The following is a 72,089-nucleotide window of genomic DNA, read 5'->3' on the forward strand; positions in this document are numbered from 1 at the left end:
ACCTACTCGAGGACGAGCAGGAATTAAGCTTGGGTATACTTGATACGCACTACTGCAGGATGCTGCTAACGCGACACTATGATCAGAGACCCTTCAAGAAACTGTGTGCGATGCAATAATCGCAAACGGGGCTGTATGAAAACCGTCAAAAAAGGTGCAAAGCGTTTGCGATGGAGGATGCATCAAACACGGTTCAGATTTTAGTTGCGTGTGCGATCCAGGGCATACGGTTCAATCGAATGAACTATTTGCGATGAGGCGGAACAAAAGAAATGGGCAGCCTGATGAAGGCGTGTGCGATATAGAGCATACGGTTCACTCGGATGAACTGTTTGTGATTAGGCAACACAAAAGAAACGGGCAGTCAGATGAAGGTGTGTGCGATATACAGCATACGGTTCACTCGGATGAACTGTTTGTGATTAGGCAACGCAAAAGAAACTGCCAGCCAGATCAAGGTGTGTGTGATTGAGGGCATATGCTTCAGAAGGATTAACTATTTGCAATTAGGCAACATAACAGAAACGGGTAAGCCAGATCAAAGTGTCTGCGATTGATGGCACACACTTCACATGGATGAACTGTTTGCGATTAGCCACAACAAACTGAAACAATTAGATAGATCAACGTGTGTGCGCTAGACGGGCACATTTTAATTAAAAGAAGCATGCGCGATGGTTGTTGGAACAAGACGTGTGCTAACATTGCCTATTGCGGTGCACCCTATGGTGCAAACACCATGTACACGGCCGAGAAGGTGTACGTGCCCACGTTACGCCTTCCGGGAATAGTGCTACACTTATAACCGTCAGTAAATTTTGAGCATGCGTCCCGTCACATTCCAAATTGCAAACCTGTTCACACTGATCAAAACCTAAACGGTTTCCCACTAAGGAGCGTATTACTACACGGTTATAAATACTACTACTCCAAGATGACTGCACATTCCTCCTCGACTCCTCATCCACAAAAAGTCAAAAACAAACAAGTCATTCATCATCATTCCCTTGCGTCCGCCATGGCCAGCGTGAGTTCTGGGTCAAGAGATTGCCACCAGGGAGAGGCGAGCCTGGAAGCGGGAGCACGAGAGATGTCCCGCCTCGCGTGCCTCGCGGCGATAGCAGCCAACATGTCCCGCCGCACGGCCGTAGCAGCAGAGAGGTCCCACCGCACCGCCGAAGCAGCACGGAGGACCCGCTGCGCCGTCGATGCAGCAGACTGGTCCGGCCGCGTCGTGGAAGCAGAAGAGATGTCCCGCTGCGCCGCGAATGCAGCAGAGATGTCCTCCGTTGTCGCGGCGGCCTGGGAAAATGCCTTGCGGGCAGGCGCGGACTCTTACAGGCGCATGCGTGCCCTTGTCCTTAGGCAGATGGATCAGATCTCCAGGTGGGCGAGGTTGCAGGATGACCTGCAAGCCTCGTTTGAACAGTCTACCGACGTCATCCGGCAACTAAATGAGAGCAATGCGAAGCTCCGGGCCGAGCGCGACCTGCTGAGGGCGAAGATCGTCGGAAGTGCGGAGCAGCAGGAGCAGACCACTGCCTTGTTGAAGAGGACTGGCATCATCGTCGAGAAACTTATGGACGAGAATGCCATGCTGCGCATTGAGCGCAGAAGGCTGGTGGAGGAATCCGTGGATGCTCTCAACCAGCATCTTGAGGACAAGAAAGAGCTCGTCGCCACTCGCCGCGGAGACTAGTTCCCGCGGCCTGCAGCAACGCATCAAGAAAGTAGAGATCAGCGAGCCAGATCGTTGTCTTCCTTCTTCTTTTGCCCTTGTGTATTTCGGGCGTTGCCGCATGTGGCTTTTTTTAATTATGTTTCTAAATATGTAAGACAATTATTATCCACTGTCATCGTCCTTATATTCATCATGCTTGCTATAAGTCGCAGTCGATGCTATATAGGTCCGTCGAATCTTACATCAAGATCCGTGCAAAACTTTCTTTTCAGATTTTCATTTCTCTCTCTTAAATCTCAGTCCAGTGAGACATATAGCCACGCCGTAGAACAGGTGCTCGGGCGCCATTAATGGAGACGTTGGAAGGGAGGTGCGTGGCGGGTAGCGGTCAAAGGGCTCTCCTCCCGATGAGCACACGCAGGGATCTGATTGCATGCCTCCCGTACTCAAATAGTGTGACGCCCCCGATTTGACCGTACACTAATCATGCACGCAAATGTGTACGATCAAGATCAGGGACTCACGGAAAGATATCACAACACAACTCTAAAACATAAATAAGTCATACAAGCATTATAATACAAGCCAGGGGCCTCGAGGGCTCGAATACAAGTGCTCGATCATAGACGAGTTAGCGGAAGCAACAATATCTGAGTACAGACATAAGTTAAACAAGTTTGCCTTAAGAAGGCTAGCACAAACAGGGATACAGATCGAACGAGGCGCAGGCCTCCTGCCTGGGATCCTCCTAACTACTCCTGGTCGTCGTCAGCGGCCTGCACGTAGTAGTAGGCACCTCCAGTGTCGTAGGTGTCGTCGTCGACGGTGGCGTCTGGCTCCTGGACTCCAATATCTGGTTGCGACAATCAGATAGATAGGAAGGGGGGAAAGAGGGAGAGAAGCAACCGTGAGTACTCATCCAAAGTACTCGCAAGCAAGGAGCTACACTACATATGCATGGGTATATGTGTAAAGGGGCATATCAGTGGACTGAACTGCAGAATGCCAGAATTAAAAGGGGGATAGCTAGTCCTGTCGAAGACTACGCTTCTGGACATCTCCATCTTGCAGCATGTAGAAGAGAGTAGATTGAAGTCCTCCAAGTAGCATCGCATAGCATAATCCTACCCGGCGATCCCCTCCTCGTCGCCCTGTTAGAGAGCGATCACCGGGTTGTATCTGGCACTTGGAAGGGTGTATTTTATTCAGTATCCAGTTCTAGTTGTCATAAGGTCAAGGCACAACTCCGGGTCGTCCTTTTACCGAGGGACACGGCTATTCGAATAGATAAACTTCCCTGCAGGGGTGCACCACATAACCCAACACGCTCGATCCCATTTGGCCGGACACACTTTTCTGGGTCATGCCCGGCCTCGTAAGATCAACACGTCGCAGCCCCACCTAGGCTCAACAGAGAGGTCAGCACGCCGGTCTAAACCTATGCGCGCAGGGGTCTGGGCCCATCGCCCTATGCACACCTGCACGTTGCGTACGCGGCCGGAAGCAGACCTAGCCCCCTTAATACAAGCGCGAGCTTACGGTCCAATGCGGCGCGCGCCACTCAGTCGCTGACGTCAAAAGAGCTTCGGCTGATACCACGACGTCGGGATACCCATAACTACTCCCACGTAGATGGTTAGTGCGTATAGACCAAATGGCCAGACTCAGATCAAATACCCAGAACTCGTTAAGCGTGTTGTTTATCTGCGAACGCCGACCAGGGCCAGGCCCACCTCTCACCTAGGCGGTCTCAACCTGCCCTGTCGCTCCGCCATAAAGTAACAGTCGGGGGCTGTCAGGAACCCAGGCCCACCTCTACCGGGGTGGAGCCACCTGTCCTTTCAGCCCCCTCATCAGAATCACTTGCGGGTACTCAACGAGCCGACCCGACTTTAGTCACCACATGTGTCATGTATATAATGTATATAGTATATACCCGTGATCACCTCCCGAAGTGATCACGGCCCAGTAGTATAGCATGGCAGACGGACAAGAGTGTAGGGCCACTGATGAAACACTAGCATCCTATACTAAGCAGTAGGATAGCAGGTAAGGGTAACAATTGTAGAAACAATGACAGGCTATGCATCAGGATAGGATTATCGGAAAGCAGTAACATGCTACACTACTCTAATGCAAGCAGTATAGAGAAGAGTAGGCGATATCTGGTGATCAAGGGGGGGGCTTGCCTGGTTGCTCTGGCAAGTAGGAGGGGTCGTCGACTCCGTAGTCGAACTGGGCAGCAGCAGTGTCGGTCTCGTAGTCTACCGGAGAGAAGAGGGGGAAGAAACAGTAAATACAATGCAAACATAAGCATGACGATGCGTGACATGACAATGAGCGGTGCTAGGGGTGTCCTAACGCGACAGCAGGTGGTATCGGTGAAGGGGGGGAACATCCGGGAGGTATTCCCGATGTTACGCGTTTTCGGACAGACGGACCGGAGGGGGAAAGTTGCTAGTTCGATAGGTTAGGGAGGTGTGGTGGACGAACGGACTGCGTATCCGGATTCGTCTCGTCGTTCTGAGCAACTTTCATATAGAAAACATTTTCATCCGAGTTACGGTTTAAAAGATATGAATTTTCAAAGTTTATTTGAATTTCTGGAATTATTTATATTAAGAAAAATGAATTATGACGTCAGCATGAGGCAATGCTGACGTCAGCAAGTCAACAGGTCGGCTGACCAGTCAAACCAGACAGGTGGGTCCAGTGGGACCCACATGTCAGTCTCTGTTATTCTAATATCTATTTAAACTAATCTAACAGTATAATTAGAGGGGTGGGCCCCACATGTCAGTGAGTGATTAGTTAAAATAATTATTTTTATTTATAAAACATTTTCTTTTTCTTTTATTTTTGCGGCGGGGCCCGCATGTCAGTGACTGGGCCTGCCCAGTCAGCAGTTGACTGGGTCAACCCAGTCAACTGGGGCCCGTGGGGGCCACTGGCAGGGGCACTGGGGTGGCCCCAGGCCTGCCACGTCGGCGGCCGGCGCCGGAGCAACGCCGGCGACCAAAACGCACGGCGGCGCGCGCGGGAGGGGCGCGGGTTTCACCCACAGTGGGTTTGCGGGGGCGGGGCTGGGCGCGTTCGACGCGGCTCGACGTCGCGCGTCCAACGGCGGTGGTCGGAGGGGCTGAAACGGCCGGGGACGACCGCTACGAGCTCGCCGGCGGCGAGGTGCTACGGGTGCCCGACGGAAGCTGCGTTAGAGCGCGCGAACGGCCGAACTAACTACCTAGGCGGGCGCGGCACGGTGCGGTCGGGCTAGCGGGCCTACGGCCGTGACCATTTGGTCACCGGAGACACGCCGGCGGCGAGCTCCGCGGCGTGGCGTTCGGGCGCGCGTGGGGGAGCAGCTACGGAGCGCGAGCGAGCTAACGGAGAGGGGGAGGAGAAGGAGAGGCTCACTGCGAGGCTGTAGGGAGTGGCAGTGAGCTCGGGGAGGGCGCGGGGTAGCCGGAATCGGCGACGAACGACGGCGGCCGAAGGTTGAAGACGAGCTCGGGGAGGCCGGTGCAGAGGCGCTCGACTCGTTCCCGAGGGCGTAGTCGACGTAGTCGACGGCGGGAAGTCGTTCGGGCACGTCGTCGGGGCGATCGGGGCACGGTGGCCGCGAGTTCGACGGTGAACGGCGGCGAGCACGCGCGGGCAGAGGGGATCGAAGGGGAGAGAGAGGTGGATCTGGCGGGGGGAGAGGCGCAGAGGCCGAGGGAGTGAGCGGGGTGAGTGGGAGAGAGGCCCGAGGGGGCGGGGGCCGCTGGCGCCCTTATCCTCTCCGGCGTCGGTGCCGGCGAGGTGGTCGGGCGGGAGCGCGCGCCCCTGTTCCGACCCGGTCGGGGGAACAGGGAAGGGGACGCGGGGGGGGGGGGAGAGTGGGCTGGGGCGACTGGGCCGGGGGGGTTCAGGGGTGGCGGCCCAGTTTGGGCCGGGGTGCAGTGGGGGAACGGGCCTTCTCCTTTTTTTCTTTTTCTGTTCTGTTTTGTTTTCTGTTTTCCTTTTATTTGTTTATTTCCTTTTCTGTTATATTTCATTTAAAGTATTTAGGCATTTTATAAAAAGGAGTTTTCTCCACCATAATTGCCAGTGTATTATTTAGCACCCACAGAACATTTTTGTTTGAGTTTTTGAAAACTTTTATTTTTCACTTTAATTATATTTGAAGTTTGAACTAGGAGTTAGAAAAGGAAGGTGATTCAAATGTGATCAAGCCCTGTTTAGCAACATGATTAGCTTAATCACAGGGAGTTACTGTAGCATGATTCCCAGGGTGTTACAAATCTCCTCCACTACAAGAAATCTCGTCCCGAGATTTAGGAGGTAGAAGGAAACAGTGCGGGGTATTCTTCGCGCAGACGATCCTCTCGTTCCCAAGTGGCCTCATCTTCAGAATGGTGCGACCACTGGACTTTGAGAAACTTGATCGCCTTCTGACGTGTGCGGCGTTCAGCTTGGTCGAGAATGCGGACCGGATGCTCCTTATAGGAGAGGTCTTGCTGCAATTCGAGCACTTCATGATCCACAGCTCGGATTGGATCCTTGAAGCAACGGCGGAGCTGTGACACATGGAACACATCGTGAACCTGAGAAAGGTTCGGCGGTAGTTCCAGTTGGTATGCCACTTTTCCACGCCTTTCGAGGATAGTGAATGGGCCAATATAGCGAGGAGCTAGTTTGCCCTTGATCCCGAAGCGGTGAGCACCCTTCATAGGTGTGACTCGAAGATAAGCCTTTTCGCCAGGTTGATAGACCATGTCTTTATGATGACGGTCATACTGACTCTTCTGACGTGACTGAGCAGTCTTGAGATTCTCGCGAATAATGCGGACTTGTTCTTCGGCATCTTGGATAATATCCGGACCGAAGAGTGGACGTTCCCCAGTTTCTGACCAGTTCAGAGGGGTTCGGCACTTTCGTCCATATAACACTTCGAAGGGGGCCATCTTCAGACTAGCTTGATAGCTATTATTATAAGAGAACTCAGCATACGGGAGAGATTCCTCCCATTTCTTGCCGAAGGAAATAACGCAAGCTCGAAGCATGTCTTCGAGAACTTGGTTGACGCGTTCAACTTGTCCTTGCGATTGAGGATGAAACGCAGTACTGAATGACAGATGAGTTCCCATAGCTTCTTGGAAACTTGCCCAGAATCTTGAAGTGAATAAGCTACCACGGTCTGAACTGATAACCAATGGAATACCGTGGAGTGAAACAATCCTGGACATATAGAGCGTTGCCAACTGGCTAGCAGTGATCGTTTCTTTGACTGCCAGGAAATGTGCAACTTTGGAAAGCCGGTCAATGACGACAAGAATAGCATCATTACCTTTCTGTGATTTGGGAAATCCAGTGACGAAGTCCATCTCAACATGGTCCCATTTCCATTCAGGAATAGAGATAGGTTGCAGAGTTCCAGCAGGCCTTTGATGTTCTGCTTTGATACGACGGCAAACGTCACACTCAGCAACATAACGAGCAATGTCTTGCTTCATATTAGACCACCAGAATCTCTGTCGGATGTCTTGATACATCTTTGTACTACCAGGATGGATACACAGAGGCGTATCATGAGCTTCTTTCATAACTTCCTGTGTCATATCCAGGTTTTTCTCTGCACATGGCACCACTAGGCGGCCCTTGAAGTATAGGGTGCCATCTTCAGCAATGGTGAAGAATGAGGGCTTTCCTTCTGCGAGGTAGCGCTTAATCTTGTGGGCTTCAGAGTCATACTTGCTGTAGCCTTTTGATGCTGTCCTCGAGATCTGGTTTAGCAACTAGGGTATTGAGAGAACCCTGGGTAACAACGTGGAGGTTCACCTTGCCAAACTCCTTAGGAGGGGGAATGAGTGCACCCGGAGGAACAATATGGAGGTTCAGCTTCCTGAATTCCTCAACAAGCGAGGGCTGAACTTTGTGAACCTGAAGGTGGTTGCAGTAAGACTTGCGGCTCAAGGCATCAGCCATTACATTAGCCTTGCCTGGCGTATAGGAAATACCCAAGTCAAAGTCTGCAACAAGCTCCATCCATCTCTGCTGGCGGAGGTTCAGATCTGGCTGAGTAAACAGATACTTCAGACTTTGGTGGTCAGTGAAGATCTCGCAACGATTACCGAGAAGGTAATGTCGCCACTGCTTCAGCGCATGAATGACTGCAGCAAGTTCGAGGTCGTGAACTGGGTAGTTCTCTTCGTGAGGGCGCAATTGTCGAGAGGCATAAGCAATCACTTTGCGGTCTTGCATTAGGACACAGCCTAATCCTTGACGGGAAGCGTCGCAGTAGATGACGAAGTCCTTCTTAGTATCAGGTGGAGCTAGAACTGGAGCAGAGGTCAACTTGTCTTTGAGTGCCTGGAAACTTTCCTGACATTTGTCTGTCCATTGGAACTTGACACCCTTATGCAACAGGTTAGTCAGAGGCCTGGCGATCTTGGAGAAGTTCTCGACAAATCGACGGCAATAGCTGGCGAGACCGAGAAAACTTCTGACTTGCTTAACGTTCTTGGGAGGAGTCCAATCAAGAATAGCCTGAACTCGCTCGGGGTTGACGGCAATACCATCCTTAGAGATGACATGCCCAAGATAGGTTACCTCCGGTAGCCAGAATTCACATTTGGAGAACTTGGCATATAGTTGATGTTCTCGTAGCTTTTCCAGCACAAGTCGAAGATGTTCAGCATGTTCTTCTTCGTTCTTGGAGAATATCAGGATATCATCCAGATAAACCACGACGAACTTGTCGAGGTAATCCATGAATATGTAGTTCATCAGACGAGAGAAGGTGGCTGGAGCATTGGTTAAACCGAAAGACATGACGGTGTACTCGTATGAACCATAGCGAGTCACGAAGGCGGTCTTTGGGATATCCTCTTCGCGAACACGGATCTGGTGGTAGCCCAACCTCAAGTCGAGCTTAGAGAACACTGACGAACCCGCCAGTTGATCATACAGATCATTGATCCGAGGAAGAGGGTATTTATTCTGAATGGTAGCTTGGTTTATAGGACGGTAGTCTTGAACCAATCGGTTAGTCCCATCCTTCTTCTTGACAAAGAGAGAAGGTGCTCCCCAAGGAGAGCAACTTGGGCGAATGAATCCTTTGCGAAGAGACTTGTCGATTTCCTCCTTAAGCTCAAGGAGTTCATGCGGCGGCATTTTGTAGGGTCGCTTGGCTATGGGAGTGGTGCCTGGTTTCAAGTCGATGATGAATTCGACAGCTCTAGCAGGGGGAATCCCCGGAAGTTCTTCAGGGAAGACGTCGAGGAATTCACGCACGACGGGAATGTTTTCAATGCCCTCGAGTGGTGCAGCGTTCAAGGCATTCAATGCGTAAAGCCTTGCCTCGGCATTTTGCACCAGATGAGCTTGGTAAGCAACTATTTCATCAGAAGGGTGTAGCAGATGGACGGTCTTAGTGGCGCAAACTATAGAAACAGTATGCGCTTTCAACCAATCCATACCCAAAATGAGGTCGATGTTAGACGACTTCAGGATAATGGGAGAGGCATAGAATTCCAGCCCTTCGATTTCCACGGGGACATCGATGCCAACCAAGGAGGTTTGACACTGTCCCACGGGGGTTTTGACCAATACAGAGGTGTTCATCTCCTCACATTTAACGTCGTGCTTGTATGCAAAATCTTCTGACATGAATGAATGCGATGCACCTGTATCAAATAAAACGGATGCTGGTACTGAATTTACGAGGAGTGTACCCATCACAGTAGCAGGCTGGTCTTGAGCTTCGTTGAGATCAACGTGGTTGGCATGAGCACGACCATAAGGCTTAGCATTGTTGCTGCGGGGCTGGTTGTTACCACGGCCCGTTGCTGGAAGGGCAAGTTGATTCTGATTCTGATGGCAGTCCCTGGCACGGTGACCGGGTTGTCCACACTTGTAGCACAGACCATTATTGGGAGTGGGAACCGGAGCTTGGGATGGTGGAGCTGGAAGTCTTGTCTGCCTAGATGGTGGTGGAGGCAGACGAGGTGCAGCATAGGTCTGCCTTGGGGCAGATGCATTTGGACGGTACGTGCTGTTCGGGATCCATATCTTACGCTTCTGTGCGGGCGAACCCGAAGATGAGCCCGTGTCACGGTTGCGCCTGTGAGAGCTCTGGTATTCCTGCAGACCAGTTTCGACATTGATGGCCTTGTTCACCAAGGTGGCGAAATCAGCAAAGTCATGCACTAGAAGTGCGAGCTTGATGTCAGCTTGAAGGCCATCACGGAACTTCTCCTGTCTGCGTGCATCAGTTGCAATGTCTTCTTCAGCATAGCGGGACAAGTCCAGAAACTCCCGCTGATAAGCTTCGACAGATTTGTTGCCTTGGGTGAGGTTGCGGAACTCACGCTTCTTCCGGTCCATGACTCCTTGAGGAATGAAGCGGGCACGGAAAGCAGCTTGGAAGTCTGGCCAGGTGATGATTGTTCCAGCTGGCAGAGTACGCCTGTGGCTGTCCCACCATTGAGCTGCGGGTCCCTTCAAGAAGAAGGAAGCAAAATTGACATAGCTGGCAGGGGCTACATCAGCAGACTCCATCTCATAGGTGATGTCACGAAGCCAGTCATCAGCATCCAGAGGCTGAGTTGAGCTGCGGTAGATGGTTGGGTTGAGGCGTATGAAATCTTGAAGAGTCACTTGAGCTGGCTGCTGGTTCATATTGGGGCGAGGAAACTGAGCCATCATATTTCCATGAATTGGCGGTTCAGTTCAAACTGTTGGATCATACCAGCCATGTACTCAGGTGGTGGTGGGGCATCGCCACCACGACCACGACCACCTGGTCTAACCATCCTGCTAATATATAACAGGGGTAGTTCAGCATTTAGAAAATTTGCAATGACAAGAATCATTCATGATGAAACATGCATAATGAAAGGAGCGCGATAGCTACTACTCAGTAGTCGGCATAGCTTACAAAAGGGGTCATGCATAGAGTTCAGTACACAGAGTTCAGTACATAGACTAAAACATCATAGGCGGCACACAGGCTCGCGGCGAATGCCTTTAACACTACAAACAAGCCTACATCAGTCCCAAGAGGTACTGTGGAGGTAATCGTAGCCCGACAGCTGGTAGTGAGGCAACGGATAGCCCTCCACGTCAGCAGACTGGGGGCCGCGGATACTCAGGTGTAGAGCCCGACGCTCAGGTGGCAGAAGAGGACCAAGTGCGGGAGAGTAGCCTCCCACCTCTGGCCAACCGACACCGTGGGGCATCACGGTCCTGGCTGGGTAGATCGCAGTACGCGGTACCTGTCCAGACCGGACAAAGGGGTGCAGCAGCGTCAGAGCACGGAAAAGGTGCTGCCGGGTGGTGTACATCTCGTGGCGAAGAGCTCGGTTAGCTCGATCCAGCCCATCAGCATGCAGAACCAGGTGCTGATGGTAGAAGGGCTCTCGGGTGACAGTGGAGTAGGCAGCAGTATAGTATCCCTCCGCACCAACATCAGAGGCGATAGCAATGTGCCTGAAAGGGGAGGTGTCCAACTCCTGATACTCTCCACGAAGACGTGTCAGAGCAGCATAGGCAGCATCGTGGACAGCCATATCGATGGTCACACCAACACCATGTGCGGTGTGCAGCACAGTAGTGGAGTCGTACTCCCGAGAGTAGAGGTGGACGATGGCACGGTACTGCTCCTGGTTAAAGTCCTGGTACTCCTCGTAGACGGTGTACTCAGGGTGCCAGCGATAACCCAGATAGGTCATCATCTCAGCTAGCACCGCAGGTGATCCCGAGGCACCAATGGCCGTCGTGTGGCGAACGACCTGCCTCGTGGGTTCCATCTGAAAGCAAAGACGTTTCAAAGGAGTCAAATGACAGTGTGTGAATTGTTCAAAATACTATTCTAAGAAACAACTATGGCTTATCCAACTTTGGGGTGAACGCGGTCACGGGATCCTAGTGTTAAAGTTAGTAAATTCGTTTAACCCGAGTAGAAGAGAGTTCAGAGTCCCAGAGTAAAGGTCGAGGAGTAAAAGATCCTAGTACCACCCAATGGCGACGTGGGCCCGTAAGACACACAGCCATGTTAGTAAAAGTTTTGTAATGTCTAGACTCGACTTCGGCCAAGGAGTGTGGAAAGGGGGATTCCTACAGGCAGTCGGCTCTGATACCAACTTGTGACGCCCCCGATTTGACCGTACACTAATCATGCACGCAAATGTGTACGATCAAGATCAGGGACTCACGGGAAGATATCACAACACAACTCTAAAACATAAATAAGTCATACAAGCATTATAATACAAGCCAGGGGCCTCGAGGGCTCGAATACAAGTGCTCGATCATAGACGAGTCAGCGGAAGCAACAATATCTGAGTACAGACATAAGGTAAACAAGTTTTGCCTTAAGAAGGCTAGCACAAACAGGGATACAGATCGAACGAGGCGTAGGCCTCCTGCCTGGGACCTCCTAACTACTCCTGGTCGTCGTCAGCGGCCTGCACGTAGTAGTAGGCACCTCCAGTGTCGTAGGTGTCGTCGTCGACGGTGGCGTCTGGCTCCTGGACTCCAATATCTGGTTGCGACAATCAGATAGATAGGAAGGGGGGAAAGAGGGAGAGAAGCAACCGTGAGTACTCATCCAAAGTACTCGCAAGCAAGGAGCTATACTACATATGCATGGGTATATGTGTAAAGGGGCATATCAGTGGACTGAACTGCAGAATGCCAGAATTAAAAGGGGGATAGCTAGTCCTGTCGAAGACTACGCTTCTGGACATCTCCATCTTGCAGCATGTAGAAGAGAGTAGATTGAAGTCCTCCAAGTAGCATCGCATAGCATAATCCTACCCGGCGATCCCCTCCTCGTCGCCCTGTTAGAGAGCGACCACCGGGTTGTATCTGGCACTTGGAAGGGTGTATTTTATTCAGTATCCAGTTCTAGTTGTCATAAGGTCAAGGCACAACTCCGGGTCGTCCTTTTACCGAGGGACACGGCTATTCGAATAGATAAACTTCCCTGCAGGGGTGCACCACATAACCCAACACGCTCGATCCCATTTGGCCGGACACACTTTTCTGGGTCATGCCCGGCCTCGTAAGATCAACACGTCGCAGCCCCACCTAGGCTCAACAGAGAGGTCAGCACGCCGGTCTAAACCTATGCGCGCAGGGGTCTGGGCCCATCGCCCTATGCACACCTGCACGTTGCGTACGCGGCCGGAAGCAGACCTAGCCCCCTTAATACAAGCGCGAGCTTACGGTCCAATGCGGCGCGCGCCACTCAGTCGCTGACGTCAAAAGAGCTTCGGCTGATACCACGACGTCGGGATACCCATAACTACTCCCACGTAGATGGTTAGTGCGTATAGACCAAATGGCCAGACTCAGATCAAATACCCAGAACTCGTTAAGCGTGTTGTTTATCTGCGAACGCCGACCAGGGCCAGGCCCACCTCTCACCTAGGCGGTCTCAACCTGCCCTGTCGCTCCGCCATAAAGTAACAGTCGGGGGCTGTCAGGAACCCAGGCCCACCTCTACCGGGGTGGAGCCACCTGTCCTTTCAGCCCCCTCATCAGAATCACTTGCGGGTACTCAACGAGCCGACCCGACTTTAGTCACCACATGTGTCATGTATATAATGTATATAGTATATACCCGTGATCACCTCCCGAAGTGATCACGGCCCAGTAGTATAGCATGGCAGACGGACAAGAGTGTAGGGCCACTGATGAAACACTAGCATCCTATACTAAGCAGTAGGATAGCAGGTAAGGGTAACAATTGTAGAAACAATGACAGGCTATGCATCAGGATAGGATTATCGGAAAGCAGTAACATGCTACACTACTCTAATGCAAGCAGTATAGAGAAGAGTAGGCGATATCTGGTGATCAAGGGGGGGGCTTGCCTGGTTGCTCTGGCAAGTAGGAGGGGTCGTCGACTCCGTAGTCGAACTGGGCAGCAGCAGTGTCGGTCTCGTAGTCTACCGGAGAGAAGAGGGGGAAGAAACAGTAAATACAATGCAAACATAAGCATGACGATGCGTGACATGACAATGAGCGGTGCTAGGGGTGTCCTAACGCGACAGCAGGTGGTATCGGTGAAGGGGGGGAACATCCGGGAGGTATTCCCGATGTTACGCGTTTTCGGACAGACGGACCGGAGGGGGAAAGTTGCTAGTTCGATAGGTTAGGGAGGTGTGGTGGACGAACGGACTGCGTATCCGGATTCGTCTCGTCGTTCTGAGCAACTTTCATATAGAAAACATTTTCATCCGAGTTACGGTTTAAAAGATATGAATTTTCAAAGTTTATTTGAATTTCTGGAATTATTTATATTAAGAAAAATGAATTATGACGTCAGCATGAGGCAATGCTGACGTCAGCAAGTCAACAGGTCGGCTGACCAGTCAAACCAGACAGGTGGGTCCAGTGGGACCCACATGTCAGTCTCTGTTATTCTAATATCTATTTAAACTAATCTAACAGTATAATTAGAGGGGTGGGCCCCACATGTCAGTGAGTGATTAGTTAAAATAATTATTTTTATTTATAAAACATTTTCTTTTTCTTTTATTTTTGCGGCGGGGCCCGCATGTCAGTGACTGGGCCTGCCCAGTCAGCAGTTGACTGGGTCAACCCAGTCAACTGGGGCCCGTGGGGGCCACTGGCAGGGACCCAGGGGTGGCCCCAGGCCTGCCACGTCGGCGGCCGGCGCCGGAGCAACGCCGGCGACCAAAACACGCGGCGGCGCGCGCGGGAGGGGCGCGGGTTTCACCCACAGTGGGTTTGCGGGGGCGGGGCTGGGCGCGTTCGACGCGGCTCGACGTCGCGCGTCCAACGGCGGTGGTCGGAGGGGCTGAAACGGCCGGGGACGACCGCTACGAGCTCGCCGGCGGCGAGGTGCTACGGGTGCCCGACGGAAGCTGCGTTAGAGCGCGCGAACGGCCGAACTAACTACCTAGGCGGGTGCGGCACGGTGCGGTCGGGCTAGCGGGCCTACGCCCGTGACCATTTGGTCACCGGAGACACGCCGGCGGCGAGCTCCGCGGCGTGGCGTTCGGGCGCGCGTGGGGGAGCAGCTACGGAGCGCGAGCGAGCTAACGGAGAGGGGGAGGAGAAGGAGAGGCTCACTGCGAGGCTGTAGGGAGTGGCAGTGAGCTCGGGGAGGGCGCGGGGTAGCCGGAATCGGCGACGAACGACGGCGGCCGAAGGTTGAAGACGAGCTCGGGGAGGCCGGTGCAGAGGCGCTCGACTCGTTCCCGAGGGCGTAGTCGACGTAGTCGACGGCGGGAAGTCGTTCGGGCACGTCGTCGGGGCGATCGGGGCACGGTGGCCGCGAGTTCGACGGTGAACGGCGGCGAGCACGCGCGGGCAGAGGGGATCGAAGGGGAGAGAGAGGTGGATCTGGCGGGGGGAGAGGCGCAGAGGCCGAGGGAGTGAGCGGGGTGAGTGGGAGAGAGGCCCGAGGGGGCGGGGGCCGCTGGCGCCCTTATCCTCTCCGGCGTCGGTGCCGGCGAGGTGGTCGGGCGGGAGCGCGCGCCCCTGTTCCGACCCGGTCGGGGGAACAGGGAAGGGGACGCGGGGGGGGGGGAGAGTGGGCTGGGGCGACTGGGCCGGGGGGGTTCGGGGGTGGCAGCCCAGTTTGGGCCGGGGTGCAGTGGGGGAACGGGCCTTCTCCTTTTTTTTCTTTTTCTGTTCTGTTTTGTTTTCTGTTTTCCTTTTATTTGTTTATTTCCTTTTATGTTATATTTCATTTAAAGTATTTAGGCATTTTATAAAAAGGAGTTTTCTCCACCATAATTGCCAGTGTATTATTTAGCACCCACAGAACATTTTTGTTTGAGATTTTGAAAACTTTTATTTTTCACTTTAACTATATTTGAAGTTTGAACTAGGAGTTAGAAAAGGAAGGTGATTCAAATGTGATCAAGCCCTGTTTAGCAACATGATTAGCTTAATCACAGGGAGTTACTGTAGCATGATTCCCAGGGTGTTACAAATAGCTACCCCGCACGACACCTCCCAGCCAATAAAAAAAGAGGACACGTGACCGCACGTAATTGGTAAGTCGGACACCCACGGTTTCAATAATACTTGTGTTTCTGATGTGTAACGTGACAACACTTGTTCCAAAATGACTTTGTTGATTGTTCATGTGTGGGCCTTCGCAAATCGGACAGAAAAATTACCATAGCATGTTGGTGCCATGTCATGAGACCATGCCAAGTTTCATGATTTCTAGGTGTGTTTTGGAATTACAGGAATTAAAAAACCAAGTTTCTCAATCTTTCCGGCCGAGCCACGATGCCCAGATGTTTGAATTTCACTCCCATCTCTTGCATGGGACCTAGAAATTCTCCCAATGACACACATGTGATTTTTCAAATAACTTTGGTGCACTGGAGCATGTGCTTGTAGTTCAAATTTGAATTATGCACATTAAATGCCCAGAAACTCAATTAATGTATAAAAAAGGGGAAACGAGCCCGGAATAATTTCAAAATTTAGCACGGTACTTCTATTTGGTCTAATCTGGCTGTGTAAAAAAATTAAGGCGGGAGAAGGTAGTGTACGTATGTCGTTTCACACAGGAGGTGACACGTTCCCTCTCGGAACCACGAGCCTTCTTGAGGGAAGCTCAGGTTTGCAAGAAGCTTACACCAAAGCTTGTCCCAATTCGGCCAAAAAAATTACCACAGCATGTTCGTGCCATGTCATGACACCATGCCAAGTTTCATGATTTTCAGGCGTGTTTTGGAATTATAGGAATTAAAAAACCAAGTTTCTCAATCTTTTCGGCTGAGCCACGACGCCCAGATGTTTGAATTTCACTCCAATCTCTTGCATTGGACCTAGAAATTCACCCAAGGACAGACATGTGATTTTTCAAACAACTTTGGTGCACTGAAGCCTGTGCTTGTAGTTCAAATTTGAATTATGCACATTAAATGCCCAGAAACTCAATTAATGTATAAAAAGGCGAAACAAGCCCGGAATAATTCCAAAATTTAGCACGGTACTTCTATTTGGTCTAATCTAGCTGTGTAAAAAATTAAGGCGGGAGAAGGCAGTGTACGTATGTCGTTTCGCACACGGAGGTGACACGTTCCCTCTCGGAACCACGAGCCTTCTTGAGGAAAGCTCCGGTTTGCAAGAAGCTTACACCAAAGCTTGTCCCAATTCGGCCAAAAAATTTACCGCAGCATGTTCGTGCCATGTCATGACACCATGCCAAGTTTCATGATTTTCAGGCGTGTTTTGGAATTACAGGAATTAAAAAACCAAGTTTCTCAATCTTTCCGACCGAGCCACGACGCCCAGATGTTTGAATTTCACTCCAATCTCTTGCATGGGACCTAGAAATTCACCCAAGGACACACATGTGATTTTTTAAATAACTTTGGTGCACTGGAGCCTGTGCTTGTAGTTCAAATTTGAATTATGCACATTAAATGCCCAGAAACTCAATCAATATATAAAAAGGCTAAACGAGCCCGGAATAATTCCAAAATTTAGCACGGTACTTCTATTTGGTCTAATCTGGCTGTTTAAAAAAATTAAGGCGGGAGAAGGCAGTGTACGTATGTCGTTTCGCACACGGAGGTGACACGTTCCATCTCGGAACCACGAGCCTTCTTGAGGGAAGCTCAGGTTTGCAAGAAGCTTACACCAAAGCTTGTCCCAATTCGGCCAAAAAAATTACCGCAACATGTTCGTGCCATGTCATGACACCATGCCAAGTTTCATGATTTTCAGGCGTTTTTTGGAATTACAGGAATTAAAAAACCAAGTTTCTCAATCTTTCTGGCCGAACCACGACGCCCAGATGTTTGAATTTCACTCCAATCTCTTGCATGGGACCTAGAAATTCGTCCAAGGACACACATGTGATTTTTCAAACAACTTTGGTGCACTGGAGCCTGTGCTTGTAGTTCAAATTTGAATTATGCACATTAAATGCCCCAAAACTCAAATAATGTATAAAAAAGGCCAAACGAACCCGGAATAATTCCAAAATTTTGCACGGTACTTCTATTTGGTCTAATCTGGCTGTGTAAACGAATTAAGGCGGGAGAAGGCAGTGTACGTATGTCGTTTCGCACACGGAGGTGACACGTTCCCTCTCGGAACCACGAGCCTTTTTGAGGGAAGCTCCGGTTTGCAAGAAGCCTACGGACTAAACCCTCCGGTTTATATAGACACCGGAGGGGGCTAGGGTTACACAGAGTCGGTTACAAGGGAGGAGATCTACATATGCGAATTGCCAAGTTTGCCTTCCACGCAAAGGAGAGTCCCGTCCGGACACGGGACGAAGTCTTCAATCTTGTATCTTCATAGTCCAACAGTCCGGCCAAAGCACATAGTCGGCTGTCCGAGGACCCCCTAATCCAGGACTCCCTCAGCAGCCAAGGGCGGCGCAACACCATCTGCCTCCTCTTGTGCGAGGAGTCGGAGGCACAATACCACACAGAGCTCGCCGAGGAGGCTGGGCACCTCGCGGCACAGGTGCATCTCCCTGTCGAGCACATCGATGCCATCACCCGTGGTTGTGCTCGTCGCCGACCCAGTCGTTGTCATTGAGAAACCGCACCATCCTTGAGTCCCTTTAGTCTCACCGCGTGGTGGCGGTGAACCATTGCGAGCTGCTCATCCACCTCGCAGAGCAAGAGCAACTGTTCGCGAAGGAGGACTATGACGAGGAGGAGATGACACCAATTGACCCCACCGCCAATGACCACGAGGCCGGCGTTTGTTCCGGCGAGGGGGTGACCGGGGTCTCCTCCGACAAGGAGTAAGATTAGGAGTAGTTTATTAGTTTGATGTAGGGGTAAAAATGTATAACTATCTCAACTACCGAATATTGTATACTCTGAACTATCTCAACGTTGCATCACTTTTTAGTATAGCCTGGATGGTCGATGCTCTCCAGGAGCTAGGCAGTGTTGAAATACATTTGAGGGTTTCCATTTGAGGTGCAGGCTTGAAGATGCCCTAAACCATTACTACTCCCTAGGGGTACACGCGGCAACAAACTTCGTCCTGCGAAATTTATCAACTAGTTTAAAATTTGCTCATCACTTGCTCAAAATTAAAACTACATTTATATCATGGTATTGTCTGCTATCCCGCCCGCTTGCATCCATGCTACTTCCACATGGGCCATTGCACTAAAAAACTGAAGAACATTAAGAACTCTATTGTTAAATCACATCCAACCACTCCTACATAGCTCCCCTGAAGGAGACGAACAAGAACACATCTAGGTGAACCATCAGCCTACTCCCATAGTATTTGGGCGTAGACACGGTCAACCGTCTTGTGAAGTAGGTTGTCCCAATTAACCAGCATGTTGAAGTGTGTGCGCCTTCTTTTAATAAGAAAAAACACAATGCACAACAAATCAATCACATGAAGAAGGGAGCAGAAAATACATAGTTAAACTAACCGCACAATGAACACTTCTTTTCAAAAAGATGTGCGTTACAGAGATTTCTCAAAAGTTCCACACCGAAAAAAAAATCAATGTTGCTCAGCTTTTACGGAACACCTCTAGATTTTGTTTACATTTTTTGCATCCAGGAGTGTCTTAACTTGTATCATTCCTTTTTTTTGGTAGTTTTGTTATATTTTCACAATCAAAGCGCTCTGACATTCCTCTCATAGAAAGAAAACGCTTTGACATGAGGGAATCAATACAGAAGAACACCATGAAAAGTAGGCAGTAGGCACCCTGGCAGATCAGTAGCAGAGGCTAAATATGGCATAAAAGTTCCCCGCAAAAAAAAGGCATAAAAGTGCAGGTCAAGTGCAAAGCATGTTAGCAGTACTCACTAGTGGCGCAACACAAAGTTTCCCATGCATAACGTGCAACCCTGCTCTCGATGTCGAGGATGATCAGAGAGCTCCTCCTACTTCCATTGGTCAAATTGTTGCCCGATCCACTTGGATCAAATGCCAGTGGAGCTACCCGCACCCATACCTCTGGTCGTGGTCATACTGCACACATTGGCGGCTCCTTTTGTTTATCGCAATTAGGAACCGAGTTTAGTTTTGGAGACGAGAAAAGTCGTCCAAGCACAGCATCTTTTACTACTGCTCTGTTCAACCGACGCCTGCTAGTGCTGCTACTCGGTGCGGCTCGATGGTCGACGACAGTTTCCTCCCATGCTACGCGCGTTGAAACTCGGCCCCAACCGGCAATTTGGACCCAACGACTCCCCCCACAAACACGCACCGCTACATCAGCAAATTATACACACTCCCAACCCGTCGATGCTTAGCCGGGGAGGAAAACGGAAACGGGAAACCAAAGCTCCATCCGATCCCATCAGATCAGATCCCGGAAGCAAGCAAGCAAAATTGAAAACCAGAGCGGGTCACGGTGGGCCCGCCGGCCGAGCCCCACCGCAGCTCCCGCGCCCGCGCCACGTGACCTCGCCTGGCCGCCACCGCCCGCCACGTTCCTCCGCCGCCGCCTCCCGAGAGCGGCCGGTGTCCGCCTGGTGGCACATCCGCTGCGCCAGAGACGACAGCAGAGGCTTCGGCTGCCGCGTCTGTCTCGTCGGGCTTTATTTTAGCCCCCGCCCCTCCCCACCTTTTGCCTCCTCGCCCCCACCCCACCGCACCGGCTCCTGCCCCCTCCCCTGCAGAGCACGCGCGCGCGCGCACGCCGAGGTTTCCATTTCGCTCGCCGGCCGATGGATATAACGGAGGTGACGGTGGTGCACCACGTCGCGCTGGTGCTGGCCGCGCTCTGGGCCGCCGGGAACGCCGGCTGGGCGCACCCGGCGCTCTTCCTCCTCGCCCTCGTCTACATCTTCGCGGTGAGTTACTCTTTCCCTGCCGCACCGCACCTACCTACCCCTCCTCGGCCCCTCCCTGATCGCTTCCCCGCTCTTCCGTTGCATTGATTGGTTGGAGGTCGGCGCCATGGTTGCTATTGTCTAAATCGACCCGCTTTAATCTGAAACCTTTGATTTCCGAATGTTGAATTAACTCCTAGGGGCTCCAGTCATCTGGTTCCTGGGGGGCTCCGAATGGAGTTCGGTTGCGAATCTGGCCTGCGCGAGTTTGGTTCCGCGGTAGTAATTTTTACACAAATTGCCTGGTGCTCGGCTGCTAATAATTTCCCCTGCTCCATCGCTGTGCTGTTGTAACTTCACATTTGACTGAGTGTTCGTCTTGATGCCAAGTTGCTATCATGACATGGAACCGTCAGTTTGGTGCGTGGAATCCGGAAGCCTGATCCGTTGAAATTTCTCATTTGCTTATAATCATTCAGAAAACAAAAAAAAAAACTATCTGACCTAAAAAATAAAACTATCAAGGGGTGACTGCCATAGTAGGAACATCAAGGCCCATGTTCGGATATTTTTCTGAGACCGTGCTCAAGTCGTTTTCCTTCCTTTTTCGAAGCTGTCAGCTCTTTTACTTACTGTTGGAAAACTAAACATTGTGCATTGAATGGGGTTTGTTTGGCAGACTGGGTTACAAGCCAAGGAAAAGTTGCCTTCCTCTTGGATTTTTTGTTAGCTTAAGCAAGAAGCCTTGCTTAGGAAGAGTGAGGTCATAGAGATGGTGGAGCCGTTGAGGGACTTAGATAATACATAATGCTTTTTTGGGATGTGGACATTCCTCACAATATAGTATATGAGCTCTCCACAAGGGACACTTTATTGCCTATGCACAGCTTTTTTAGCACATTTTGGATGTGATTACAGCACCAACTCTTGGAGAAGAAATCCTCCCAAAAATAAATAATGGAATGCCAGATATGACTGACTGTAAGGGCATTGATCATTGGACCATATTAGAATTCTGCCACTGGTGGATGGCAACATGGCCCACGATGCAAGGGATGTGTTGGGATGATAACACATGTCTAACTGAAGATAGAGATAGTGCAGTGGTTAGCACATGCACAAACGCAAGCCTTAATCAAAGCAATTTATTTTTGTTTTTATTTGGTTTAAATCTAGTATCTCTAACTTCTAAAGTTATGCTATACAAGCAGAATTTTATTACTCTTCAAGTAACTTGAACAATATCTTGCATCAAATAATTGGCAAAAAAGATAGAACCATGAGCAGCAGAGCACATAGCAGTTAATTAGCTGGTGGCGCAGACACGTCTCTTATATACTTGAATGTTCAGAGCCATTACACTGGCTCGCAGTGACTAATGAGCACATCTTAGTGGACACTCCGTACATATGGAGTAGTTTAGATGATTACTGGTCAATCTTCCATCTATTTTTTACTGGGATAAAGACTTTTTTTATTGTGTGTAACTGTATTTCCTCATTCAGGATATGACTACTTCATGTTGATTTGGTAATTTGTTTCTTGAATGGTTGTGTGACTTAGCCTTTTCATCAAAAGTTCCATAGAAGCAGAACATTCATGCTGTCTACATGTCAACTCAAATAGCATCATTGTCCAGTCCCATGAAACTTCATATTCAGTAAATGACTGCATTGGTTACTAGAATTAGACATCATCTATATTTGTGCTGTGCAAATGTTCTGCAGGTATACTATTGCGCTGTTTCCACCTTAATTATATTTTGTTTGATGCATTGGAGCATTTTTATAAGTAGGTTTTGCTTGAGATGCGTGTATGTTTGAAACAGTTGAACCATTGTCTTCACTAACATGAGTCTGAGTTTCTCTTAGGTAAGATGCATATTACAGCTGCGCTTACCATCTAATAGTAATACTAATTTCATAGGTTAGATTTCCAAGGTTAAGATATACTGTTTTGGAGTGTGTTGCTTTTTTCGGGGCACACTATGCGACGCTCAGGTTAATCAAGTTTGACTTTCCTAGGCTACGGTTTTGTTCCTGCCAAAGTTTTGCCTCTCCACACTTCCTTCACATATTGTGTATTCTATCCCGACATTCCCGAACTTGTATGGAAGATTTTGGAACCACAAAACTTGTGGCTGTCCACACTGAAGAAGTGACAATATGTCGCATTGAACCAAGTGCCCCCTTGTCCTATTGAGTTGCTGTCCTACAAAATTGAATGATCACAAAATGTATAACGATTTGTTCTATTACTTTCCACAATCATTTCATTTTATGTTCTTGTCATTTTCACCCCCAAAAAACTATACTTAGTCAGAAAAATGGGTCTCTTCTTCATAAACAAAATTGGAAAATAATGCCATACTACACATCTGTAGTATGAACAGAAAGAATTTCATATGAATTTGATCACATGGTATACTGTAACGCTATAATTATCTCATTTTTTCATTTGTTGATCTTCCTTTTATTTCCTTCATAGCATCCATGGCTTCTGATATGTTCCAAATCAGGTAAATGCACGGTACACAATGAGACTGAAGAAGCGATTACAGTTTGAGGAAAAGAAAAGTGCCAACCAAAGAAGGGTAGGCTACTGTACCTTCATGCAGTGATATCTTCCCCGTATGCACTTCTTAGGTGTAATTTTTTTATCAAGTCTTTCGGTTCTCATGTTGATCGCAGAGCCTCCTTTCACTAGCTTCAGCTCATTTTATTTCTGGAACAGCTCCTCTCTGATGCAGAGACAGTGAGGTGGCTAAATTATGCTGTTGAGAAGATGTGGCCAGTGTGCATGGAAAGGGTTGCATCCCAGCAGTTCCTTTTGCCCATATTCCCCTGGTTCATAAGCAAGTTCAAACCATGGACCGCAGTAAGCTTGGATTTTGCACACACACTCTCAGTTTGCTTATTTTTTCATGTGCCTCTTAGGAGAACAAGCTACTGGCTGTCTTAGGAGTATTCTTGGTTGTCCATGACATACTTATTATATGTGCAGAGGAAAGCAGAGATCCAAAGCCTTTACTTGGGTCGGAATCCGCCGATGTTTACAGATATCAGGGTCGTCAGTCAATCGACTGATGATGACCATCTGGTGTGTTAATGCGATACCTTTCATATAGATGTCTTCTCTGGTACTCACTGCATAAATCTATAAAAATTAACATATGATGTCCCAGGTTCTGGAGCTAGGAATGAACTTCCTTGCTGCAGATGATATGGATGCAAGGATGGCTGTACAACTGAGGAAGAGATTCGGGTTTGGTATTACAGCAAACATGCATATAACTGGCATGCATATTGAAGGCAAGGTAGGCAACTAACTGCGATTTATGACCTACAGGCTTTACGCTAAGTAGGCGCACTATTGTTCAAGTGGGATTGTGAAGTCCATTCTTTTAATATCCTTTGAACTCTTAATCTTAAGGAAAAAAATGTTATGATTAAACATCTCATAAGGTTGGGTCTAGACTAAATGCGTGGATAAGAAAAAATGATGTCCCTGCAAAATGTAAATGGATGATACAATCCACTAGAATAAGGGACACTCATATTTGTTTCCTCGGCTTCAATAAGATAGGGCGTTTAATACTTTAGGTTGCATTGTGCTCACCAGGCATGTCTGAATTCGTGTATAGGTCCTTGTTGGTGTGAGGTTTCTTCAACAGTGGCCCTTTATTGGGCGTGTACGAGTATGCTTTGTTGAGCCTCCATACTTCCAGATGACAGTGAAGCCGCTATTTAGTCATGGGCTTGACGTGACTGAACTTCCAGGAATTTCTGGATGGCTTGTAAGTCCTCCTTTCGATGTGCTTTTTTACTTTATTTAATTGTCATTACATTTCATTGAGGGTACTGATTTCCCTTGATGTATTCAACTTTTCAGGACAGAATGTTGGATGTTGCCTTTGGACAGACCCTAGTTGAGGTTAGATTACAGAAGTCATGCATTTTCAAAAAAGCATGCATTTTTTAACGTTATTTTTCTGTATATACTAGCAATTGTTTGAAAATAACAATGTGTAGAACAGAATGCCACAGAACAGCCAGTTTCTTGTTCTCTCTTTGTATACACGATAAACAATGTTCTGTCAAATTTCTTTTACAGCCTAACATGCTAGTTATTGATATGGAGAAGTTTGCCTCGGAGTCGGAATCTACAGGTAAATGACATGAACTAATTGTTGTGCTTCAATTTGTTCTTGATCTGACTAATTTATTCCTCTGTCTGGAATTGATTTGCGTCTATTATTATGTTTTAGATAATTGGTTTACTGTTGATGAGAAGCCACCTATTGCGCATGCCAAGGTAGAGATCATGGAGGGGGCTGACATGAAACCTTCTGACCCAAATGGTATGTTCTCAACACCAAGATTGACTCAACATTTCTTTCAGGAAAATGCAACTACATATTTAGACGATTCTCTGAAATGCTCATTGAACTGATGCACAGGTTTATCGGACCCGTATGTGAAAGGCCAGCTCGGACCATACCGTTTCCAGACAAAGATCCATAAGAAAACTCTCAACCCCAAATGGCTGGAGCAGTTCAAGATACCAATTACTTCATGGGAATCATCTAATCTTCTTTCTCTTCAAGTTCGAGACAAGGACCATATCTTTGATGACCCACTTGGGTTAGTCTCTTACAACAAAGCCATAACATCTCTTGCAATCATTCAAATTCTTGTACGGTTGATTACATGCTTTGCGTATACTTGGCATTCTTATTTCTTGATGATGATTTTCACGCAGCAATTGTTCAATCAGTACCAATAAACTGAGAGGAGGACAAAGACACGATATGTGGATTCCACTAAAGCATATAAAGACAGGGAGGGTTCATATAGCTGTCACGGTACTTGAAGATGAAAATGGAAAGGTGAGAACAGATTTGAGATTTTGGATTATTTGTTTGTTCTGGATGGGAGAACTGGGCGTCGACCAGCTGGCTAGCTAGACCAGGCTGAAATGCTCACGGCCCCGCTGGGTTGTTTACTTTACTGGAATTTTGAACTCAGAACACTATAACAGGTCAAATTTTAGATTTTTAAGAATCTATATTTAATAAGGCCCAGTCCCCGCGGTGGTGCTCGCCTTTCCTCCTTAAAAGAATGCCACCAAGGGCTAGTCATGGTTGGTAGAGTTCCATTTTTCGTTCTGGTTGCCAGCCAGTTTTTATTAACTGATGGAGATGCAGTAGCAATACTACCATTGTGTTTGTTTGGATAGAAACCGGTAAGGATCACAGTTATTATTATCGCTGAACCATGCATGAATTGTACCATAGTATGTATCTTAATGCGAGCTAGTCGTTCACACATGCTCTATCATGCTTGCAGGTACCTAGTGATGAAGATGAACTGTGTGGAACACCCAAGGAGGGGAAAGCTAGCACACCAGGGTCTAGTTTTTCTTCGAAGACCAACACCGAGAGTGCATCTTCTGCGGGATACCGGAATATGACCGATGAATATGAACCTGTGGACATCAAAGGACTGGAAAAGGCTGGAGTCTGGGTACATCGGCCGGGCAGCGATGTCGCCGCTACCTGGGAGCCTCGGAAGGGGCGAGCGCGGTGCCAGGATTCCCAAATACTACGGGAGAACGATGGCTGCAGCGATAGCCCCAGGTCATCGGTGTCGGAGTCTCAGACAAGCAACTCCAGCACCGAAGAACCAGCCAGCGGCAACAAATCTCATCGCCACCTCCGCAAGGTGAAGAAGGGTTTGGTGAAACTGGCTGGAGCTATGCGCCACAACAAGAACTCCAAGAGCGTGAGCGATGACGACGAAACCTCTCCGTGCGAAACGCCGCACCCGAACATACGGCCTGTCGGAGAAAGCAGGGTGTCGGTAACGTATGTCGTCGACGAAGACCCCGGGAACAGCAGCATGGAGCGGAGGTCAGATGACCAGCACTCCAGCCCCGAGAGGGCCGGCGACGAGAGCCCGACAAAGGGACAGCTGAGGAAGAAGGCGGCGCATATGGTGAAACATGCAGGGAAAGCCGCTCATAACCTGAAGAGCATGCTCAGCAGGAAAGGTCTTGACAAGGGCAAGGAAGACGAGTGCAGAAACGAGGAGGAAGGCGATCTCGATGTGACGAGAGTTGATTCTTTTCCTGCACGCGGCGGCGCTGTGGGCGATGCTGCGGAGTCCTTGGCTGATGGCAAGGACAAATTGCTGTAGAATCTGGGTAGCAGTACATAGAGGTTGACGTTTCTAGGTAGTTACATGAACCAAACTGCGCTGTAGAATGGACAAAGTAGCATCCTTTTGTTGTGTTAGACGAAGTGTGTCCGTAAATATTAATTGTATACCACGTGCATTACTAAAGGATGTTTTTGGCTGGCACCTGAGAGAAATGTACGTATATGTTTTTTGGCTGGCACATCAGAGAGAAATGTAGTATCTCCGAGGAACATGGAGTTTTTGGCTCCCGGGTGCGTAAAATAGAAAGAAACAGCAAAAAAATTCAAAATTCTGTTTTCTTATGGAAAACATTTTTGAGTGTTTATCAGCGTGCTGATTTTTGTGATGAAAAACATTCAGTGCTCCAGGCTAAAGGCTAAAAAAAACATTCAGTGCTCCAGGCTAAAGTCTAAAAAAATAACAGGATGTTTCAAAAGCGTTTTGGAGCATTCTTGTTTTTGTTGCTAGGAAGAATGTCATTCTATACGCTGGTCCATACGGACACGTGTATGAAGACTTTTGGGTGCCGGCTTGTTCTAGAGCATTTTCGTGAACTTTTATAATGAATCTATTTTTTTAAAAAAACTAACCATATTGTTGCCAAAAACATGTGTTCATTATAAAAGAAACTGTTTTCTCGTTGTTCATGCTGGTCACCAATGTCATTCCATCACGAAGATGTGCAAAGTATGTAGAAAACTGACCAGTGTTGCTGAAAGAAAGAGTTCAGTTTTTCTTCATTTTATTTCTATATTCTCAGGTTCCTACTGTTCATGGGAATCTGGGATTAGAATAACACTTACTATCCTATATACCACTAATAAATATTTGCTCCTCAGCACTTCTTTCAACATATACACATGCGAACCAACTTTTGTTTGGATGGTTAGAATATCTTCAGTATAAGATGTAAATTTGAAGATGTAAAACAGAAGATATAAAAACTTACATCTTTAAAATGTGCATTTTACATTAAAAAAAACAACTTCAACAGATGATGCATATTAAAAATGTAAAAGTGCAACTCTAATATAGATGACGTATAATGGATATGTAAAACCGGCGGCTACAGGGGACAACACAGTCGAAACATTCCCAGTCCCCAATGGCCGAAGCACTAATGTCGGAATTCACAAGCTAGCTGCTACGTGAATAAATCCCCAATCCCCAGTAGCCGTGCTAGCTAGCTAGCTACTCCAGTTTTACACCAGACCACGAGCGGACGAGCGGCAATAGGACCACGGCAGCAGCAAGTTCAGAGATTCAACCGGACAGCAGCAGCAAGTTCAGAGATTCAACCGGACAGCAGCAGCATGATCAGTGGGACAGAGCTTCAACCGGACAGCAGGAACATCTTCAGCAAGCGGATTTGCTCGCCGGCCAGCAGCAGAGAGCGACCAAGTGGCCTGGTGCTGTTGCTCAAGCTCGTGGCTGCGGCTGAAGATGCGTGCCCAGCCCTCTGGCCGCCTTCTTCAGGGTCTGCAGCCGCAGCGTGAGCTTCGGCTCAGGCCCCGCCGCCGCCGCCCCATCGCCATCAGGTTGCCGAACGAGGCCGCCGTGTCGTGGCTGGCCGATCCACCGCCTTCGAGGCTTGAGCGCGGTGGCGAGTCGAACCGCGTGGCAGAGAAGAAGTGCACGGATTGAGCACTGCCGGACAGAAGCTCGCACACTCCCGCTGCTGGTCGGGTCGCACTCCCGCTGCAGCTCGCTGGGGCCGGCTGGGATGGCCGGAATCGGTCCACGGTGGACGGGAATGGGTAGGGGAGATCGAGAGGAAGCCAGACCGATGAGCGGCAGCACGGGGCGGCGCCGGAGCTGGCCGGAATAGGTCGGCGGCGGCCGCGGAAAGGGGATCGGGCAATTGGGAACTTTCAGCCTGGCGGTTGGAGTTCGCGCGCGGCCGTTGGTTTACATCTTCATTTACATCTCCCGGCGCCGGAGATGTATAGTTTACATCTCGGAGAGATGGATGTAATTTTTTTTCCATCTACATCATCTGTTGCAGAGAAGCTTTTGGGCCTCGAAGATGCAAAAGGTAGTTATTTTTGCATCTATATTTACTACTGGAGATGCTCTTACAAGGAGAGTAGTATTTTCAGCCCATCAGAGTTCAAGTCCTACATTTGACATTGGTGCTTGCATTTTTCTCGATTTATTTCAGAACTTCTGACGATGTGCGTTCAGCGGGAGGAGGTATTCCTATCGACTATGAAGGTGTCTGTGGCAACTTCATCAATCTAAAGATGCTGCGGCAACTCAGTCTTTTGAAGGTGCTCATAGAGATAGGGTGTGTGCGTGTGTGTTCATAGGGGTGACTATGTGCTCGTTTTTGTGAGGGACTTCGATTGTATTGTGTGCTAAGAAAACATGTACACATGTTATCTTACCACACATGCCATCTCATAATTATTTTTATTTTCTTCTTATATTTTTTGAGGGGAAGCCCATCATGGCTTAGCTTTATTAAAAACTCAAACAACGCTTACATCGTCCGCTAAAAGTTCATGGATAAACCCCCGAGGTGAGTCCAACCACATGTTCGGTGGATCAACACGACCATTTTGCGCTAGCACATGAGCAACCATGTTGGCATCACGATTACAATGCTCCAAAACAACCTTCTCGAATATGATAATAATAGCCGGCAATCATCTAATAGTGGGGCTGCGACCATGGAGTGCCCCTCATTCTTCCGGAGAGCTTCTATTAACATTAGACAATCCGACTGAACACGTTAGGAGTTGCAGCCGACATGAGAAGCAAATTTTAAGCCCTAGCAGTTGCCTCAGCCGATACAATGTCCGCCACATGAACAAGTTTGGCTGTATTTGCTTCAATAAAAGTGCTGTAACTGTCCCTCAGGACTGCACCACAAGTCCCTGTGTGATCTTCTTCAGAATAAGCAGCATCAACATTAAGTGCAATTTGATTTTGGGGTGGCTTCTTCCACCACTCTTCTCGAGGACTCCCCAAAGGTATACTGCATGCACGAACATAGCTCAAAACTAGAGCCCGCACTGCCTGACGTGTACACCCTGGATCTTGGACTTCCTCTTACCTAGTAATGAGCCTCCTCTGCCACCAAAGGTACCAACATGTAGTGGAGATTAACTTAGGTAGCTGTACCACATGTACTTGACACTATGGGCCGGATCACATAGAAAGATCTCTAGGATTTCTGCACCTGTACGACTCGGTACCGCAATTGTGTTTATAGTTTCTTGTAGACCCAAGCCTGACCATACTTCTTTAGCCCGACTACATTTAAACAGCAAGTGTGCCGTGTCCTCCGCGTGCAGCAAGCAGATTGGGCATTGTGAGGATCGAGCAATGTGTCTATTGGCGATGACACAACAACATGGTATAACATTATGCAAGCATCTCCAGATATTTCAAGTGCCACAATTTCCCCCATACTGGGTGTGCCGAGGATCCTTGCGCCACCAAAGGGTTAGCATTGTTTAGTGCATAGGACTCCTCCCATTGCCCATAGTAAGCAAACCGTACTGTAAAAGTACCAGATTTTGTAAGATGCCAGGCTATAAAATCCGCAGTATCATTCTGATAGATAGATATTTGTAGGATCCTCTCTGCATCTATATGCCGAAAATTACTCAGGATCAATTGATCATCCCATTATCCTGTAGCTGGATTGATAAGATCATTTACCTTAGTGAGGATACAGTTTCCCCGCACTGTAATTACCTTTCTAGAGTTGCTATTTGGTATCCAACAATCTTCCCAGATGTTTATTTTCAGACCATTGCCAACTCTCCAAATACAACCTTTTTTGAAAGTCTGGACTCCAGACCAGATGCTTTGCCATACATAGGATGATCCCTTTTTCAAATCACAGTTTAGGAAGTCTCCCAAAGGATAATACTTTGATCTCATGACCCTTGCACATAGTGAATCATAGTTGTCAATGAGACTCCAGCACGGCTTAGCAAGCATAGCCAAGTTAAAAATATGAATATCACGAAAACCCATACCTCCCCAAGGCTTGGGGATGCACATCTTCCACCAAGCAAACCAATGCAACTTTCGTTGGTCCCCACCATCATCCCACCAATAATGTGATATAGTATTAATGATCCCCTTGCAAATTTTCTTTAGAAATTTAAATGCACCCATCGCATAGGTTGGGATGGCTTGAGCCACCGCTTTAATAAGAGCTTCTTTTCCTCCGTAAGACAAAGTTCGTTCCTTCTAACCATTTACCAACTTCTGAATTCTTTCAATAAGATGTTTAAAGCAATCAACTCTGTCCACACCAATCATGGAGGGGAGTCCCAAAAATTTGTCAGATAGAGATTCTGTCATTATATCAAGGATTTGACAAACTTCCACCTTATCCCCAACATTTGTGTTTGGACTAAAATAGATTGAAGATTTTGCAGCACTAACCATTTGCCCCGAAGCTTCACAATAGTCGTCCAGAATCCTCTTCAAGGTAATGACATTGGAAGCATCCACCTTCATAAGGACTAAAGAATCATCAGCAAATAAAAAATGAGAAATGAAGGGGGAATCCCGACAAACCTGAACCCCTATTAGGTTCCCTTGTTCTTCCTCATGGGCAACCAAGACCGATAAACCTTCGGCGCAAAGTAGGAACAGATAAGGGGATAGAGGATCCCCTTGCCGTAAGCCCCTAGTTGGGGAGAAAGCCTCTGTTTCATTCGAGTTGAACCTCACCTTATATTCCATAGATGTAACACATGCCATGATGAGTTGAACCCACCTTGAGTCAAAAAACCAAGTCTAAGCAAGACAGCTTCTAGAAAAGCCCACTCCACTCTGTCATATGCCTTGTGCATATCATGTTTAACTGCACAAGAGCCAGTCTTATCCTTCTTCTTCTTCATAGAGTGTAGGCATTTCCAGTATAGCTTATAATCATGTTTCGTACAAAGAATATTTTGCTTTGACGGGCAAGTACATTGCTTCCCAGACAACTAGAGTTTTTTAGCGTGTAGATTTTTGTTTCTTAAGTAGAAAGATGTGCCTTCAAACTAACAACGAGTTGTTTGGTGTAGCATTAGATTGTTCCAAATGTAGTAACAAATATAGTTTCATTAATATTGCTTTCCCAAAATAGAGCATAATTTGCTTCCAAAGAAAATTGAATTTGCTTCCAAGAAAACAAAATTTTGTTTTTGTCACCACTACTTCTAACACAGAGTAAAATTGGATTATAAAGGAAACAATATTTGCTTCCTATGATGTCAGAATTTGCTTCCATGAACAATAGAAAGTTATGGGACACACTGGCAGGACCATTGAAGCATTGTCCTACCTTGCCAACCATGGAGAAGTTACAAGATACACAAACAGGACCATGGTTGCATGGCCACCGGTTGACACATGGTTGAACATGGGCACTGCCATGTAGACGGATGTTTGGAAGGGGTAGCGACTACCATATTAGAGGGGCGGCCATGAGCAGCGAGGAACAAAGGGGGTGTGTCATGTCCCGCAAGAACAACCTGGTTTCATCTCCTAGAAGTAACAAAATTGAAGATATAAGTATCAAGCATATAATTAGGTTGAAGTGAGAAAGCAAATGCATTATCATGTGTGTAGAGTGTACCTAGTATCAGATTTATCTGGAAGCAAGTTAGTGTTGAGGCTATTACTACTGTTATTAAAGGATGAAGTTATGTAGGGATGTTTGGAAGGTTAGGTAATTAGATTCATGTTTACGAAAAAGAAAGTAAAGAACCACACACAAACTAGGAGGGGAGCATAGCATAACGTAAATTGAAATGCTTAGTGACAAGTAATAAGGCATTAAATGTAGAGATGAAGCATTTTAGGTACATAGAGGCTCAACAAATGAAGCATCATTGGAGATTATTTGAAGTAATAGAAATAAGGATGGAAGCATCACATGAGATAGTTTGATCATTGTAGAAGATTGTTTACAGGGGAATGCATGTATGTAGCACATTATGTCGAGGTAGAGTAGCAATGAAGAATTACTTTTTTTTAATTGGAAGCATTTCATATTTAGCATGAAGCATACAAGGCACATAGATGTGAGTAGTTGAAGCTCTAGCTGAATAGTAGTTGGTGGCATAAATTTGTATGTAGAAACCACAATTCGCTGATATGCGTACATGCACTCAGCAAACAATGAAAACACACACACATAAAGTCCGCCAAGTGCATACATAAGACTATCTATGTCCAAATCGCCATTTGACATTTTGAAAAAAAATAATGGAAGCATGTAATTACTTGGAATAACAAATGGCTTGATAATCTTGCACGTTACTAATTTTTTTAGGAACAAGGAAGCATAGAGATCCATCAATCAAGAAGCATGATTGTAGTGATGCACTCTTATATTACATAAGAAGCACATATAGGAAACCTATGAAGCATGGATGCTGCAAAAGAACTTTGTTGCTATCACAACATAAATGAGATGCATTGGAAGCATCCAATTATGAAAGGATAGCATGTCCGCTTCCAAAATCCGAGTGCAAGTTTTTTTTGATCTACAAAATGATCTCATCAACCTATTTGGGGTTATGCGAGTTTACATGAACTAAAATTATTCAAAGCCATAAAATCAACACACACTACACTTGATCTAAATACTATACACCTGAATTGGCAGATGATTTAGTGATGTTATAGTTACACAATGGAAAGGAAAATTTCACACCCGACATTAATATTAAGGATGGTTCTAAACTTGGAAAAATGATTAGCCTTCCCTCCCAATGTTTCATATTAAGCATATAAGTGGAATTTAATTAGTGTGAAGGTTGTGTTTAAAATGAAATGCAACAAATAAGAAAAGAAGCATGGTAATATTGCCACAAACTATCTAGACCGAAGCAACAAACAGAAGGAACACATACAATATGCTTAGTAAGCAAGGACATTTCGAAACATGAAATCGGTGTTATCTTAACACAAGTCATTTATATTGGAAGCATAGAAATTTCAAATTGGAAAATGATGCTACAGCTAACATATGGGTGCGTACATGTGTGATCTACAACCTAGTTTCACCGAAGCCAGATGCTGGTTTTGTGAGCTTATACACATTACATGATGGCAAACACATAATATCAATGCAGATCGATAAGAATGAACCCAATATGCTGGTGAGGGAAAAAATCAATTGCTGCTTTTTTTGCAGATCCGATCTACGAAATCATTAATAAATCAAAATGCTGGTGGCCGTAGATTTGACCTACGCCGTTTCATACCATCAGCCACGTGCACTACCGTTGCAAAAAAGGGCCGGCGGGTGCATGATGCAATCTGCAGCGTCAACCACTTGTCACCACTGCCGAGACTCCCGACGCCTGTTGTGGCTACCACCCGCTGGTGAAGTGTCGCGGCCGCCAAGGTTATGAAAGTGGAGCGGCATGGTGGAAATAGGAGCAACGCTTGGGTTGTTAATGGAAAGGCAGATGTCCACGCCGATGAGGTGTGATCATCGGCGACTTGGTGGTGAAAGGCAAGATTTGAGGGATTTGCGAAGAAACGGAAGCGAGCAAGGCAGGAAGGTGCGGGATTACGGGGGGTCGTGGCCGTGTTTCTTCGTGGGGATAACGGGTAGTTGAACATGATTTTTTTGGAGCTCTCGGGCATGCGATTGAAAGGAATCCGATGGGAGAGGATCGGTTTGAGGATTGGAAGATATCAAACATCTGAGTATAAGAGTTTCTCTAATGTCACTCGGCTAATCTAGTAGTTACATGCATCAACAACATATGAATCATGAATGCCCTTCTATCTAAAATGATAGAGTTTCAGACTATATAGCTCATCATGCAAAGTTCAAAGTTTACATCTGGATTTATTTGGACGAAACAAAAGAGAAATTTCCATGAAGTGAAGATAGTTCACAAATACATGATGTATCACAGTGGTCTAGCAGACCCTCATTTACGTGAACTCTTGATTATGCTTGGTTGCTAGATAATATTGCTTGCTTGTTTTTGTTATTTGCAATCAGTTGTTATATGTGAGAAGATAGATAAAAAAGATAAGTGTGCACTCTATTACCCAATAGCTAATGCTTCATTTCCATTGGAGGTATGTTGATGCAACGCCGACGAGGACAATATTGACATGGAGTTGCAGAGGCGGTGACGACGGCGACATCGACAAGGGGCTGCAGCGGTGGCGATGATGGCGACAACATCCACACGAGGCTGTAGCAACAATGACAACCTCTACGCCCGGCGATGCGTTAGACTTGTGGATTTCGGCAATGTATATATACTAAATGTATGAACTAGATGTATGTATTTGAATATACGAGTGAACTATATGTATGTATTTGAATATATGGATGAATGTATATCTTTGGATGCATGGATGAATTGTATAATTTTTTTAAATCCATAAATACTTAGTGGTGGCATTGGTGGTTATGCTCACGTTGGTAGTACTAGTGAATAGTGGTGGCGTTGGTGGTTATGCTCACGTTGGTAGTACTAGTGAATAGTGGTGGCGTTGGTAAATGGGCACACCATTGCTATTTTGGTTAGTGGTGGCTTGAGTGATTAGTGTCACGCCACCAGTATGTAAAATACCGATGGCGTAGGATCTGCATGTCATCGATATTTTGTTAACAGTGATGCCATATTGGTGGCATCAACCCCTAACACTAGTAAGGTAGTTTTTAGAATGCCAGCACTAACATTTCTGTATTAGTGTAGAGATTTTTTTGAGTGTCTTGGTTGAACGGTGCGAGTGAGTACAATACCAGTGTAGTACTACTAGTGTATTCTGTACTACTGTAGAGATCTTTATTGATTGTCTTGGTTGGACGGTGCAAGACAGTATAATACGAGTATAGTATAGCAGTACAGGAGTGTCGTACAACCTTTTTATCAAGGGAGGGGTGTCGTAAAATCTTAAGCAGAAAAATGGGCTAGTACCAAAGAAAGAAAGTCAATCGTCCATCCATTCATTTCTGAGGGGAAATACTAGAAATACCACTTCTTTGAAGGGGTGAACACAGAAGATTCCCCTTGAAACCAAGCACTCGCTTCCGGAACCTACCTCGTGCCTTCCGCCTGCCGCGCGACCCCTCACTAATGCATGGGCCCTACCACATGCCCCCTTGCCTAGGGGGGCGACCGTCATGCGAACACCATGTACATAGGTGATTGTCCTCATCTCCACCTGCCAACCTACATAACCGCTCCACCACTTCATTGAAAGCTCTACCCATTTAGCAATTCAAGCGAGGCTCCTACTCCTCCAGCAACTATGACGAGGTACTAGCAGTCATGTGCGGTGAAGAGACCTTCGCAGACCTCTAGACGCCCATGGTGCATGGGAGGGTGATCCAGACAACGTTGTGGCCCGAGAAGAGGAAGCCCCGGTGGGGGCCGACACTGCACGGGGCTCGACGGATTTGGTGTCGGGCTCGGGGTGGAGGATGATGATGTGGATGTCGAGGAGTTCGAGGTCGACATTAGGGACTCCGACTTGGATCTCAGGCGTGGAAAGGTGGCTGAGGAGGATAATGACGCGACGTCATTGAGATCAATTCGTTCAACGCCGTCAAGAGGTCCCTCTCTAAAGGTATTGGCCCCACGCCACTGAAACTAGTTTTAATCCATGTATTAGGATTACTTTTCGTCCTTGTCTTGTAGAAGATGTTGTAGTATCATATTTTGTCATTTTTAGGTAGGACACGAATTTTTGAAACTGCCTATGGTTAATTTTTTGACGGGGTTAAATATTTGCTTATGTTGTTAAAGCTTTCAATATATTGTAGTGAACCACAATAGGCCCATTGCCTAGTGTGAACCTGACTCCTTCCTTGGAATAGGTAGCACCATACCAGATAAGCCTACCCGCAAGAGACGTTTTCTATTTTCACATGGTTTAAACTCTTACGTTTCTTGGTTTCATGCGGTTTACACACATACATTTTTCGATTTAAGACGATTTACACTCTTTTATCTCTCAATGTAGAATGGCTACACAAATTTACGTGTTAACTCATAGCGTAATTTATGCATCAACCAACCCAGAAACACCGCCCTGAAGTTACTTTTTACCATTGTTAGTTAGGATACAAGGTTGTAAACCACGTAATATGTTGAAAGTTCTTGGATATTATTAAATTTCTATATATGGTTTACATATTTTTATGTTATTTGAGTATAAAATACTCATGTGTAGATTGTGTACCCAAATTCTATGTTTTGACCGAGAGTTGCTGCTTCATTAATGCATCGACAGTCACACCCTCTCAAAAGAAACAGAACTACTCACAAATTATTTCTTCTTGGTGTCAAGTAAGACTCACAAAGTCGCGAATCAACATTGCCATGTTAGTTTACATTTGTTTAAATCTCTATATACATCGTTGATCATGAACACATTATAAAAAGTTCAATGTTCATCAAAATTCATAAACTAACTATGTAATAGTGCTAATGATTGCACATACTTGATACTAGGTCAATGGGGGTAAGTATATATGTATGATTTACAAGGATCATAGAGCTATGGTGTCATTTATAAGGGGATATTGGTTGAATATTAAGTAATATACAAGGTTGATGTCATGTTCGTTTAAAAATGAATGTTAGATCTCCGTATACATGTTTAGATCAAGAATGTGATGAGAAAATTATAATCTAACTTATAATTCATATAATTATCACATAGTAATGCTAATGATTGCACATAAAGTACATGCTAGTAACTCAATGGAGTAATTATATTTTTCTCTGAGAAAAACGAAGTAAGTAGCTATGAGTGACCTACAAGAATCTTAGAGTTACACACAATCATTTATGAGAAGATTTTTTTATTAAACGTACGGTTGGATGAACCCGCCCAATAAACCCGGATGAAGTGAGTACGACAACAATAGTCATACTACATGCGTGTAGTATATTTTTGAGCTAATAAATGGTGTAACTAGCTATGAGTGATTTGCAAAGATCTTAGTATTACACACAATCATTTATGAGAAGATTTTTGGTTAAACGTTCGGCTGCATGAACCTGCCCAATAAACCGGATGAAGAATGTACTTCAGTAGTAGTACAGTCATACTAGAAGTGTGTAGTACGATCTTGAGCTAATAAATAGTGTAACTAGCTATGAGTGATTTGCAAAGATCTTAGCATTACAATTAATCATTTATGAGAAGATTTTTGGTTAAACGTTCGATTGGACGAGCCCGTCCAATAAACCTAAAGGAAGAGATTCTGACAATAGTAGAGTCATGCTACAGGTGTGTAATATAATCTTGAGCTAATAAATGTCGTAACTAGCTATCAGGATTTGAAAAGATCCTAGCATTATACACATTTATTTATGAGAAGATTTTTGGTCAAATGTTTGGTTGGATGAACACGTCCAATAAACCCTGATGGAGAGTGTACAACGGTGCTAGTACAGTCGTACTACATTGCATAGTACAATCTTGAGATAAAAATGAAGTAACTAGCTATGAGTTACTTGCAAGGATCTTAAAATTACATACAATTATTTACGAGAAACTGTACTAGTACTATGATACACTCTCCATTCAGGTTTATCGGACAGGTTCATCCAACTGAACATTTAACCAAAAATCTTCTCATAAATGATTGTGTGTAATGCTAAGATCTTTGCAAATCACTCATGGCTAGTTACATCATTTATTAGCTCAAGATTGTACTACACACCTATAGTATGATTGTATTATTACTGTTGTTCTCCCCTTACAGGTTTATTGGACATGATCATTCAACCGAACGTTTAACCAAAATTCTTCTCATAAATGATTGTGTGTAATGTTGAGATATTTGCAAATCACTCATAGTGACGCCATTTATTAGCTCAAGATTGTGCTACACATATGTAGTATGACTCTACTATTGTTATACTCTCTTCGCCTGGGTTTATTGGACGGGTTCTTCCAACCAAACGTTTAACTAATATCTTTCGTACTACATGTGTGTAGTACAACAATCTTGAGCTAATAAATGTTGGCTTGCCTCCAAAGAAATAAAGTCAAACGTACATCCATCTGTTCATTCTCCAAGGACAATAGAAGAAATACCACTTCCCCCAAGGGACCAGCGTGCAAGATACCCCCGAGTAGAAATGCTCGCTTTCAGAACCTGTCTCGTGCCTTCCACCAGTCACGCGACCCCTCACTAACACGTGGGCCCCACCATGCGCCCTCTTGCATCGTCACACGACCACCATGTATATAGGGGACTGGCCTCGCCCCCACCTGCCAACCCAAACCTTCCGCCCCAACTTCATTAAAACCTACCCATTTATCAATTCCGGCGAGGCCCCTCCCCCAGGCGACGACTGCGATGAGGTACCAGCAGCCATCATGTGCGGCAGAGCGTTACTCGGGGACGTCGAGATTCTCGCGGTGAGGCGTAAGGTGATGGAGGTCACGGTGTGGCCCGAGAAGACACTGGTGCGCATCGGTGCTATACAAACGGTTTTTAACCCCTTTCGCGATGGCATTTGGAACTGTCGCCTACTGAGTGACGGCGATAGGTGGGTCCTTCCCACACGACCCAGAAACCGTCGGGGATAGGGACCCTACAATACTCCTACTCGTTTCTGCTCGCATTGCCATCGCAGTCGGTATTCTGTGGTGCTACGTTTATGATGTGCGTCCCATCACAAACGGTTCACTATTATAGAACGTGTATGATGCGCGGCCCATCACAAACGGTTCACTATTAAGAAGATTAGCTAATCGTCGTACGAGTGTCGGACAGGATTACGAAACGTCGGACCATCGTAACATCGTCGTACACGACAACTATCGCACACGCTATTTGTGGTGCAACGTTTACGATGCATACTTCATCAGAAATAGTTCATGGTTGCGAATCGTGTACGATAAAGCAACTAACACAAACGTTTAGTTTGCCCACACTGTTTGTGATATTGTCTGACATCGCACACGCTTTGCAAATGGCAACTCTGTGCATGCTTGCACACGTTTCCTCTCTATGAACCGTCTCGGATTATGGTGGATATCGCAAATGTTTGTGTTTTACCAACCGTGTGTGCCGTAACAACCTGGAGAGCGTAATTTCACCGTAATTTAATTGTTGCTATTTCAAATTGTACCAGATTTGAATTTGAATGTATGCTACAGCTTCATTCATATCCATCAGGTTCAAACAACCAATGCATTATTCGATTCAAGGTACATATGTTCAAGAATTACATAAGAACCAAATAAAGAATGATGAACCATAGTTGTATACTTGTACTATTAAAGACGGTAAAGAAAGAGGCGACATTCTGGTTGCTGAACAAGGTGAAGCGGAATGCCCATATTGTGCCCTCCTCCATACAGAAGGCACGCACGACTCTAGTCCAACCCCTTGTGATGGACAACCGCCCATCCTTCACGGTCTTCATGAAAACATCTAGATAATCATCGTGTTCTGGTAGAAATACTTTAACCTTTGCATGCCCACCAATCATGTAGTTTGAGAGGTAATCTTGAGTAAACTGCTTTGGCAACCACTGCAAAGGAAAAAGATTCAGACATTGTCATCTAACACAACTCATTATGGGCAGTAAAAAGAAGGCTGCAAAGTTCTTACTTACCATCCTGTAGTTCGCTGTTGTCTTGGATAAAGTGTAAACAAATAGTTTAATTGCCATCTTTGGACCCATTTTACTAATAATCTTTATCAGCTTCCTCACTTGATGCTGGTTCATTGATATCTCATTGCCCCATACGCAGAAAGGGTCGAAGCGCGGATCTTTACCAATGACATATGTACCAAAAAGCACCAAGTTAATATTAGAAGCTAAACAAAAATTGCACAATGATGTAGTACAACACTCTTTTATAATACTCCCTCCGTTCCTAAATATTTGTCTTTCTAGCGATTTCAACAAGTGACTACATACGGAGCAAAATGAGTGAATCTACACTTTAAAATATGTCTATATACATCCGTATGTGGTAGTCCATTTGAAATCTCTAAAAAGACAAATATTTAGGAACGGAGGGAGTATCTTATAACATCCAATATACTTACATATTAGATGAATTAACATCTTATATTATGGGCCGGAAGGAGTTTAGTGCATTCTTACAAATTATCGGCTGATTAACTGTTGCTGTATCCATGGGTTACAGTTAGTTTGAGCTAGTTCGGGCTCAAATAGCCCTAAAGTATCTCTAAACATGAGGGCTAGTTTGAGCTAGTTGCATCTATAACCCACCCAAAAAAACTATCCAACCCGAGAGGTGCTAATTGGAGCTAGTTCTCCTAGTGCATCTATTATCAATCTAACCCTGCCATCCAAAAACTCTTTGGATGGAGTTAGTTCAAGGTTAGTCATGAGCTACAAGTAACTCTAACCACTAGCTAAGTTGAGTATCCAAACAGGGCTGTGTTGTTGTTGCTCTTCTACGCATATCTAGACATTATTAAAACATTAATGTAACACTCTTCCTTGTTGCTATGTAGCCTAGGATTGCATATTCAGACATTAAGTATAGTGCATGTTGCTATGTAGCTCAGATATATTACATATGGCCCTAGTTAACCTAACGATAAATGGGTTGCAAATATATTCAGTTAAAAGTCCGATTCACCGATTAGTCCCTTATCAGCCCCCGGCCTATATGGTACCAGCTACCGATATCCTGAACAGTGAGCAGATATAAGCCATGGGATGAAACTAACCTCGATGGAAAACAGCAGTCGTTCCCAAAATTGTCCTGTGTAGGTACATCGAGAAGCATGTTAAGCACAACAGGCTAAACATCAACCAAAATTATCCATGGCAGACAAAATAATCTTCAAAAGATAGCTTTAGTGTGCAGGTTTAAGCATGCTAGTAAAGCAAAACAAGTGGAAAGGTGTGTTAACTGCAACAGGCCTAACATTTAACAACAAGCAAACATAGTAATTCAACCTGGTATTGTGCCGGTCTAAGTACATTGGTTATTGTTAAGTAAAAATGGAAAGACGTGTTAACTACAATATGCAGCAACCAAATGTAGTCATTCATAGTGGTATTGTTGAAACTGGTACTGATGAAATTGAACTGCACAGTTCATACTTGCACATATAGAACATCACGTTGTGAATAACTGGAATACACAAGGCATACTACGAACAACCAAAGATAGCATTTGAAACTGGACATATGCTAACTACAAACAACCGAACAATCAAAAAACTTTAAAAGAGGCATATGCTAGCTATAACAGGCTTAACAGTAAGCAAATATATGCATTCCTATCGGTATATTTAAAACTGGATTGATGAAATGTACTGCACAGTAAATAATTGCACATATAGAGCATCACATTGTGAACAACTGAAATAAACAAGGCATACTGCAAGCAACCAGATATAGCAATTAAAACTGGACATATTCTCACTACACTACAAAAGGGACTCGACAAAACAAATCATGGGTTTCCCCCTGTGAAGAGGCACGACAAAACAAATCATGGGTTTCCTCACTTGTCACAGATGGGCTCGTTCCCGTGGGAAAAGCACGAACCTTGGATGCGCTCCATGTTGTCGCAGATGGGCTCCTTCCCCTTGGAAGAGCACGACTGTAGGGTGCCCTCTCCCTGATGTCCCAGACGGGCACTTTCCCCTTGGAAGAGCAGATGGGCTCTTTCCCCTTGGAAGAGCCCGAGAGGGTGCCCTCCTCGTGGTCGCCATCGATGAGGTCTGACTTGGAAGCTGTGGATCCCAAGCCAGCGTCGCAGAACGTGTCCTTCAGAGATGAAAAAAAGGGCTCGATGGCAATGTAGGATGGCAAATTGTTGACAGTGAGCCAGAGGAGATTAGCGGCGGGGCCATGGATGAGATCGACGGCGGTTGAACCCGAGGGGTTGGGGTGGGCCACTTAACCTATGACATAGCCCGCCTCAGGCCGTCGCTGTCGATGACCTCGATGTCGTAGCCGGCGGCCAAGACATGCCCGCATACTCTAGCCCGCCGCTTGAGTGCCTGCCGCCAGTAATGGTCGTTAGCTTCCTCGGCGACGTCGGGCGAACAGACCGCGATGCACCTCTTTTGGGCTAGTCGCTCCTCGAGCTCCACGGGAAGTGTAGCCGGGCTTAGGCTGCAACGCTCTGGAGTGGGGGATGGGGATGGGGATCTGTGGGAAAGGGGGCATTTGGCAGGCGTCATTAAGAAACTCAGGGCGGCCTCGGTATGGAGATCGGTGGGTAAGCTGCACGGGCAAACCGCCAGATGTTGACAATGGAGGCCTTGCGGCGGCGGCAACATCGGCGGCGGGGACCTTGCTAGGGTTTCGAGCGAGGGAGGGTGTGTGTGTGTGTGTGCTCACGCTCGAGGAGGTTTTGGTGTGTGTGTGTGTGTGTGTGGAGGGGAGGGGGCGGGGGGTGTTTGAGGAAATGACGAGGGTACTGAAAATTTTACTACGCGGGAGTCAAACGCGGGAGTGAAATGCCGGGGCTATTGAAAATTTTGATGATAGTGCATCGCACATGGTCCGGAGATAACAACCGTGTGTTATGAAACAGAAAAACCCTCGAGGAGGGCAGATATTTTCTAGGGATGCATGCGGGATTGGGAACAAGAAACATCGCACACGGTCCGGAGATAACAACCGTGTGTTATGAAATAGAAAAACCCTCGAGGCGGGCATATGTTTTTGAGAGGGGGAGCCTCGTGGATCCCAATGTACTGTGCGGATGTGTGCGTGACAGGGGCACCAGCGTGGCACACGGTTAGTTTGAGTGAACCGTGTCTGTTGCGTCATCTGACTTGTCTAATATTCATAAATTTGGTGAAAAATGACGCGGGAGAGGGTCAGAACACGGACACACTTGCATGTGGACCAAATTTATGTATGAAAATGGTGGTTTGATTTTCAAATACCAAATGCAACTTCGATGTGGCACCTATCTCGCAAAGCGCACGATATTGCTTGCCCCCACCCCCCCTCGTGTCGGCACGAAGGGAATCCTAAGCTATGAATGCATACCCCCTCCCCCAACCGAGGTTCACCTAGCAAAGTGCGAAATAGCTAGCAGCCCCCCTCCTCCCTCGTGTCGGCACGAAGGGAATCCTAAGCTATGAATGCATGCCCCCCAACCGAGGTTCACCTAGCAAAGTGCAAAGTAGCTACCACCCCCCTCATGTCGGCACGAAGGGGATCCTAAGCTATGAATGCATGCCCCCCCAACCGAGGTTCACCCTAGCAAAGTGCGAAGTAGCTAGCAGCCCCCTCCCTCATGTCGGCACGAAGGGAATCCTAAGCTATGAATGCATGCCCCCCCAACCGAGGTTCACCTAGCAAAGTGCGAAGTAGCTAGCAGCCCCCCTACCTCATGTCGGCACGAAGGGAATCCTAAGCTATGAATGCATGCCCCACCCCAACCGAGGTTCACCTAGCAAAGTGCGAAGTAGCTAGCAGGCCCCTCGTGTCACCACGAAGGTAATCCTAAGCTATGAATGCATGCCCCCCAACCGAGGTTCACCTAGCAAAGTGCAAAGTAGCAACCCCCCCACAGGCACACACACTTTCAGTCGGCGGGCCAGAGAGGCATATCTCACCAAGATGGATCGTAAAACGGACCAAGAATAATCCACCTTGGTCGTACAACCTCTCTCTTGTTGTTGGTTAGAGTGATGGCCGTCCATGTGACCCCGGAGATGGGCTAGCTCGCCAATAATCACGCAATTAGCTAGTCCCCGAAGACAACCACTGCATGCGTGTGGCCCAAACATATGTATGGAGAGGTGTGTTTTTGAGTAACAATGGAACAACTTTGATGTGGCACCGTGATTTCGAACTAGAAATTCCCACACTGAGTGAGGGTTAGGTTGACGATGCATATGTATGTTACACCACACTTCAAGCCAACGACGGGGATTCATGCATGCATGCGTGCATAGTATATGCGCTCAAACTTAAGGTCTGAATCTCACCATGACCTATACTACGATAACACGAACCAAATGAAGAATCCTCCATGGTAACCTATCTTGTTGTTGGCAAGGTGATCATGGATGTCCACGCGGGCCCACGAATATATAGGCTTGTCGCCGATAACCACGCGAGGGAGTGTACCGTTCGAAGGCAACCACTACATGCATATGTATGAAGGTGATGCGTGGATGCATGTTTGAATACCATTTCACAACATTGATGTGGCGCGTGCGTAAAAAATCGTACACTATCTCCCCACATAGAGCGAGATCGGTTCATGACATGTCGTTGTACTAGCCACTTCGACTCGATGGGAGGGATTCATGCGTACAAATACATGTGTGTGTGCTCAAACTGTATCATGCGTGTCATCCCAGAGCATGACATATATATATATACCGTATTACAAGCAAAAATAATAATCCCTTCCTAAGTCAAATTAACCTCTCTTTTTTTCAGGCAAAAAGTAGTGATGGACCAAGCGGGCCCATAGATGGAAAGCATCAATGTTGTTGATAACCACTTAAGTGGGTGCGAGAGGATAACCACCACCGCTTTGCATGTGGGCCAAACATATATATGTTGAATACCCAAAATGCACAACTTTGATGTGCCACATGCCTTAAAAACCGTAAACCATGCACCCACACAGAGCGAGGTTCATGAAGCATACTACATATGATGGTCCCCATCCCCCCTCTTCACCGCATACTATATGCTCCTGCCGTAATATTTACAACCCAAAAGAATCCTCATCGATGGTGAAATTAATTAACCTCTCCCGATGTAGGTCAAAGTGATGCATTCATGCATCGACGATGGCCTCGTGGGCCCACAGATGGAAGCGTCACACGTGAGTGTCCTAGCTAGGATAACCACCGCATGCATGCATGTGGCCAAAAAGCTGTTGTGTGATGTTTGAATAGCCAATTTCACAATTTTGATGTGGCACGTGCCTCGGAAACCAAAAATTCCCGACACTGAGTGAGGTGTACTTGTTCACGGACACGTACGTATAGTATATATGCTAGTCCCCTCCCACCTCTTTGACGCGTACTATGTACCACCATAACACAAACAAAAAAGATTCTACCTTGCTGGTCAAATTAACCTCACTGCCGGCTGTTCGTCAAAGTGATGGACGACGACCTCACGGGCCCACACAAAGCTTCACACGCGAGTTTCGAGTGTCGTGTAGGACAACCATCGACTGCATGTGGCCAAAACATGTAGGTATGAAAGGGTTGTGTAATGTTTTAAATAACGATTTCACGACTCTGATGTGGCACCGGCCTGCCTAACAAAACGGCCAACCCACACGGTGGCTCACAACTCGTTGTGTACTGCGAGCCACCCGCCACCCCCAGACACACACACCCACACACACACCGCGAATCCACCGCAACTAAGATGCATGTTAAATTAATTATCCTGCGGTGAACATATGTTACCAATGGAGGAAAGTTTTAATTTCAAAAAAATCACAGAGAACATTAAGACGTTTTAGTACATTAATTGATTGATTTTCTACAGGTATAATGTGCAAAAATCAAATTTGAGCTACATGCACACGTGACGGTGCACCTAAATGGATTGCAAAAACAGATGTGTCTCACTGGGTGCATGTTTACTCCCCGTGCAACAAATTTCAAACATTGAGAATCTTGATTTTTAAATTCTAGTACATCCAAAACTTATTTGAAGTTCATGAAACTTATCGTGTTGTCATATGGACACCAATACAAAGTGGCATTGTACTTTTTTTTTGTCAAATTTGAGACCAGTTTTGATGTAATCTTTATCTAATTACAAACGGGAGATTATTAATAATTGGGAACCAATATCCCAAATGGATTATTTATTCGAACCGTGAGCGTTAGACCAACAATGGATACGTGCCATGCTTCGGTTAAGCAATAAAGCGGCAGCATTAATCATCCAAATAGAAAAACAATATACGTGCCACCGCGCGACCCGTGTGCCGTGCAAGCAGGCGTGAGTTGACAGGACGCATGCGAGCAGTCCGCCGCGCAGGCAGACGGTGAGGCATGCATGTAGGTGTGTGAATTGACGGTAGCGTGCTCGCTGCGCAGTGTCATCGGGAGGCGTGCGAGTAGTTGTGTGGAAGTTTGGTAGGCATGCCAGCAGTCCGGTGCGCAGGCTCACCGGGAGGCGAGCCATCGGTTTGACCGCCGCCCGCCTCTCTCCCACAACTCCCATTACTCCATATTAATGGTGCACCCGAGCGGCCGCACCCCCATCCTCGCCACACACACACACATACACACAATCCTCTCTCTCCGCTTGCACCCTCGACGCCGCTCTCAGTCCTCAAAGCCGTCAGTGTATGAGGATGCCGTCGAAGCACCCCATCGGAGGGAGTGGCGACGCCGGGGCTGCTAAAGCACCGGAGCATGGCGTGGAGATGGAGACAGAGGTTGCCGTCACTGCCGGCGAGTTATCGCTGCACCCTGACGTCGTCGACGGCATCGAGCTTCCACAGCCGGAGGCGGAGTTCCACACCGACTCTGGTGACGACCCCGGCGACGACTCCGACGACGGCGGATAGCCGGTTAGTCATCTATACCCATTTATGTGTCAAATAGATCATAGGGTTTCTGTGGTTACTCCTGCCTCCCCCTTTTTGGAATAGAAATCATATGGTTATGTTCTCCCAATCCATGAAATCTGAGTAAGTTTCGTTAGATCCATGTAGTGTATTGATTGTTTGAATGGTACAAGTGATAAGTGATCAGTTGTTTCATCTGTGCAAATGATTTCTACTAGTAATCCGACTAGGGTTAGTGTTCGTGCTAATAATTCATAGCCAGGACTTGACAATTGATTTTGAATGACCTACATATGTTTCTGCCATTATTTTCTTCAAGATTGGTCTGTACATAGACGACTGTGCTTAAAAATTGAACCATAATCTCTGGATATGTATAAATAAATAGCCATAAATTCCTAATCCTACTTCATGGCATGTAATAATTGATTTGATGCCAAATTTGTTTTACTATTTGTATAGGTGCTGTCTGACGATGTGGACAGCGAGGATGAAGATGGCCAGAGGAGGTACAAGAGGCAAATCCTGAGGGAGCTTTATGTGGGAATGCATAACAGGCGTATTAGGACCTGGAACGGCGGCTATCGATGCCCATTTTGCAACCACAAGCTTCATGATGCCTATCTAAGTGTTCTGGCGCATGCAAGAGGACGGGCCGTTGGCTCCTTCAAGCAGAAGTATTCTTGCAGGCTGGTGCACGACGCGTACGCCGAGTACCTAGAGAAGCTTCAGGATCGTGCCGGCATGCGAGATGAGATCTAGGATGGATCGAACTATGTACGCTTGAGTATGCTTAATGACGGTTGAACTATGTACTTATGGTTGAACTATGCTTATGTACGTGTACGCTTATTATCTATGTCTGAGTATGTTAAATATTTGGTCAAAATTTGGTAAAAAATACAAAGGGGGACCAATAAACCAGGACGCAGGTAGTACGTCAATCACACACGGTTCCCAATATTGGAACCGTGTGCAATGACTTTCATTTTGCCTGCTTCATTAATCACACACGGTTTGGTCTAGCAAACCGTCGCCTTCAAAATTCTTTGTGGGACAGAAAACCCTCACAACCCAATTAAAAAAAGAAAAAATAAAACCCTCACCATCCCCACGTCACAAAAACCCTCACCCCGCCCGCCACCCCCTCCGGTCCCCATTCACACCTGCACAAGCTCCTCCGCGTATATGCATGACACCGCCTATCGTGGCGGTAAACACTTAGCTCGCCACCTGCCGCCGCCGCCAGGCTACCGGCAAAGCCCACCGCATTTCGCCACTTCCGCTTGCTGCCGCCTATTGCCATCGACTTTCTCGACGCTGCTCGCGGTTGACCCAACTCCGCTCGGTTGGGGAATCTGCCGTACTGAGGGTTCTTTCTCATGGACAACAATGTAACTAATTTAATGAGATATTATCTCATCTCTTATCCCAGTTCGTCTGCCTCCTTTAATCACCCGGCCGAAATCGCCGTGAATTTATTTTTATTCGAGCTGATTTGAGGGGTTTCTTCCGTTCATAGAGTGTACAGTGCGCGGACACATCAGGACCTTGCGGCCTCCGCCAGACATTCCATCTCACCGTACCAGATGACTTGAGGATGCGCGTGGTATGTTCAATCTCACCCTAAATCGGCTGGCATGGCCTACTTTCCTGAACATATTCTAAATATTACTACATTTGGATAAAAAATGCGACATGCACCATATACATCAAACGGGATTTTCCCCCTCTTCTTTCTATATTAGGCAAATGAATGATGTATTGTTCTTTCGATTACTCTCATATTTCCATGACATCATGTTTACCATATCTGTTTAATTATAAATTTTTGTCCTTCGATTTCGACTGCTGTACAGTTCTTTAAATTTGGGCCCATATTTGCATGTTACCATATTTTCTTTAACAATCCTACCATTTTCTGCAGCGCGTCCCTTGCTATGCAACATAATCTGTAGTGCACAATCTTTCCCTTTACATAAATCAAGACTGTAGGGATGTCATACTGCACACAAACCATGGATTTACAATCGTTGCTACTGTAAGACTTGATGAACATGATGACTCCTATTTTGGCACTGGCTTTTGGAAAGAAATTTCTAAGTTTTATGAACTGAAAGCTGGCACTACAATTGCACTGCACATAAAAGGGCCTGGTCATGAGATATATGGTAACTTCCCCGACGATATCGTCCGTCCAGACTTTGTTCGAAGTAAGTTTTCTTTTCAACTATCTGCATGTTGACTTACCCAGCAATATCAAATGAATTGTGTAGTATTTAAGCAACCAACTGTTATTCCCTTTTCTTACTATATTCCTACCTAATAACTTCTAGTTACCAATACACTTTTCTATTGCCCTGTTTTAACTAAATATTGCCTGTACTCCCATTTCTACCAGAAAGCGCCGCTGACAAGGAGACTCCGGAGGTGGAGAACGGGGCTGCCAACAAGCGGAGGAGGGGCGAGCTAGAACCACAAGCAACTCCAGCAGGCCTAGACTTCATCAACAGCCTCCCCGATGATATGTTGACAGTCATCATCTCCCTCCTCCCATTCAAATATGGGGCACGGACAACCGTCCTTTCCCGGCGGTGGCACCCCCTATGGAACTCCAGCCCTCTCGACCTCATCGACACCCACGAGCTCTGCCATGGCTATCGCAAAAGCTTGGATGCGTTCTCCAAGATCCTCGGCAGTCACCTTGGCCCAACCAGAGGCCTTAGAATGGGCAAGTTCCGTTCCAACGGCAAGGACCGAGCCAAGCTTGACGACTGGTTCCAATCCCCCACCCTAGATCAGCTCAAGGAGCTCACTTTTGATGATGTGCATATGCGGTCGCTGCCAACGTCCGCACTCCGCCTCGTGCCCACGCTGCGCGTCGCCAAGTTCAGGAACTGCCATTCCCCCCCTTAATGACGCGCCCGCTCTTATTCTACCACGACTGAAGCACCTCGAGCTCGTCGTCGTCTGCCTCTCAAATAGTGACATGGAGCGCCTGCTCTGTGGCTGTACTTCACTCGAGTACCTTCGTCTTCAGGCGATCAATGGGTTGAGTACCTTCCACATCACCTCCACGACTCTCCAGACTATTTATGTGTGTTGCTAGTGTGGCAGGAAGACATCACAAGACGTGTACCATAGTATGGTCATTGAGGACACCTGCACTTGAGAGATTACTCGTAGTTGATCAATAAGGTCCAACAAGAATCAATGTCATTTCTGCGCCGAAATTGACAGTGGTGGGCTACTCGTCTGACAAATACTCTAAACTTGTTACTGGATCCACACCCGTTCAGGTACAACAGCCGCCTTCTACCTCTCCTTCTACAAATTAAAATTATTTCTAATTTTGAAGATGTTTGTTCGTCTGTCATTCAGAAAATAATTCCGACAAGCTTGACGCCGAAACTACGCCCAGTGAAGGTCTTGGCACTAGAATCTATCGGCCCCAACCTGGAGCAAGTTGTCAGTTTCCTGAGATGCTTTCCGTGGCTGGAGAAGCTATATATCGAGGTGACGTTCCTTTCCTATTAAATGTTAACCAAAAGGGAGTTCAATTTGTGACACCTTTTTCCAAGTTTACAATGACAATGTACTACGATTTCTGAAGGATTCTTTTGGAGGATTTCAGTACATACATGTTCCACCCCCTCATATTGGTTGCTTGATCCATATGGTTACAATCAATAAGCATTTCTCCTTTGGATTCATCTGTACTAGTTTTCTTATGGAACTTTTCATCCACTCCAACCTCTTGTGAAGAAGGCTACATTTTCTAGAATGTAATCAAATGCCCATGTTAATCATGTCAGATCGAAGATGGCATGTTAGTGCATTTTACAAATCCTGCAAACCAAATAGGCCTGTAGTAATGTTCAAAATTGCATGTAGGCACTAACACATTTTCTTCTTTTGCAGATAAGATTAGGCCCAGTGGTGGATAATGTGATATAATATAAAAATCACGTCGAATGCCTAGATCTGCATCTCTCATAAATTACTTTGAACTCCTACCGAGGGACCTGACCGGAGATTATATTCACCAGGTTCTTTGTTCTCAGAGCAAGGGTGCTAAAGGAAATGAGGTTTGCCCTACATTTATTTCGCAAAAATGAATAGTTTGTTGATCAGCGCCGGCGCCTGCGGCAGAATGGAATAGGCTCCAAAAATGCTGAATTTCATTTTGGAACTTCAGATGACAGAGTAATCGGAAGTCATCGTGTCAACCCCATACATGACTTCTCAGTGGCTGACCCCTTTGCAAAAATTGTGAGGTTTTGAAACCAGACTTAGAATTAGTAATATTAGTTTGAACCTCTTTGATATCCATGTTCAGCGGATCAGCGCGAGCGTTTGCAGCTGATGAGCTGAATTTCATTTCTAATATCAGTTTGAACCTTGTAATCTTCGAATTTGAGCCATATGACTCTGGAATTTGAACCTTGTAATATTTCGAGCTTTTGTGGAACAATCGTTGAAATGGCATCGTATGAGACTCGTATATTGGTAGCACTATTTTGACCTTAATATGCAATGGTCTTAGATTTTATTAACCATTCTCGAATCTGTTTACCTTGTCGATCTCACAACACACGATCTGTATAGCTAACTCGACTGCGATCTTCGACATTATTGCACACAGTTGGTTTCTTCCACCGTGTGCCTTGTAGAGCGTAGCATTAATAATCGCACTCGAGTGTCCATCATCACCCTTCTGTGTAACTTTGACCTTATCACCCATGGGTAAACTTATGACCGAAGTCATTCCACACACTTCGTTTTTACAAAGCTTTTTGCCAATAAATGCCCACGATTTGTCCCTCTTCTAGCCGACGCGTGGCCAAACTAGCCGGGCGGGAACGTTGCGCGGTAAACTGCGCGGTAGCGCGGGAACATGCTCACCGACGATACATTTGGCGCCTCTTCGAGCCCACGCGTGCGGTGCGGTGTTGTCAAGCGTGCACTGGAATCCTCCGCTATGAACGCCGTGACTAGACGTGATGATTACAGGCCGGCCGGCCCCCATTTATTAATTACAGCGGCCAATCTTTCGATCGCGCCCCACCATTGCAAGAAGCACACCCACCACGAGAAATTCTTAGAGGGTATCCTGCGCGACTCCAATGGCGCTCCGAGCGGCTGCCGACGACGAGCAACAGTTCACCATGCATGCCGTGGTGGACACCCACAGAAGGTTCATGGACCTCTCGGTGGTGTACACAAACGACCTGGTCTGGGTGGAGCACTCCATCCACATCATGGAGCTGTTGCTTGCCCAGGAGAAGTACAAGGTGGTCGGGTTCGACCTCGAGTACACCCGCGCTCGTGCCGGGTCTCGTCAAAAGGTTGCTGTCGCCTAGATGTGCGTGCGCCACCATGTCCTCGTCTACCACTACTGCCTGGCCACAAGGCCTTGCGAGCGTTTCACCAGGTTTGTCAACAACCCCCACTAAATGTTCGCTACGGTGGACATCACCAACGATGTAAAGGCGCTCGAGAATTCGGGCATCGCCTGCCAGAATCTTGTCAACATCCAGGGCCAATACAAGATCTGGGGCAGCAAGGAGCATGAGAAGGACTCACTGGTTCACCTCGCCGAGGCCATCATCGACCCCTACTACAGAGACATGAAGGATTCGTGCAACAAGGACAAGCGTGCCTGGAACTCGGCCTGGATGGAGAAACTCGACAAAGCTCATGTCGTGTACGCGGCCAAGGAGGCATACACGAGCTACGACATGTACAGGCGGATCGTTGACATGAGGAAGTGCCTCCTTCCCCAAAACGGCCAGGGATCCAGCCGAAAGCAGAGCAATGGCAAGCGTCGTCGCAACAATAAGTAGATGATTAGATCCTCGTTTCTCCTACTTTAGTATGCATGTAATTGCTTACTTTGGTGTGTGGAAATGTTATGTGTGTAGTCACTTGTGCAATTGTATACTTAATTTGGTTATGCAATGCTGTCTTTTTAAGTATATATGTTGATGCTCTATAGACAAAGCGTAGATGTTGTGCGGACAAACAGAATCACATCGCACACGGACTAAACAATGGAACCTGTCGTGGAATTGTCACGGCAGATGTCCTTGAGCTAGGACTTAGTCGTAGAGCCATCGTAGCTAGGAAGCTTGAAGGGGTTAAGTGGGACAAGGAACACGAGGGTTTATACTGGTTCGGCCCCTTACGGTGAAGGTAAAAGCCTACGTCCAGTTGAGGTGGTATTGATTAGGGTTTCGATGACCAGGGAGCTAAACTGCTATGCCTGGCTCTCGATGAGATCTTGCTTGTCCCTAAACCGCTGCCGGGTCGTCCCTTTATATAGGGAGGCTGACGCCCAGCAGCTCTCAGAGTCCCGGCCGGCTCATAAGACTGTCCGGCTCGGACTCTCAACTATTCTTGCCTTGCACTACAAGTTCTACCATAATGATGATTGTAACTACGGGCCTTAAGCCATATCCGGGTCTTAAGCCCATCTTTGGCCCACCGTCTTCTTGCTTGGCGCCGGGCTTCTGGCAATGACCATATGAGTAACCCGGCCCCTCCTGGCGGGTGACTCTAAGGTCTATATCCTCAACATTAGGCCCCAGATTGATTTGAGCCGGCTCATGTCAATCTTCAATTCTTTCGACAGAAAAAATCTCCGGCTTACCATTTGTGTGAAGGCCATAACCCGGCGTGACGTCATTCTCTGGACTCCGGGTAATCCTCCGTGACGTCATCTTCCATTAAGCCCGTTTTTTACTCCACCAGATCCGCAACGGATCTTATCTTTACTGCCATCCCGAAAATCGAGGCGTTTCATGGGGAGATAACCACGCCGTGGTCTCCTTGATTCTCGCGCCCACTTATGAGCTCGCCCTTATAAATAGGCCGGCCCGACGGGCCTTCAGCCACTCCTCTCTTCTCTGTCGTCTCCTTCCTCTCACTGTTCCCGTGCTGCTCGAGCTCCGCCGCCGTCGCCGCCGCGGGTCTTCTCGTCGTCACCAGCTCAGGCCGCTGCATCACCCTGATTTGACCAGAGAAACGCGACGACCTCCGCGACTCTCCAGCACCGGTGAGTACTTGCCACTCCATAGGGCAGATCCGTACTAGGGCTCCGTAGTTCTTCCTCTGTTCTTCGTAGTTCATCGCGGCCTTCAGTAGATTTGATTTTTACTGCCTCCTTTTGATCTTAGTACAGTATAGAACTAGTGCGGCGGCTGTTTAGTATTCATTCCAAATGTAAGTAGGTCTCTTTTCACTGCATAAAGGCCTCGTTCGAGCTCAAGAACTCCCCTGCGTCTGTTTTTAGGTCTAGAAACCTTTCTTTTGCCCGACCATTTTGATCCAAAATATTTACCGCAATGTGTGAAATCTGTTTTCACCACACTTAGTAAAAAACTGCACTAATGGAGTCATGGCGGGTTACATTTCCGGTTTAAAGAAACCACGCGTCGTAGAATCTTCCGACTCAAAGGAGACCATGCGCCATAGAATTTTTCCGGCTCATCTGTGATAAGGCCGTAGACAATCGAGTTACTCTCAATACCTCGGGCGGCTTAATAACCTGGTGCACTTAGATATATGTCATTAGTCCCCTCCGTAAGCCGCCACTTAACACTGAATTACAACTTTCCTCCGGCTTATACTTAAACCGGACGTTTCCTTTTATCATAGGCTGCCGACTTTCACCATGCCTCCCAAAGCTCCTAAAGCCTCTATCACTTGCAATTGGATGAGGTCCAATGTCACCAACGAGACGCTAGCAGAGTTTGTCAAGTCAGGCCACCTGCCAAAGAAGGATGTCATGTCCTACCGTGCCCCTGACCCGTCAGAAGAGAGACCACAGCCAAAGGACGGGGAGGTGATCATTTTTGCGGATCACATGAGCCGGGGCTTCGCACCGCCCGGCTCAAAGTTTTTCAGAGACGTTCTGAATTTCTTCGATCTGCGGCCTCAGGACATAGGACCCAACTCAGTGTCCAATATCTGCAACTTCCAAGTGTTCTGCGAGGTTTACCTTGGAGAAGAACCTAGTCTGCTGCTCTTCAGAGAGCTTTTTTACTTGAATCGCCAGAACGAGTGCGCCAACGGGCCAAGTCTGGAGCTAGGTGGCATCTCCATTCAGAGACGGAGAGACTGTCTTTTCCCTTATGCCGAGCCGCCGAGTCACCCAAAGGACTGGAACATGACTTGGTTCTATTGCCAAGACACGTCACCGGCTGATGAAAGTCCGCTGCCCGGCTTTCGCCCATCGCGTCTGGAGTCAACACACCCACTGTCAGACAAGCTGACTCAAGCGGAGCGCCAGCCTCTGCTCCCCACCATAAACAAGATCAAGGCTCTCCTGGGCAATGGTCTCAACGGAATCGATCTGGTCCGGGTCTGGATCTCCTGGCGGGTGATCCCATTGAGCCGCCGCCCCGGCTTAATGTGCGAGTACACGGGCCGAAAGGATGACCCTCAGAGACACAGCCGCAACGATCTTCCTGAAGATGTTGCAGAGGAGATGACCAAGGCTCTTTTAAACGAGAGCCTGGCAGACTGCGGAAGGACCGGGTTAGCCCCCTTCTGCAAGACCAACCCAGCCCCAGCGGTAAGCCGCCAATCTGAACATCTTATCTTCTTCTGTATATAACTTTCATCTGAATCGTTTTAAGAAAATCATCATTGTATTTTTCAGGCTGACGACAAGTTCTGGCGGGTCAAATATGACCATGAGGCGGCCAAGAAGGCCAGAAAGGCGAAGAAAGCCGCCAAGAAAGCCGCTCCCCGTAAGAAGGGAAGTAGGCCAACTGCTTCGGAGCTGATGCAACTAAGCGACAGCTCCGAGTCAGAGGTAACCCCTGAACCTGTAAGCTCTTTGTTATGTTTTATTGTTTATTTCTGTCCGCCTTACCAACACTTGTTCATCAACAGGATGACACCGGAGCCAGTAACCCGGTGGTTGAAGAGGTAATGTCACTTTCCTCCGACTCGGAGCCCTTGCCAAGGCTGAAAGTCCGAAGGGTAACCCGGAAAGTAAGCTTTTCACATCCTTTAGCTTATCAAGATCCTCAATTTATTTTGAAGCGACAGGTTCATGAGAGCCGGCGTCACACCCGGACCAACAAGGACACCGACCTCTCCTCCGGGTTACCTGACGCATCGAGGAAGCGCCGAACTGAGGTTATTTCCCACTTGTACCCTTTTCATCCGTTGGCGGGTGTTATACGTCAGCCACTCAATTCTTCTGACTCAAATTATCAGGAGACCTCCCCCTCTTCGGGCGACTCTATGCAGTCGAGTCTTCCGGCTTTCAAGACCGCGCCCGGGTAATGATAACCATCTCATGTTATACTTGTCTTTACTTACCCTTTTGTGCTTAACGTTTCTGTCCTTTCAGTGCCCAAGCCAAGCTCACCAAGAGGGCGAAGAAGGCCAAGCCAGTCGAAGAGCCGGAGTTGCCTGAGCCGGAGGCAGCAGATCAAGAACCGCCAGCTGCCTCCGCTCCCGAAGCCGCCGCTCCAACCAACAAGGCAGCTGCAGAAGCTTCTGCTAACCCGGAGGCCTCCGGCTCGGCTCAACCAGCAAATGATCCGGACGTGGTAATCACCCGGACGGAATTTGTTGAGCCGGGGAGACCTACCGCACTGGCCAAGTGCTCCGCCAAGGGGGAGTTGCTACAGCCCCGCCGGGTGAACCTGGACCTCTCCGACTACGCCAACCTGAGCATTGGAGAGCTCGTCTCTGGCTACATCAGCCAAGTGCACAAGAGCCGGGACGCAGAGGTTGCCATGGTGAACCAGATCCAGCAGAAATCTGAGGTATCATTCTGTCCTCTTACTTACTGCACAGTTACCTTTACCATGCTAGCCCCCAAGTCGACGACTTATGATTGAATATGTTGTAGACTTAGGTTCCGGCTTACTCAATTGAACCGGCAGTTTGTAGATAGAAACGTTCAATATGCATTAGCCCCCAAGTGCCAAGTGTCTTTGCTTGGAAAACGCTTGGGACTTTTAAATTTACATAGTAACTGTTCATGCCATAACCCGGAAATTTATGCAGGCTGCTGGCAAGAAGCTTGAGGCTGACATCGCTGATCTCAAGAACCGGCTTAAGATGCAAGAAATGGAGACCCGGAAGGCAAACGCCAAATTTGTGTCCAGCATCGCCACTCAAGAAAAGCTGAAGACCGAATTTGATGCTGAACGGAAAGCCTGGGCCGAAGAGAAGGCCGCGCTGGTGAACCGGGCCGAACAGGCGGAGAAGGCCCTGTCAGAGAAGACGGCCGAACTCTCCGGCTTAAAGCGCCAAGTGTCTCAGATGGTTGCTGCCATCTTCGGTAAGTCATCCGCCGACTTTCATCCAGTTTAAAATTTTGATGCCTCATAACTCACCCTTGTCGGCGGCTTATCCTGTTCTGTGAAACAGGTCCCAGAAGTGCCAACCTCAACCAGAGTGTGGTAACCAAGCTAAAGGCCGTGTACACCCTGGTGGAGCAACTCTACACCGGGTCACAGCGTGCCTTGGCTGTGGTGGCCCTATCCAACGAGGTGCCGACTCACCTGGCGGAGGTTCTTCGCCGGCTCGCCGTTCTGCCTCAACGTATCCAAGAGCTGCGACGGGCCTCTGCAAGAGCCGGAGCGATCGCCGCGCTGAGCCGGGCCAAGGCTTTCCTCCCCGAGTTAGACCCGGCGGACATCGCCCTCGGCTACCCAAGTCTGAAGGAAGACGGCACGGCCTTCGACCAAAGAGACTTTGCCGCCTGCGTGAAGGTCGTGCGCCCGGTGGCCACCCTTATCGGGAACGACACAGATCTGACCAAGTACCAGCCGGGTTACAATGCGGAGAATCAGAGGATCCCGACCCCTCGCTATGAAGCCCTGAGTTTAATTCCGCCGGCTCGTCAGCACACCTTCGCCCCGGAGATTGACCCGGCCGGGTTAATTGACGAAGAAGCCCAATTCGAAGCTCTGAGCGGCATCGACTGGAAGTCGTCGACTTTCCAGACCCTGGGAACAGCCGGAGGAGAAGAAAGAGACGAGCCGGAGACTTCAACCCAGCAAGCGTCGTAATTCTGCTGGCGGTTTACCAAACAATGCCTCACCCTTTTGGACTCAACGAGTCTTGTAATAGAGTAGGACCAACACTTTATCTTTGCCGTGCCATCGTGCACGCCTTGAATGCTTGAAGTTTTATTGAAGTTATCTCCTTTATATTTCTCCGGGTCATTCATTCCCCTTAGTCTCAAATAATTGCCTTTAACTATCCTGCATAGAAAGACGAATCACAAGTCTCCAGGCGGCTTACCGCCCTGAGAATCATATGTTTCAGATATATAACCCGGAATATGAATCAAAAAAGACTGGTTCTCAGGTATGTCCTTAATACAGCCGTAATAACACAATTAGCGGTCTGCAAGCATACTTCCGGTTTAGATAACCCGGATAATAAGGTTGGTACCTTAATTCCGATTTACTTGTCTTAATGACACCCATTGTGTTCAACTAACACTGTAAATCAAAGTTAAGCCGGCAAAGTGAGACCCGGCCATACACACTTTGAAATAATCAGAGGAAACTTGCTATAAAACAGAAGAACTTAGGGGCTTCCGGTTCGAATACGACCAGAGACCCGGCCCAAAAGGGGTTATGCTAGGATTCGAATGCGATCATATAGCCCCCAGTGGGTGCGGCGATGCCAATCAAGAGGGTATCGACAGCTATGTTCTCTTTGGTTCGAATACGACCTATGTTTGAACAGGAAGCCCCCAAATGACCTTAAAAATTGTTTAACGACGCTGATTCGAATACGATCCACATCGGTTCTCAAAGGGGTTAAACTAAGATTCAAATATGATCAAAGAAAACTCCCCAATGAGCTCGGCACTTTGCCAATCAAATGGGTATCGACAGCTATGTTCTCTTTGGTTCGAATACGACCTATGTTTGAACAGGAAGCCCCCAAGTGACCTTATTGCTTACGGCTAGATTCAAAGATGATCATAAGCCGGATCCTCCTTCAAGCTATCATGTAATCTTGCAATGAAAACAACACGTGCACATTTGGAGGAGGAAAAAGGACAGAGGTCCTGCTTTATTGCTTATCATAATATATACATGGCTTAGAGAAATATGTACATCATGAGAGCCGGCGGCTCAAGTGTAGTAAGGCCGAAGCTGAGCTATGTTCCACGGTCGACGGGTCTCTTCCTCCGACTTACGTGAATCTTTGTGCTCCCGAATGTCAATGAGGTAATATGACCCGTTGTGCAAATTCTTGCTGACCACAAAGGGTCCTTCCCAAGGCGGGGATAACTTGTGCGCATCTGTTTGATCTTGGATGAGCCGGAGCACCAGATCGCCTTCCTGGAAGACCCGGGACTTAACCCGGCGACTGTGATAACGACGCAGGTCTTGTTGGTAAATCGCTGATCGAGCTGCTGCCACATCACGCTGTTCGTCCAACAAGTCAAGAGCATCTTGGCGCGCCTGTTCATTATCCGCTTCGATATAAGCCGCCACTCGAGGCGAGTCATGACGAATGTCACTGGGGAGGACTGCTTCTGCTCCATAAACCATGAAGAAAGGGGTGAATCCCGTAGACCTGTTAGGAGTAGTATTGATGCTCCATAACACGGAGGGTAACTCCTCCACCCAACAACCCGGCGTCCGTTGCAAAGGGACCAAAAGCCGGGGCTTGATGCCCTTCAGAATCTCCTGATTAGCTCTCTCAGCTTGACCATTGGATTGAGGATGAGCCACCGACGAAACATCAAGTCGGATATGCTCTCGTTGACAAAACTCCTCCATGGCGCCTTTGGATAAATTGGTGCCATTGTCAGTTATAATGCTGTGTGGAAAACCAAAGCGAAAGATCACCTTTTTCATAAACTGAACTGCCGTGGCTGCATCACACTTGCTAACTGGCTCCGCTTCAACCCACTTGGTAAACTTGTCAACTGCCACCAAAAGGTGGGTCTTCTTATCCTTGGACCTTTTGAAAGGCCCAACCATATCAAGCCCCCAGACCGCAAAGGGCCAAGTAATTGGGATCATCCTCAGCTCTTGAGCCGGTACATGAGCCCGTCGCGAGAACCTTTGGCAGCCATCACACTTACTGACCAAGTCCTCTGCATCAGCATGAGCCGTCAACCAATAAAAACCATGACGAAAAGCCTTGGCCACAAGAGACTTTGAGCTGGCGTGATGGCCACAATCCCCTTCATGGATCTCACGCAAGATCTCTTGACCTTCCTCAGGGGAAACACAACGCTGAAACGCTCCCGTAACACTGCGGTGATGCAACCGGGTTATTTGCCTGGCCAAAGTTTCATCCTCAGGCAACTCGCCCCGGGTTATGTAAGCCAGATAGGGCATTGTCCAGTCCGGTATGATGTGGAGAGCCGCCACCAGTCGTGCCTCCGGGTCAGGGACAGCCAAGTCTTCCTCTGTAGGCAACTTAACAGAAGGATTATACAGGACATCCAGGAAAGTATTAGGCGGCACCGGCTTTCGCTGGGATCCTAGCCGGCTTAAGGCATCAGCCGCCTCGTTCTTCCTGCGATCAATGTGCTCTACTTGGTAGCCCTGAAAGTGCCCAGCAATGGCATCAACTTCGCGGCGATAAGCCGCCATGAGAGGGTCCTTAGAGTCCCACTTGCCTGATACTTGTTGAGCCACCAAGTCTGAGTCACCGAAACACCTTACCCGGCTCAAGCTCATCTCCTTAGCCATCCGAAGACCGTGGAGCAAAGCCTCGTACTCAGCTGCATTGTTGGTGCAAGGAAACATCAATTGTAGCACATAATGAAACTTGTCACCTTTAGGGGAAGCCAATACAACACCAGCCCCCGAGCCCTCCAACTGCCTGGACCCATCGAAGTGAATAGTCCAATATGTGTTATCCGGATTTTGCTTGGGCACTTGTGACTCTGTCCAATCATTGATGAAATCCACCAAGGCCTGAGACTTAACAGCAGTGCGTGGCACATATTTGAGACCATGAGGTCCGAGCTCGATAGCCCACTTAGCCACTCTCCCTGTGGCCTCTCTGTTTTGGATGATATCACCAAGAGGGGCAGAACTGACCACAGTGATGGGATGACCCTGGAAATAATGCTTAAGCTTCTGGCTCGCCATGAACACACCATAAACAAGCTTCTGCCAATGCGGATACCGCTGCTTGGACTCAATGAACACTTCGCTGACATAATAAACCGGCCGCTGAACCGGATGCTCCTTACCCTCTTCCTTGCGCTCCACCACCACGGCCACACTGACGGCTCGCGTGTTAGCAGCCACATACAGCAATAAGGGCTCCTTATCAACCGGAGCAGCAAGGACTGGGGGCTCTGCCAGCTGCTTTTTCAAATCCTCAAAGGCAGTATTAGCTGCATCATTCCAGACAAAGTTATCAGATTTCTTCATCAACTGATATAATGGCATGGCCTTCTCACCCAAACGGCTTATAAACCGGCTTAAGGCAGCGATGCGACCCGCCAAGCGCTGAATATCATTTATACATGCCGGCTTAGCCAGGGAGGTGATGGCCTTGATCTTCTCCGGGTTAGCTTCAATGCCTCTGTCAGAAACTAAAAAACCCAAGAGTTTGCCTGCAGGAACACCAAAAACACACTTGGCCGGGTTAAGCATCATCTTGTAAACCCGGAGATTATCAAAGGTTTCTCTCAAATCATCTATCAGGGTTTCCTCTTTTATAGATTTAACCACAATATCGTCCACATAAGCATGAACATTGCGCCCAATCTGTTTATGAAGACAGTTCTGCACACAACGCTGGTAAGTCGCCTGTGCACACTTGAGTCCAAAGGGCATAGACACATAGCAGAAGGCTCCAAAGGGAGTGATGAATGCCGTCTTCTCCTGGTCCTTAACTGCCATTTTAATCTGATGATATCCGGAATAAGCATCCAAGAAACTTAAGCGCGCACAACCTGCCGTAGCATCAGTAATTTGATCAATACGGGGGAGGGCAAAAGGATCAGCCGGACATGCCTTGTTTAAGTCCGTGTAATCCACACACATACGCCAAGTGCCGTTCTTTTTGAGTACGAGCACCGGGTTAGCTAACCATTCTGAGTGAAAGACTTCAACAATAAACCTGGCCGCCAAGAGCCGAGCCACCTCTTCACCAATAGCTTTCCGCCTCTCCTCATTGAACCGCCGAAGGAACTGCCTGACCGGCTTAAATTTCGGATCAACATTGAGAGTGTGCTCAGCGAGTTCTCTAGGTACACCTGGCATGTCGGAAGGTTTCCATGCGAAGATGTCCCTATTCTCATGGATGAACTCGATGAGCGCGTTTTCCTATTTTGGATCCAGATTGGCACTGATGCTAAACTGCTGAGATGAATCTCCTGGAACGAAATCAACAAGTTTAGTCTCATCAGCCGACTTAAATTTCATTGCCGGCTCATGCTCCGTAGTCGGCTTTTTCAGAGAGGTCATATCTGTTGGGTCAACATTGTCTTTGTAAAACTTCAACTCCTCTGTTGCACAAACAGATTCTGCATAAGCTGCATCGCCTTCCTCACATTCCAAGGCCACCTTCCGGCTGCCGTGAACCGTAATGGTCCCATTATGACCCGGCATCTTGAGCTGTAAATATACGTAACACGGCCGTGCCATGAACTTGGCGTAAGCCGGCCGCCCAAATATGGCATGGTACGGACTTCTTATCTTGACTACCTCAAAGGTCAATTTTTCCACCCTGTAGTTGTTCTCATCTCCGAAGGCCACTTCCAACTCGATCTTGCCGACTGGATAAGCCGACTTACCAGGTACCACACCATGGAAGATAGTGTTTGACTGGCTGAGATTCTTATCAACCAACCCCATACGGCGAAAAGTCTCATAATAGAGGATGTTGATGCTGCTGCCTCCGTCCATGAGTACCTTAGTGAACTTATATCCTCCCACCTGAGGAGCCACCACTAAGGCCAAGTGACCCGGATTGTCCACCCGGGGAGGGTGATCCTCTCTACTCCATACTATAGGCTGCTCAGACCACCGCAAGTAGCGTGGAACCGCCGGCTCAACAGCATTCACAGCCCTCTTATGAAGCTTCTGATCTCGCTTACACAGACTGGTGGTAAATACATGGTACTGTCCACCGCTAAGCTGCTTTGGATTGGTCTGATAACCCCCTGCTGCTGTTGATGACCCTGGCCAGACTGCTGATTAAAGCCCCCTTGACCGTTCTGAGGATTAGAGTTTGAGCCGCCGCCCGGGCCATGAAAGCCGCCGGCGCCTGAGCCGCCGCCCGGGCCATTGTAATTCTTAAAGGCCTTCATGATTGCACAATCCTTCCATAGATGAGTTGCTGGCTTCTCTCTAGAGCCATGCCTTGGACAAGGCTCATTCAGCAGCTGCTCCAGCGTCGGGCCTGACCCGCCGCCTCGGGGAGGGGGCCTCCCCTTACGTCGCTGGTTATTACCTTGTGAGCTGGCGTTGGCCACAAACTCTAGGCTGCCATCGGCCTTGCGCTTGCTTCCTCCTTGGTTCCCCGGGTTATGCTGAGGACCCTTGCCATTGCCGTTCTTCTTTCCCTTCCCTGTCCTTTCATCATCTGAAGCGGGGTCCTTGGTACCATCAGAATCGGCGTACTTGACAAGAGCCGCCATCAGTGTACCCATATCATTGCAGTCGCGCTTAAGCCGCCCGAGTTTCATCTTCAGGGGCACAAAACGACAATTCTGCTCCAACATTAAGACTGCAGAGCCGGCGTCCATCTTATCCGATGAATGTATTATCTCCTTAACCCAGCGAACCCAATGTGTCGTAGACTCACCCTCCTGCTGCTTGCAGTTAGTCAAATCCACAATTGACATAGACTGCCTACAAGTATCCTTGAAGTTTTGGATGAACCGGGCCTTCAGCTCAGCCCAAGACCCAATGGAATTCGGTGGTAGCCCTTTCAACCAAGTGCGGGCAGTCCCATCTAACATCATGGTGAAGTACTTAGCCATGGCCGCCTCACTGACCTCCAGCAGTTCCATAGCCATCTCATAACTCTCGATCCAGGCTGCGGGTTGTAAGTCTGTTGTGTAATTAGGCACCTTCCTAGGGCCTTTGAAGTCCTTGGGTAGACGTTCGTTGCGGATAGCTGGCACTAAACAAGGGACACCCCCAGTCCTGGTAGGGATACCCACGTCGACGGAAGCCGTCGGATAAGCTGGGGGAGTCTGGTAAGCCGTCAGTTGGGGCACCTGCTCCGCCTCTTGCCGTGCTCTGTCTTGGTCTGTTGCGTGAAAGGCTCCGTTGTGAGCCGGGCCATGGCCAGGGGGCGGGTCATGGCGTCGGACGTTACTTGAGCAGGTCGCTGAGACCATGCGCCTGCTGTAACTCCGGCTCCGGCCTGGACGAGGGGTCGAGTGGATCCTGTCCCGGCTGTAGGAGTACGCCTCTTGCTGCGCCAGTGCTGTCTGAAGGAGTTCCCTGACCCGGCGGGTTTCAATAGCCGTCGGAGAGTCGCCGTCAACTGGGAGAGCCGCCAGCCGTGCCGCCGCGGCGACCATGTTCTCCAGTGGGTTATTATAATGACCCGGGGTTATTGGCACGTACTGAGGCGGGGCAGGGGGCACCTGGGGAGGCCCCATCACTTGTGGCTGAATAGGGGTCCCAGACCCGGGCACTATGACCCCTGGCGGGTTACTAGACCCTGCACCTGGCGTGTTGAAGAGGTTTCGTGGATCGTAAACCGGAGGGAGTCGAGATTGGGCCTTTTGATGCCTCCTTCTCAGGACCTCATTGGACGCGTTTTGATCCATCGTGAGCCGGAAGGACTGCGCTTGAATCAACTGGGTTTGGGCGTCGAGAGCCGCCCTTTCCGCAGCCATCCTGATCCCTTCTGCTGCCAGATCCTCCTTAGCTTTCACTAGATCCAATTTTAACTGCGCCACCTCCGCATCATGCTGAGCTTGATCTGCCGGGTCAACCGTGGCGGTTAACAGAGCCGTCATCTTGTCCGTGAGATCCATTAGTACCTGAGCCGGTGAGGGCACCGGGTTTCCCGCTCCAGCAGCGGGGTTCTGAACAGGCTGTGCACCGGCCATAAAGACTCCAACCTGACTTGGCGGCTCAAACGGGTCCGGAATACTGTCACCATCGGAACAACCCATGAGCCTGCCATCTTGAAGTTGATACAACGAGTTTGACTCATCGGTGGACGACTCGCCGTCAGAGCCGGCGGCCGCCTCATCACCAGATCCAGATCGATCAGAGGGCCCTCCATGGATACATCCCACAAAAGCATGCCGTAAGGCAGGCCGGGCCCGGGCGGGTCGTGCACGCTGAGCCGTCTCGATGAGATCGGCGCAGAGATCCGGCTCAGGGCCCGGCTCACCAATCTTGCCAATGAAAACATGAATTCCACCGAAGGGGACCCGGTACCCGTACTCAATTGAGCCGGCGTCGGGGCCCCAGTTTGCATCGTCGATGTAGAGCTTGCCGCGACGACTCTTGGTCATCCGGCCCACAGCGTATCCCTTGAGCCCTTCGAAGCTGCCCTTCAAGAACTCAAATCCACCGTGCGCTGGCCCCACGGTGGGCGCCAACTGTCGTGGAATTGTCATGGCAGATGTCCTTGAGCTAGGACTTAGTCGTAGAGCCATCGCAGCTAGGAAGCTTGAAGGGGTTAAGCGGGACAAGGAACACGATGGTTTATACTGGTTCGGCCCCTTACGGTGAAGGTAAAAGCCTACGTCCAGTTGAGGTGGTATTGATTAGGGTTTCGATGACCAGGGAGCTAAACTGCTATGCCTGGCTCTCGAAGAGATCTTTTCTTGTCCCTAAACCGCTACCGGGTCGTCCCTTTATATAAGGAGGCTGACGCCCAGCAGCTCTCAGAGTCCCGGCCGGCTCATAAGAGTGTCCGGCTTGGACTCTCAACTATTCTTGCCTTGCACTACAAGTTCTACCATAATGATGATTGTAACTACGGGCTTATGCCATATCCGGGTCTTAAGCCCATCTTTGGCCCACCGTCTTCTTGCTTGGCGCCGGGCTTCTGGCAATGACCATATGAGTAACCCGGCCCCTCCTGGCGGGTGACTCTAAGGTCTATATCCTCAACAGAACCCGTCGGTGATGTTTTCATCAATCATTCACAATTCTATACCAGCAATGGTTTGCTCACAACACTCACAACTTGTTAGCAGTAATTATCTGTGTTGTTATCGGTCTTCGCACACGTTTCCGATTACAGACCTGTTTGCCTCGTATCACACACATCTTGTTAAGTTGAACCGTTTCGGTTCTCATGTCTCAACGCAAACAGTTCATCCGAGTGCACCGCATGCCGTATATCGCACACACCTTGATCTGGCTGACCGTTTCTTTTGTGTTGCCTAATCACAAACAGTTCATCCAAGTGAACTGTATGCTGTATATCGCACACACCTTCATCTGGCTGCCCGTTTCTTTTGTTCCTCCTCATCACAAACAGTTAATTGATCTGAACCATATGCCCTCCATCGCACACGCAACTAAAATCTGAAACGTGTTTGATGCATCCTCCATCGCAAACATTTTGCACCTTTTTTGACGTTTTTTTACACCACCATTTGCGATTATGGCATCACACATAGTTTCGTCGAAGGGTCTCTGATCGTAGTGCCGCGTTAGCAGCATCCTGCAGTAGTGAGAAGAAGCCCCGGTGGGGTGGCAATGGGGGCCTACGCTTCACCGGACACGTCGAGCGCAGGGGACTCGGGCTGGACAACGACGAGCAGGACTTCGAGGCTGACTCTGAGAACTTCGAGGTTGACTCCGGGGACTGTGACTTGGAGCTTGGCCGCGGTGGGGTGACTAAGAAGGATGACAATGACGAGGTCATCGGGATCAAGCCCTTTGGCGCCGTCAAGAGGTTCCTCTCCCAAGGTATTGGCCCCGGGTCGCTTGGACTAGCTTTTAAGCTGCTTATAATTACCTTTAGCAATTGACCGTGTATTACCTTCATCTTGGTTTATCAGTCTTCATCCTATTTCTGGTCAAAGTTTCATTAACTAGTAAAATCTTAATGCATGTAATAAAAAATTTATATTGTTGGATTCTTATTTGAGTGTAGTTTTGATATTATTTTGCTACATTCAACTTATATTTTATTAGTTAAAATCATGGTAAAAAATATGACCCAAAAATACGAGTGGGGCTAGTAAACCAGGATGGAGATAGTAGAAATAGGAGATTGTGTGACTTGTTCGAAAATGGTTGTTTGATTGTTCGATTGGGTAGGAAGAGAAAATGTGTAGGGGTTGTTGTTGGAACACTATGTTTGGGCGGTGTTACTCCTGTTTGTTTAGAGAATTTGGATTGGATGTGCTATCATGGAGTGATTCGGGTGAAGGGTTAGGCTTTTTCCATTTCTCTGTTGTGTTCGGTTGGTAGGCTATTTCTGTCGAGGTCTGGGCCTCTTGAATTGTTTTCTTGTTAGATGGTTGTAGGTGTGCGTGAGGAGTTGTTCTATGCTTGGTTCATTGATCAGTCTAAATGATTATTCTACTAGTCATTGAATCCGACTAAAAAATATATCCATGATGCTGCATCATCTATAATGCAATTTGCAGATTAATAATTACAGAATGATGTCAAAGGTCTATAACATGAGGTATGTTTATGAGAACCCTAGATTCTTTTTATTAAGTTGCGATTCTTATTTTATTTTTGTGGGTGACTGATGATGCTTTCACCCAAACTTGACCCATCATGGTCAGTGTTCATGACGATCATTATATTTTACATATAAATTCATGACAAAATGCTTACTATTTGTGAGAGAAATTTGTCTGTGTTGGTACCTCTTAGCATTGACATTGATCTTCCATTGCAGATGACTTAAGCACCATGCCTACTGCTGGTTTTGATGGTCCTTCAGAAAGGCCAGCAAAAAGGAAGAGAAAGAACCAATTCGGGGATTTCAATCAGCGCCCCTTGGGTAAGTGGGCTGCTAAAATCAGAGATCCTAGCAGCAAGGGTGTCCATATTTGGCTCGGTACTTTCAACAGTGCTGAAGAAGCTGCAAGAGCTTATGATGCTAAAGCACGCAGGATCTATGGCAAGAAGTACAAGGTTAACTTTCCAGAGGAACTAGTAGGATCAACTCACTATGCATCATACCAGCCACTTGTTCCCGCAATAAACTCTGCTGCCCCTTTCGAAGCTCATGTTATGGATGTGTACTCTGACCAGTGAAGCAACTCTTTTGGCTGCTCTGAATTGGGTTGGGAGTATGACACCAAGACTCCAGATATATCATCCATTGCTCCCATTTCTACCATTGTTGAAGGAGCAAAATTTGTGCTTGTCAAGAATAACACCTATAACTCAGTTGTGCTTCCTGTTATGGAGAATAATGCTGTCAATTTTCAACCTTGGATGAGATATCTTATGGTTGATGGCATGGATGAGCTAATTGATAGCCTAATGAATATTTATGTGCCTCAGGGTGAGATACGTCCATTTTGCATCATGTTTTCCTACTGTTATTTATAATGTTTTTATGCATAATAATGCTTTATGGAGTAATTCTAATGCCTTTTCTCTCATAATATGCAAGGTTTACACAAAGAGGGAGAATGCCGGCAACTGGAATTCTGGACCTGAAAAAGCTACGTTAGAGTTACCTATTCTGCACATCTCCAAATGAGCTGAAACTTCACGGAGATTTTTTTGGAATAATTAAGAATTATTGGAGCAAATAACTACCAGAGGGGGCCCACCAGGTGGGCACAACCCACATGGGCGCGCCTTGGTGGGTTGTGCCCTCCTCGGTCCACCTCCGATGCCCATCTTCTGGTATATAGGTCATTTTGACCTAGAAAAAAATCAGGAGGGGGACTTTCGGGATGAAGCGTCACCGTCTTGAGGCGGAACTTGGGTAGGAGCACTTTTGCCCTCTGGCGGAGCGATTCCGCCGGGGGAACTTCCCTCCCGGAGGGGGAAATCATCGTCATCATCACCACCAACAACTCTCCCATCTTTGGGAGGGCAATCTCCATCAACATCTTCAACAACATCATCTCATCTCAAACCCTAGTTCATCGCTTGTGTTCAATCTTTGCACCGGAACCTTAGATTGGTACTTGTGGGTGACTAGCAGTGTTGAGTACATCTTGTAGTTGATTACTATATGGTTTATTTGGTGGAAGATTATATGTTCAAATCCATTATGCTATTTAATACCCCTCTGATCTTGAGCATGATTATCATTTGTGAGTTGTTACTTTTGTTCTTGAGGTCACGGGAGAAATCTTGTTGCAAGTAATCATGTGAACTTGATATGTGTTAGATATTTTGATGATATGTATGTTGTGGTTCCCTTAGTGGTGTCATGTGAACGTCGACTACATGGCACTTCACCTTATTAGGGACTAAGGGAATGCATTGTGGAGTATTTATTAGATGATGGGTTGCTTTAGTGACAGAAGCTTAAACCCTAGTTTATGGGCTACTTCGTAAGGGGCTGATTTGGATCCAAAAGTTTAATGCTATGGTTAGATTTTATCTTAATACTTTTCTCGTATTTGCGGATGCTTGCGAGGGGGTTAATCATAAGTAGGAGGTTTGTTCAAGTAATAAAAACACCTAAGCACTGGTCCACCCACATATCAAATTATCAAAGTAGTGAACATGAATCAAACCAACATGATGAAAGTGACTAGATGAAATTCCCGTGCACCCTCAAGAACGCTTTGCTTATCATAAGAGGCCGTTTTGGCTTGTACTTTTGCCTCAAAAGGATTGGGCTACCTTGCTGCACTTTATTTACTATTACCATTACTTTCTCGTTACAAATTTATCTTGCTATCAAACTACTCGTTACCGACAATTTCAGTGCTTGCCGAGATTACCTTGCTGAAAACCACTTGTCATTTCCTTTTGCTCCTCGTTGGGTTTGGCACTCTTACTATCAAAAGGACTATGATTGATCCCCTATACTTGTGGGTCATCAAGGCTCTTTTCTGGCGCCGTTGCCAGGGAGTGAAGCACTCTTGGTAAGGAAAAATTATTACTACGTGCTGAAATATATTGTCACTTGTTACTATGGAGAACAATCCTTTGAGGGGTTTGTTTGGGGTATCTTCACCTCGACCGGAACCACAATTAGTTGCCCCTCAACCTACTGCACCAACTGAAAATATTGGTTATGAAATTCCTTCGGGTATGAAAGAACAACTGCTAGCTAATCCTTATGCTGGAGATGGAACGGAACATCCTGATATGCACTTGATATATGTGGATGAAATTTGTGGATTATTTAAGCTTGCAGGTTTATTCGGAGATGAAGCTAAGAAGAAGGTTTTCCCTTTATCTTTGAAGGTAAAAGCATTGACATGGTATAGGCTATGCGATGATATTGGATCTTGGAACTAGAATCGATTGAAATTGGAATTTCACCAAAAAAATTATCCTATGCATCTAGTTCATCGTGATTGGAATTACATATATAATTTTGGCCTCGTGAAGGAGAAAGTATCTCTCTAGCTTGGGGCAGGCTTAAATCAATGTTATATTCATGCCCCAATCATGAGCTCTCGAGAGAAATTATCATTCAAAATTTTTATGCTCGGCTTTCTTGTGATGACCAATCCATGCTCGATACTTCTTGTGCTAGTTCTTTTATGAAGAAGACTATTGATTCAGGTGGGATCTTTTAGAAAGAATTAAACGCAACCCTGAAGATTGGGAACTCGACGAAGGTAAAGAGTCAGGTATTAAGCTTGACTTTGATTGTGTTAAATCTTTTATGAATACCGATGCATTTCAAAAGTTTAGCACTAAATATGGACTTGACTCTGAGATAGTAGCCTCTTTCTGTGAATCATTTGCTACTCATGCTGATCTCCCTAAGGAGAAGTGGTTTCAATATCATCCCCCTATTAAAGAAAAATAATTAAAGAAATGAGAATAGCTAAAGATGAAACTATTATTTACGATGTTGATCCAATTGTGCCTACTGCTTATGTTGAAAACCCACCTTTCCCTGTTAGGATAAAGGAACATGCTAAGGTTTCAACTGTGGTTCGCAAAAGTAATATTAGAGCACCTAAACCTGTTGAACAAATTAAAGAAGAACCTAGTGTTGCTATGGTTAAAGATGAGAAAGATAAACATAGACCTGTTGTTGGCATGCCTGTTGTCTCAGTTAAAATAGGAGATCATTGTTATCATGGTTTATGTGACTTAGGTGCTAGCGTGAGTGCTATTCCTTTTACTTTATACCAAGAAATTATGAATGACATAGCACCCGCTGAAATAGAAGATATAGATGCTACTATTAAACTCGCTAATAGAGACACCATCACACCACTTGGGATTTTTAGAGATGTTGAAGTCTTGTGTAGGAAAATAAAATATCCTATTGATTTTCTTGTTCTTGGTTCCCCACAAGGTGACTTTTTCCCCATTATCTTTGGTAGACCTTTCTTGAACACCGTCAATGCCACCATAGATTGTCATAAGCAAACCGTCAGTGTTAGCTTATGTGATGAGTCTCATGAATTTAATTTCTCCAAGTTTAATAGACAACGTCATAAGAAATAATTGCCTAGCAAGGATGAAACATTGGTCTTGCTTCTATTGTTGTGCCTCCTACTGATCCACTAGAACAATATTTGCTAGACCATGAAAATGATATGCATATGCATGAAAGACATGAGATAGATAAGATTTTCTTTGAACAACGACCCTTGCTTAAACACAATTTGCCTATTGAAACTCTAGGAGGTTCACCTCCACCTAAAGGTGATCCTGTGTTCGAATTGAAACAATTGCCTGACACATTGAAATATACTTATCTTGATGAGAAATATTATTAGTGCTAACCTTTCAGAACATGAAGAAGAAATATTATTGAAAATTCTGAAGAAGCACCGAGCTGCTATTGGATATACTATTGATGATCTTAAGGGCATTAGTCCCACTCTCTGTTAGCACAAGATTAATATGGAACCTGATGCTAAACCCGTTGTTGATCATC

At 47.2% G+C, this 72,089-nt stretch overlaps 2 protein-coding genes across 2 annotated transcripts; both read left to right on the plus strand.

Annotated features, from left to right (window-relative positions):
- The first annotated feature begins 19,909 nt into the window (after positions 1–19,909).
- Positions 19,910–26,948, plus strand: LOC123051882 (C2 domain-containing protein At1g53590). The gene is made up of 12 exons (XM_044474873.1): positions 19,910–20,460; positions 22,958–23,032; positions 23,173–23,316; positions 23,443–23,538; positions 23,624–23,755; positions 24,083–24,235; positions 24,331–24,372; positions 24,553–24,607; positions 24,707–24,799; positions 24,899–25,082; positions 25,201–25,327; positions 25,788–26,948. The coding sequence occupies exons 1-12, from the start codon at positions 20,335–20,337 to the stop codon at positions 26,634–26,636; spliced, it is 2,076 nt and encodes a 691-aa protein (XP_044330808.1). The 5' UTR covers positions 19,910–20,334; the 3' UTR covers positions 26,637–26,948.
- A 39,757-nt stretch (positions 26,949–66,705) lies between these two features.
- Positions 66,706–68,756, plus strand: LOC123051883 (ethylene-responsive transcription factor 1-like; the record flags this gene model as incomplete). Its single annotated transcript, XM_044474874.1, has 3 exons — positions 66,706–66,991; positions 67,941–68,179; positions 68,667–68,756. Coding segments are annotated over 3 exons (615 nt in total), but the record flags the coding sequence as incomplete, so codon positions are not given.
- Between the last annotated feature and the right edge of the window lie 3,333 nt (positions 68,757–72,089).

Source organism: Triticum aestivum, chromosome 2D (genome assembly GCF_018294505.1).
Source record: "Triticum aestivum cultivar Chinese Spring chromosome 2D, IWGSC CS RefSeq v2.1, whole genome shotgun sequence".
Taxonomy (NCBI): domain Eukaryota; kingdom Viridiplantae; phylum Streptophyta; class Magnoliopsida; order Poales; family Poaceae; genus Triticum; species Triticum aestivum.

Excerpts from the sequence above, each read along its gene's own strand:
- LOC123051882 (XM_044474873.1), top strand. The coding sequence starts at position 20,335 with ATGGATATAACGGAGGTGACGGTGGTGCACCACGTCGCGCTGGTGCTG. Across the intron at positions 23,033-23,172 it reads AAAGTGCCAACCAAAGAAGG|CTCCTCTCTGATGCAGAGAC; the intron begins GTAGGCTACTGT and ends TTTCTGGAACAG. Across the intron at positions 23,756-24,082 it reads GCATGCATATTGAAGGCAAG|GTCCTTGTTGGTGTGAGGTT; the intron begins GTAGGCAACTAA and ends ATTCGTGTATAG.